This window comes from Gordionus sp. m RMFG-2023, chromosome 3 (assembly GCF_954871325.1).
Source record: "Gordionus sp. m RMFG-2023 chromosome 3, tfGorSpeb1-WG-v2, whole genome shotgun sequence".
Taxonomy (NCBI): domain Eukaryota; kingdom Metazoa; phylum Nematomorpha; class Gordioida; order Chordodea; family Parachordodidae; genus Gordionus; species Gordionus sp. m RMFG-2023.
The window spans coordinates 40,900,809-40,972,897 of NC_088777.1; the positions used below are offsets into that span (position 1 = coordinate 40,900,809).

The following is a 72,089-nucleotide window of genomic DNA, read 5'->3' on the forward strand; positions in this document are numbered from 1 at the left end:
AACAAGATTTTAACAATAATTTGTAATTTGTAAAACGCCATATACAAATATAAATTCTAATTTTCGGTAAAAATACATATTTCGGAAGAGCCGATTGCGTCGCCAAAGGTTTTCACATCTTATATATTTTTATAAAGGGTGCCTAAATAAAAGGCAAAGAAAATTTTTCTCTTTATTGCTTAAAAACATGGGTAAAGCTATATTGGTAAACCAGATAAAAACTCAAATTAGCGCCATTTTTTTTCCACCTTTAGATATTTTTATATACAACTTGATTTACTTTACTCTAAATAGTTTTTGAGGTATAAGCATTATAAAAATTTACAGATTTAAGTCACTATCTTTCGCACCTTTATAGCCTTGTATCGCGGAAACTGTGTGCTAGCGAGCTAAAATAAATAAATTTCTCTTTTTTTTAACTATCAAATAATTCTTAAATTTTTTTACAATTTTAAAAGGGTTCGGCCAAATCGTGATCGATTTGACATGGAATGGCCCTAGTGGTACTATGAAAATCGATTTTTAAAAGTATTAATAAAAGTATTTAAATATTTTTTCTTAAATTTTTTGTAGGTATTTCGTATTTATTTTAAATACATTTATTTGAAAATTTGTCCAACTCTGAAAATCATGGGAAAAAGACTAATATTAGTTTTAATTTTAAATTCATCAAGTGTAAGGTATTTTGCAAAGACCTGGGAGACCCAAGCTTGGGTCATTATATTTTTTTAGAAAAACCTGGGTCGGCTAGGTTTTAAATTTATTTATATAAACTTGGACTGGGCCTATATATATAAATTAATCAATTGAAAAATCATATTATAGAACTTTTAATATTCATTTTCATGTTTTCAATACTTGCAGGCCCTGTCCAGAATGGACCAAAAAAATGGTATGCATTTAATATTACAAGCTAGGCCAACTTTTAAAAAGTAAATTTTAATTATATCTATTAATTAGTTGAAAAATTATATAATGAAGATTTCCATTCCCTTTGAAACAACATGCCACCCCAAAATCATTCAAAATTTTAAGAATTCCAGGCAAGGCCAAAAATTATCAAAATAAAAATTTGTTAGGCGAAAATTTAAAAAAAAAACCCTAGGTCAGGCTTAAAAATAAAATTTTTCTGTCCAGGTGAGTTTGAAAATGTAACTTTATTAATCCCTAACAATTGAAAATAGAATTTTGCCAGACCAAATCAGGCATAAATATTAACTTCTGCAGATCTATGAATTCAAAATCACATTACTAAAAATAATTATAAAATTTGTATTCATTTAAAAATGTGAATTATAAGAATGTATTCAAGCTCTATCATAAACTAGAATTAACTTATAATTCTACAAAAAAAAGGTACATGTATATTAAATATACTATTCATATATAATATCAAAGATATAAAATAAGTTTATATATATTACCTTTCTTTACTTTCTGACTTGGATTCATCTATGCTTGAAGAACTCTTTAAAATACCTTTAGGATATTTTGATTTTTTAGAATTTTTACTTTCTTTTTTAGGGCTTTTATCAGTCATTACTTCTACTTTACGAAAAAAAAGATCATATAAAAATGTGGCAATGTCCTTCTATAAGAAATGAAAATAGCCCAGGTTGATGAAATCAAGAATTCGGGTTTTCGGGTGAGGTTATATATAAAATCTTCAAATAAAGATTATTGATTATCATCGATATGGTTGCATTCATAGTAAACATTAGCGTTGCTTTAATTAACCCAGCGTTATGACCACTGATTCAGTTTTAAAAACGAATTTAAGATAATAATTTAATATTTAAGAAAAATCATTAATCGTATTACATATTATTTTATCAACGCATCGCATTATTATGTAAATCAAATTTTATCATAGCGTTATCATCATATAGGTTGCGATATGCATTTTGACAAGATATATAATTTGATATAAAACGTTTTATGTTTTTTTTGCGTTTTTCTGACAAAAAACATTTATAAAAATATATAAATTTAAAAAAATACATATAATATTTTAATAAACAAAAAATATAACGATTAAAAAAAATGTACATAATGTAAAAAAAATTTTACCGAAAAGAATATTTGTAAAAAAAAAATTTTGTTTATAAAAACTCCTCTTATCTTGGGAAGTATTAAAATTACGAAGATCGTAAAATTTGAAGATTTTATTTTTGAAAAATTTTGGCAACGATCTTCAAAGATCATCTTTGAAGATAGTAAAATTTGAATAACAATAGTCATAATCGTTATTTTTTAACTCAAATGGGTAAAGATATATATATTGTTAACATGTAAAATTAAAATTTCAATGAAGATGCATCACAGAAAAGTGACAAGTCATTATCATTATTTTTTTAACCTTTTTTATGCAAATGGGTTAAAAACATATATTGTTAAATTAAAATTTCAATGAAAATGCACCATAGAATAGAAGTGACAATTATCATAATCGTTATTTTTTTTTAACTTTTTGACTCAATAAAAATATATATTATAAACATGTTAAATTAAATAAAAATGTACTATATCCATATATAGAAAAGTTACAATTGTGATAATCCTTATTTTAAATTTTTTTAGATATAATATAGAAAACTGACAATTTTTATATTCATCATTTTTAAACCTTTATAAAAAGGATGTAACATAGAAATTATGACTGGTATATCAAAATTATTAAAGATCGCTAAAAATATATAAACCAGGGTTGTTGACAGAATGGAGCTACCCCATCTAATTTTAAAAAATTAGAGTTCCCAATCTAATTTTTTTTATAAAAAAAAAGGACACAGCTTGTTTCTAAATGTTTTTGATGGCTTTATTATTAGATTACAGAATATTAAAAAACAATGCTTTCTAAGTTATTTAAGTAGAAGTCGTATTTTTAGTATTTGCAACGACATAAAATGGCAGGCCTTTCCGGACAATAAGGCAAAAGTCAAATTTAAGTCACAATCGCAATTTTTTTAAATATTTTTATGGGTTGTTAAATTGCTTGATTGGGTAGAATTAACATGATCTTTAGTAGGATTTTTGATCGAAAAAATGAGCCAGATCCAACCCAGTTAAATGGGTCGATCTAATCGGTCAAATCTATACCAGAACACCGAACGAAAACCAACTTTATAAAATATTTTACCCTGTATTAATTGCTCAATTCGTTTCATATTTTTATGACCATTGAAAGAATTATGTATTAATAAATTAAAATATTTAATTTCCAAAATGTCATTTCTTTAATCTGAAAATATTGTATATTTTTTACTTTACTCTGCTAACTCGAGTCGCGAAATGCAGTTGTAATTATGAACCTTCATTATAAACTTGAAATTGTTTATTATTAAGATTAAAATTTATCTTATATTAATAAATTTAGAATACTTATTTTTACCAAGTCTCCTCTTCTTAATTCTGCAAATAATGTATATTTTTTACTTTACATTACCAATTCAAGTCGTGATTGTGAATTTAAGTTATGAATGGACGAGTAGTTCAATTCAATATTTCGAATCAGAATTAAATTATCTTATATTAATAAATTAGATTTAAAAAACTTTATATTAGTCGGAAAAAAAAATTAATAATTGAAAAAATAGTCTGCCTCTAAAAAAAGCTAAAGATAGAAAAAAATATAGTATCCGGATATTATATTTATTCTTAAAACTATTTTGCTATAGGGACCTAATTTTTCAAGTTAACTTATTACCTTCCATTACAATAGTGATACTTCGGTTCAAAGTAATGCAGGCTTGGTGATAATTTAACCTAAATTGAGTCAAATTTTGAAATTGTTTCCTTATAATATATTTTCAATTTATTCCATCATATTTGGAATACCCTATGAATTTCAGACAATTTTTTCATGAACTTTTAAACTAATATAATTTATATTAGATTTCCTATATATTTTTTATATAAATTGTAAAAAAAAATAGGATTGTGGAATAATTAACTTTTACTTTTTGTCTTTCATTCATTTAAATTAATTCACAAATTCTGGGTTTTATATATTATTTTAATATGGATCTCATATTAATTTTTTTCATTTAGTTTAGACTATAAGATGGTTCACAGTATCCCTGCTGTAACGTAACATAAGACATGATTCAAATTGTATTTTCATAAAAATTATCATTTTGTATTGCAATAAGAATAAAAGATTATTCATAATAAGTTTTAATCAATTATAATTTAAAAAATTTTGAGTTTCCGATTCTATAAACATGTACCAAGATATTTACCAGGTTTAGGTTAGTTAGAATTTAAATTTCATTTAATTTCGTTCCATCATGGTTATTGATAATTTTGTTAATTTAACGCTCTTTCAGTAGGAATTAATCAAAAAGCAGAATATTTTTAGGTTTATTTTATTATAAAACTTATTGTTTTTTTAAAAAATGAGTTTATATCACATAAACTCTTTGGTCAAACATACAAAAGCGAACCAAGATATTTAAAATGGATTTATGTGTTATAAACAGAAACGATCGAGCAAGTTTTATATTTCGCCGGCTGAGAATTATAGTGTTCTATGTCCACATTTTTGGAAAATGCATTTTTATAAATCACTTAGTCAATAGTGTATTCGTACAAATCAACAATCAAAATATTAAAATATAATTTAGAATAATCCTTTATTTGCACTGTTATAGTGATATCTTCTATATAAAATATACAATATACATTATTTTTAAAATGCTTTCAAAAAAAATTAAAAAATGGATATAGAACACAATAATACCCAGCCGACGATTTATATAATAACATTTAGTTATTAATTATTATAATAAACAAGAGTTATATAATAAATAAGTATCATTTTTATATAAATAATAATTTTTTTTTAAAAAAAACATGAATATATTAATACTATATCTAATTATTATTTAGAATTAACTATTTTACATTCATTTTAAATTAATCAAATACAATATTTTAGATATAAAGGCTTTTGGAAGAAGAAAAACTAATATTCTCTAAAAATGATAAATAGTTGTGTAAAAAAAATTTAAGTAGAAAGAAGACACTTTTTTTTATTTAAGATTTATCACAGTTTTTGATAGCGGGGTAGATAAATTTCTTTTATGTTTTTTGACCTCTGACTCATTAGTAACTGCCAAGGTTTTGTGAACAACATATTTAGGCTGGTTAAAATTGTTTGGTAATACATCACATATTTGTTGTATACTGTTGGAGCTCTTCGCATTGGTATGATTGCTGCCAATATATTCCATTTTATCATTGTCGTTTTTTACATATTCATTATGACTAAACGAATCGCTCGTTTTATTTTCACAGAGCTCAGCAAACTCGGCAAAGTTATTTGCAATATCCTTAGCATGAATAGGCAAAGAATTAGATTTAGCGCTATGTTGGAAGTAGTCATTATTAGAGTTGCGCAATTGCGTGGATGATGAAAGGTGTAAAGGATAATTAGTATCGCGCTTATAAATCGTACTACCATTAACCACGCTGTCGCTAGATTGAAAGTTACTCGTGCTTTTATTTTTAAACAAAGCTTCTTTGTTAGTAGTCACGTTTGGAAGTTTATGAGATTTGTTGTCATCGTGAGCATCGAAATTTGAATCTTTTCGAGTTCGAGTCAGATATTTTTGGCTCATTATTTTGATCATTCTGTGACCTAAACCGCCGGCGAATATCAGAGGGCACAAACTTTCGAGTATTACGAATAGGAAACGACGATTGAAGGACTTAACCTGAAACATATCGAACGTCATCTTGATTCCGTCTTTAGTTGTTTCGCTACCGACAAGGGTCTTAATTTCATCTTAATAAAAAAATATTTTAAATTTCATATTTATCTAATTTTACTCTGACGATGTAATAATTGTTGCAAATTTAATATATTTTTTGGCAATTGACCAATTTGGCCATTTTTATTATTTGTTTAATTTAGGATAGATAAGAATTTTTAACAAGGTTATTATTACAGGTGTATTGGTATATGATCATATGTCAATATTATCCAATATTAAATCATAAATTTTAAAAAAATTACACATCCTTATCTACATATCAGATTTGCCAATTTTAAAATATTAAATATTGGCGGGTACCGAATATTTTAAATGCAATTTACATACCGATCTGATATTAAGAATTCGATATGTTCGCAGTTAAATTATTTATTTTTACAAATGAAACCAAAAAGGATTCTTTAATGTGAAGTGTGCATATTATCATCAAATTAAATTTAAAAAAATACTGGCTTATATTTCGTGATATCTCACAAATGTATTAACCTGGAATGGCGGCGAATATCTTGGATAAAGCTAGTACTTTTGTCCTAGCTTTAACGGCATCGCTACGAACGAATTGAGGACCAGCCCATACCCCATTTGGCCAGAATGAATCACTAAATTAATATATAAAATTATGAGAATTTAAAATGCGATAAAAATATCTCCTATACACCACGCCAACTCAGTATAACTATCCTTGTGCAGTAACGTTTCCTTCTTGAAATTTTTAAATTAATCAAAAATAAGAAAATTATATCTAAAATGTCTTAAAAAAATATTCAAAATTTCTTTCTTTTGCCAGTGTTCGAGCCCTAGTTTGCACCCCGTAACTGCCCTTAAGTAGTACAACTATCAGCAAGTTTAATCTCGTCTACTTAGTATTAATTGAGTTAGCTCTATAAATCAAGAAATATTAGTGATTATCCCTTATCAGTTATTATTGTGCTTTATTAAATAAATCAAAATAATAATCAAGTAAATTAATATTTTTACTTTACTTAATCCTTATTATGCATGAGTTAGATAAAAGATTTCCTAGATACTATAATTAATTCATTTTAAAAAAAAATCCATGAATTTCAATTTTAATATTAAGTATTTTTTCATTGAAATACTAATAAGGTCATAGTAATATGTTTTTACACTGTTAAAAATATATTCTTGCTCTTCCCTCAGGTGGTCTCGAGATGGCTACAGAAGTTTAAAAGTCCCTGTGGTCTGGAATTAGAATATGATCATCGTCTCTTAGATGTGGTGTAAAATTATAATGATTAAAATTAAATATGGGCGAAGTACGGCCTAAAGTAACCCGTAGGCCTACTCATCCATGACATAAAGGATTAGAAATCTAGTGGAACCACAATTCGTGAAAATGAGATCCACAAATGATCCAGCACTATGTGTAGAAACCGGTTTAGTAGTGATAGGCTAAGGGTTACGAGGTGATATGCATCGAGTATGATAGAGAGAAGAGGGAGAAGGAAAGTAAATGCATATTGTACACAAGATATTAGATGGAAAGTTAATGGTGCAATACGTTAATCTGAAAAAAATAATTAGCAAAAATGGCGTTGGTATATTTGTTTGTTGCAGAAATGGGTGGACAAGATAATAGAGTTGAAAAGACTAGATAAGTGTAATGATCAGATGATCTTTAGTAGAATACAATTCAATATTATCTTGGCATATACTTCCATGTTGGCAGAAGTAAGGGATATGAAGGAATTCATGGGGGATTTCGTTACGGTATGAGAAATAAATCCGGAAGTGGTATAGAAATAGTTGTTTGGTACAAAATGGTGATCGGTAAGGATATTAAGAATATCTTGAGGACTTAAATGGAAAAACAATGAAGAGAATGGGTGGGATAATGAAGTTCCCTAAAGGTAGAAGGTTCTGGCTTTAGGTTAGGCAAAGATCAAATTAAAAAAACGTTGAGATGGGAAAGGGCAAAGCAGCGGTTCAACAAGCATGATACAAATATGTTTAGGAGGTTATGAAGACTTAACAATTGATTGACTTATGAATTTATAAAGGCGAAGATTTGTAAGAATACAAAAGAAAGGATCATACTTTAGATTCCGGGTGTTATAGAGCAATTAAGGTCTTAGAACATTCTATGGAAATATTTGAGTGTTAGAGAAGCGGATAAGGGAACAAATGAAAATAGATTGGTTACGCCTGAAAGCAAATGCACTTTTGTGATGAGATAAATACAGAAAAAGTATAGCGAATGGAAAACTATATTAGGCTATTTCCACATATAATGTTTTTCAAAACGATTTTTGGGTAATGTTACCAGCTTTCCAAAAAAAAAGCTAACTTGTCGAATTAATTTTTTTTTTATATAATATGATATTTTTTTTTTATATAATATGATATTTTAAATAAAAAAACAATGCGGATCCCTATTTTTTTAATCGTAAATAAAAACAATGTGAGAGCAGAAATCGCTGTCCGGACAGATGATGGAGCTATCGAATGCTTTGAAGTTAATGGAGTATATACCAAGGATATTTTTCCTCCGAGTAATTGACATAGTGACTAGAAATATGTGCGAAGGACATCCATAGGAGACCTAAAGAATAAAATTATTGGATGGAAGATGGCGAATGCAAGGACTTAAATGAATGCTAAAAAGATAAAGGTGATGATTGGTGGGGACACTTTACGGATAGAGAAATCCGGCATCTTGCCTTATGGTTTATATGGAAAATGAATTATTAGAAATTTAATCAAATGCATCTACTGCCAGAAATGATATATAAATGATGCAGTGGTGAGAATGGTAGTCTGAAGATCGCTGGTTTGACATTTATCTGTAGAACATGTGAAAGGAACTTATGATCATAAGGAATATAAGAGTGAATTAGATTGGAAAAAATGAGAAAATGTTATTTCGGTGACATACCAAACGCAGATGGAAGTGTTGATTCGGCTGTTGTTGATGCGTGGAAGAATTTCCGAGAGATGTCATTTATATAAACAAATAAAAACGTCTCTAAGTTGAAGAAAAAAGTTTACATAAGCTATGTGAGAAAATGTATGGCCTATGGTGTGAAATATGGGCAATAAAAGTGGCGCATAAATCTGAATTTGAAAGAATGAAATGGGTGTTTGGTATCTCTGAGAGAGATAAAAAACAAATATACGTGATCGGAGTAGTGATGAGAAGAAATAGACTAGGGTGGATTGAGTAATGAGATGCACCTTGATGGAAGTGAGAGAATCAATGTCTTGAAGATAAACCAAGACGACATAGATTAAAGTGATGACATGAGAAAAATGGATCTTACAAATCGCGATTTCCAGGATGGTAAAAAATATGGGGGGGGGGGGGGGTCAAAGGGAAGTGTATTTGCTTACCCGGATAAACCTATTAAAACTCCATTAAACGAAGAAGAACTTTGATAATTAATTTATGATAAGAAAAAAAATTGTTTTAAAGTGAAAAATATAAGTAGTTTATTTGCATTTTAGAGTTTCAAAAAATATGAATTAATTATTTGAAAGACCCGCAATATTAAAAGAATTAGTTTTAATGCTGAACCCTAGATTTTGAACACTTAGTTGTAGCAAGAATAGTTTTGAAAGCGACGATCTCAGTTGGGTAACTACTATATTTTTGTTCATGCCAATTTTTAGGCGGCTAAAACTAACTATCACTTTGACGTCTGGAGTTTTTTTAAAATATAGCAGTTCAAATTTGAAAAAAATTAATATAAATTAAAATGCCTTAATGTTAACGAATTTTCTCCGGCACGCGCCTGTAGATTGAGCCGAATTCCGCCGTTATTTAACGATTAATGGAACAATTTTATTTTAAATATTACATATAATTTACAAGACTACTTAAATAACAAAAATAAATTACCGAAATTTTTTCAAATAATGAGCGACTTGTTCGGTAGATGTCAGGTAGTCTATTTGCTCCAACATTTTTCTATTGCCAAATAGTTTTTGTTAATTTTAAAAATTATTGAATAATTTTTCAAATTTAAATCATAGCAACCTGATAATAAGGTGACGGGAAATGCAAAAAACTGGAAATATTTTTTAATATACCTTTTAAAATCTCAAAATGGCTTAATAGGTACTAGAGAAGGTAATACTTGTAGATGAGGCCCGGGAAAAAATATTTTTACTGGTGAAATTGGAATTTCTCAAATTTTTTAAAACTTATAATTAGGATAGCATCCTTCATAAATGTATTACGGGGTGGGGTAAAAAATTTACGGGCTTGTTCTGACAACGCCGACTTCTAATACTTATATTTCAATTGAGTTTTTTTTAAAAAAGTTAAAATGTAGTAGATTTATTAAATACTAAAAATATTATTTATATTTTTTAAAATATAAAATTCATTTTTCAAGGTAACTTGTTCATAGTTCCACCATAGGTAACTTGAAAAACTTGCCTTAAAATGACCATAAGTCGATGCCGCAGCCATTGATTACGAGTTTTGAGATCAAATATTTCGTCCATCAAAAGTATCAAGATTTTAAAAGTGATGTTTTCTTCATCCTAATTTTTTTTTAAATAACTAAAGCCTTAGTATTTGATTGCTCTTTTTTAAATTATAAATATCGCTACCAGAGTATCCGCACTTAAATAGGCTAAGGTTAGTGTTAAGACATTATATTTCACAAAGGTTTAAACTCGGTTCAAAAATTATATTTTATAAAGGTTCAGGTTTGGTTCAGGTTAAAAAAAAACCTTTAATAAAAGTTTAGTAATATGAGGTTTATATAACTCGATAAATAATTTTAACATAAAATTATATTGTGAATTTTTATTTGTAATAGAATTATGATTACAAAGTATAATTAAAATATCATCTAATAACTCTCGGTATTATCTTGCTCTTGATGACAGAAAATATTTCAATCCTGAATAGGCTCGACCGAAACCTGTGTTGTTGGGATAGACATGACTATTATTGCCAATAGATAGAATTTGGGTTTCTCGAAATCTTCCTTCCCAATATGCAAGAATATCGTGTGTATTGTTTAATCCGTTCGATGGCGTTAAAGGAATTTATATAGTGCCTATTAATCGAACTTATTTTGTATTGTGTGATATATTTTAACTTTTTTAATTTCTTTCATTTGCTATGGACTCAAAATCTTCCTTGGAGTCAGGATAATTATTTTGACTAGAACTAATGGAAGGAAGTGAATTGTTTATCATCAAACATTCGCTAAGTAATTCAGAAGCCAAGTTTATTTTCTTCAGATATGTTAACGTGGATCGAGATATACATGAATTTATTTTTATTGATTTATCTCCCTTGATTTTATGGAAGAAATAAACTAATTAGAAAATGCTCTCTTAAGTTTTTCTTTATTTTAATAGTGTGTTAATAGAAATCATCTAAAATAAATCTTATTTTTTTTAAACAATTGCTATATTTTTTTATAATTACAAATTATTAGTAATATAATATATAGTAGATTATATAAAATAAAATATAACATAAAACCAATAACATTAATACTAATCTAGGTGCATGCATTGAAGTCAGCTGCAGTCAATTTCAATAGCTGTATTAGAAGCCAGTGATTAAAAGGCGTTCCGTTTAGATGTCTTTCCTATCCAGGGATTAACCGTAAGTATAGCTGCTCGGTTCGTTTGAATTTTTAGTTTAAAATTTATAAAGGTTTTGTTCCATTTCGGTTTTTTTGAAGAATTCATATCGGTTCGATTTGGAATTTATAACAGTTCTTTTAGGTTCGTTGCGGTTTTTTAAATTTGATTTAATGAAACATAAATATATATTAATCTTAGAGAAAAATCTTTTTAATTTATATTTTTATAATTCCTTATTTAATTTAACCACGAAGATTATTTCTTATCTAATTAACTAGTAATTTATCTAATCTCTATTAAATTGAATATTTAAAATAAAAACAATAAACTTGGTATTTTGATGTGAAGCTAATGCCAATTTAATTTTAAAAAAATTTTAATTTGAAAAGAAATCACGAATTTAAATTGCCCCAAAGGAAAATCAAAATTTTAAATTTAGGTTAATAATTTAAAGTTAATTATTTTTAAAAAACCGGTTCAAAATATTTATAACAGTCCGGTTTGCTCTTTTTATATTTTTTTTATAATGGTTTGGTTCAGAAAATTATAACAGTTTGATCCAGTTTCGCGGTCTCGTTTAAATGTCTTTCAATAACGAATTCAGTGTATATAAAATTATAAATGTATGAATAATCAGTCTAGGTTAGCATACATAATCGATTTTTTTATATATTAGGGCTGTGCCGATCCACAAATTTTTCCGATATTACCAAAAAACCGATTCCGATTCAATATTTATATTGATTTTTATTTACCTTCTATCTTTGTATCAATGTCATATAAATATCAATACTTTCTTTTTTTTAAATCAACTAACTACGAATGATTAATTGCATATTTTTTTATTCTCCAAAAATATTTGCATGATGAGTGATAGTGGTGTTGTAAAGCAACTATATTTAGCCGATTTTTAAAAAGGGTGAAATAAAGATTTTCACCAAAATATTATTACATAAGCCTCGAAATTTTCCCAATATAAGTTCAAACCTTTCTGTCATCTTGGCAAAATCAATAAGTTTGAGTAATTTACTTTTGGCCAAAATTTTGAGTTAAACGTTTTTAAAATTGAGTAAATCGATCCGTTTAACAACACTAGCTGAATGTGACTCGTTAAATATTTTAAGATCTTTTTCTTGTTGCAGATAATTTAACAAAAAAAGTATAAACATTTTAACTATTTTTTAAAAATTACATATTATTATTATGAAAATATTAATAAAACAAAAAAATTATATGATTATATATACAATATCATAAAATAACCAAATACAATAACAAATATCGGATCGTTTTTTTTAAAAAATGACCAGATCCAATATTTTTTAAAAACGTAAAATATCGGTGATCCGATGTCTAATCGGCACAGTCCTTTTATAGTCAAAACAATAGATTCTTTATTATAAAAATTGTTTCCTATATATAGACTTTTATAATTATGTCATTTAACTTCTACTAATATGCAATTACATCGACCTCCATAAGATAATATAAAATGTAAGAAAGTTATAATAATATATAATTCAAATAGCGTAACCTTTTAAAATATATATAAACATTCTAATATAACAAGTCCTAATATATATCATAGTTTAAAATAAAATAAATAAGGCTTAGAATAAATATGCTAAAGGGATAAACAATAAATTATGTTAATTTTTAAATTACACCATTTAATATTTATAAAATAAAAAAGTATATAAACCGGTTATAAAGGCTTGGTTAGCTCCTTTAAAAATTTTGAAAAGGGTTTGACTCAGGTTTATTTAAAAATATTAAATTAATATAGGTTCAGTTCGACACTCTGATCTATAATATCTTCCATTTTTTAAAAAAAAATGTTTATAAAAATAGAAAACATTTTAAGAAAAGGGAAAGAAGGGTACAATTCCAATCTGCGTACAATAAGATAATAATATCATTTGTTATAAGCAAAAATATATATTCTACATTTATGTGAGGAGATTTCCAATTAAAGTTGTTTTTATTTTGGCTTACAAAATATAGGTCGAATTTCTCATTAATAATTTATCTTCCAATTTCTATTTTGAGCATTTAACTATATGATCTTTGATAAGAAAATGGAAGTAAATAATTTCAAAAAAAAAGGAATATTAAGTAACCTCCATATCTGTAAGAGAAGCTTTATTAATTGTGTAATTGCTGGTTAAAGAGTGTTCTTCATTGAGCATTTTGAAACCCGGTATGAATTGCTATATTATATTACATTTTACACATAATATAATGTGCCTACTCTTGCTAAACGGTTCTTTTTGAGGCGATTTTTGAAAAGGGCTAACTCAACGTTTTAACCAGAAAATTATTACACAAGCCTAAAGATTTTAGCTCACAGATGTCACAAAGGTTTGGCCATCTATTAGAATAATCTCGAGGCTTAGGCAAGAATTTTTTGGCTAAAATATTGAGTTCGCCGTTTTTAAAACTTGACCCAAATCGAGCCGTTTAACCACACTAGTGCTACTAAATCAATCATCAGAAAAAAATAACAATAAAAATGCATGTAAACACAATTTATACTATATAAGTAAAAAATGGGGGGAGGGGGCACCTAGATGTAAAATATTATAAGGGACAATCATAAACTTAAAAAACCAAGTATTTCAATAATATTTTTTGAAAGCTGAGAATATTTAAAAAATAGGAGGTATGGGGGAGGGGTTCGTAAAATAAAAATAAGCGAATAAAAATCTTACAGTAAGATTAATGAACTTTTCAACTCCATCTTTCATGGTATCCGATACTTTTATAACCCCGTCAGCAATATTTTCTGGAACTGTTTTGACTACGCTTCCCATAAATCTGACGGAAGATTTTAGAGGGTTTACAAAAGTATCCATCTGTTATAAAAAAATATATATATAAAGAGATTTGTGTTCCTATTATTTCTTTTAAAAAAAGAAGTAAATCACAGGAACACGTTTTTAAGATAAGAGATATTCGAAAAGTAAGATTTAAAAAACTATGTCAATATTTGATCTTATATGAACCTGTTTAAACGAGCTATATAGGTTATAGGTTTATAAGATTGGGTTAGCTCCTTTAAACAAAATTTAAAAAAGTCGGATCATGTTCATTAAAAAATATCAAATTACATAGATTCAGTTTTCGAGGGTAGAAAATTATTTTTTCCCAAAAATCTAGATGAGCCAATTCAGGCAGGGCCAATCTCTAATCTAGTTAACAACTTGGGCTAATTTATAAATTTGTAGTAGATAGAGGCGTAGCCAGTATATAGACTACTTAAATAAAATACAATCTAGCTAAAATACAAATTAGCTGGTAATTTTTGTTTTATAAATTTCTTTTCCAATTTATGGAATTTTTTTATCATTTTTTTCTAAATTTTTAATTGATTTTTTTCATTTTTAGAACTTTTTGAGTATTTATTATTTTCAAAAAAATTATAGCCTGATTTTTTACCCATTTTACTGTTTATAACTTAATTTTTCTCTCGTTTCCGTTTCTTCTTTATTTTAAGAGCATTGTACCAAATTCTATAAATTTTAATCAAATTTATTTTTAAACTTGATTTCTCTTAATTTTCAATTTTTCTACCAATTTTTGAATATTTAGATTTTTTAGCCTGATATATCATAATTTTTACCTGATCTTAAACCAATTTTTGAGCTGTTTTCATGATTTTCTTTTTTAAACTTATTTTTCTCCCTAATTTAGTGTGCTTTTATAACACCCCCCCCCCTCCACCACAATATTATACCTGATTTTTATATGTTTTACAATGCTTAGTCATATTAACTTCACTTTCCTCTCTTAGCATTATATTTTATTGATATGGATCTTTATTCCAAATTCTTTTTCAATTTGTTGTCATAAAAGCCTTTTATTGAGGCAATTTCAGGATTCAATTTTATTTCTCATAAATTTGTCGCTACTTTTTTTATTCATTATCACGAGGTAAATAAAAATAAAAAAGTATGCAAAAATTAGAAACTTTGAAGGTTTTCAAAAAGTCTCTGAAAATAGTTCAAAATATATAAGAGGAATGTGGAATAAAGATGCAATAAGTTGAGAAAATGCTTGCACCCTCTGATAAAGCTTCTCCGTGAACATTGGTCTAACCAAGAGAAGATCTAAAAATCTCCGCCCCTCTGAAAATTTGTAGTTTTGTAGATAATTTTAATCCTGTGACTCTCATTCGCACAAAAAATGAAAAAAGGAGGATATTATAACAATATTTTTTTTAAATAATGAGCCTATACGTTATTAACTTTTTAGAATAATTATTATAATTTAAACTTTTCAAAAAAGGTACAACCATAACCCGGTTAGAGGCCTGCAAAAAGTATGCCTAATAAAATATATGAGAGATAACAGCCCGAAAGTGCCCATTCTAATAAAATGGGAAGTAGAAAATAAAATTCAAATCTAACTCCCAGATGGCAGTAATAAATTATGAGTCAGAAATTATGATTTAATAGTCTTGAGAGACTTTAAGGTGTTCTGAAAGAATTTGTTTACGAGAGACAAATTAGAATTAGATATAAGTTTTGTCACGGTCGTATTTTTCACCAAAATAAACTAAGAGGAAAATAAATTAGTTAGCATGAGCATTTTAACATATAGAAAGATAAAAAATTAAGTAAACCTTAAAAAAAATGATAAAACCCTTAAAAGTGGGTAGAAAGAAATACACAAAAGACTTGAAAGTTAAGAAAACTTTACAAGATTCTATTTTAAAAATAGGCCGGAAAAATAAACAGAATTGAAAATTACAAAAAAATGGGCTAAAAAATACAAAAAGTAGGCAAAAATTGGAAAAAATATTTTCATTAAAAATAAAAAATATTCAAAAATCAGTTGAAATCATACAAAGATAACGAAAAATTAATTGTGTTATAAGTATAAAATATTCTAAAAAATGGAGAAAATATATATAAATATATATATATATGGTGAATTCCATATCAAATCAACAAAAAAAGTCGATTTTCAACCCGACCCCCTTCAATTTTTCTTAAATTTTGTATACTGGTAGTATATACTGTAACAAAGAAAAAAATGAAATTTTACCTTCCAACACTGTTTACCCGCTAAGATATGGCCGTTTAAAGCGCGGAAAAATGGTACATTTTTAACAAAATGCACCTCATTTATTTTCAAATATCTCGAGAAATAATTATGTTAGAAATATAATTTAAATTTTATTTTGTAGCTTAATAAATGTTCTTTATAATGACATAAAAATAAATACATTTGATTAATATCGAAAACCGGAAATGGCCATAGAAAAAAAAGGTATTTTTTTTCAAAATTTTTTTTCTGTAAATAGATATCACACTGCTTTATATTTGTAAAAAATCCTAGACTGGGATGAACATGGGTTTAGGAGTTATCACTCTTTATATGGCTAAAATTGAACAAATTTAACATTAATATCATCATATTTTAATTTAATGAATAGTTATGAAATAATGTTAATTTTAAAAATTATGTCTAAATGACAGGCCCTTATTTTTTTATCTTTATCAAAATTTTTGAGAAGTGGCTGGAATAATGAGCTTTGTTTAACACTTTAATTAAATTTTGTCTCGAAGTTACTTGACAAAATAATTCTAAACATATTTATAACTTTATTTGCCTCAAATTGCATTACATATAATACAATCAAAAATTTATAATTAAAATATATCATATATTATAATCATTCAAGGAATTTTAATAAATTATGACTTTTGTTTTCGACTAGGGGAATAAAAGCTTGGAACTTTGTGTTCCAGAAATTCTCTTTGCTCTCAAAAATCTGCTTTCAAGATGACTTTCTATGTTCATATATTCATTATTGCACAAATATATAATTTACCCCATAGATATTATTTCTTGCATAGTTAAATAAATCTATTATTGTCAATATGTGATGTTCATATGGACGTTGCAAGCTTGCTTGAGCTGCTAACTGTTTAGTAACGGCCCCCAAAATGTCGCATGGACTTTTACCTTGTGCGGTTTCAAAAAATGTCACTATCCCAAAATCATTTTCATGATTGTAGATATTAATGAAATCTTTTATTTTTATATTGGTTACTGCTCCATCAGAAAAATAATAAATTTTAGCCACTCTATTAAATCTTTGCTTCAAGAATATGATCAATTTTTAAAAAATAAAATGCACATGCGTTGTGCTTTAAACAATCTGATATAACCCACTAAATTTACATGTTTTATTATGTTGTTCTCACGGTAATAAATTATAAAAGAGTTGATAGTGGCTTGATTATTGGTCTGATTAAATCCTTGCGCATGGTTCTGCACTACAAATGCAAAGTTTTCTGAAAAGTCTGCAATAACTAAGAATTCGTCAACATTTAAATTGAATTTTAAAAAGTTTCGAATTAATGATTATCGTGAAGCTATAAATAAATGAGGAATTAAATTGTTTAATTATTCAATTAAATAATCTACAAATTCGTCAGCAGATTTAGTCAGTGTTTCGAGGGTAGTTTGATTAACTGCTATCCATTGTTTGAATGTTTTATAATCTATAGAATTTTCGTCAAAATTAAGCCTTTCTTTTAATTTTGAATATATGGGGGAAAATTTATTGTTGAATTTCAATTTTTGTAGATTATTTTATGCTAAATAAAATATTTAAAATTATTTTGTCAAGTAATTTTAATTTCGAGATAAAATTTAACTAAAGTTTTAAACAGCTCATTATCCCAGCCACCTCTCAAAATTTTTTTTATAAAGATAAAAAAAAAGTAAGGGCCTATCATTTAGACATAAATTTTAAATTAACATTATTTCATAACTATTCATTAAATTAAAATATGATAATATTAATGTTAAATTTGTTCAATTTTAGCTATTATAAAGAGTGATAACTCCTAAACCCTGTCCATCCCAGTCTAGGATTTTGTACAAATATAAAACAGTGTGATATCTATCTACAGAAAAAAAATTTTGAAAAAAAATATACCTTTATTTTCTATGGCCATTTCCGGTTTTACACATCCGGTTTTCGGTATTAATAAAATGTCCATCATATTTATTTTTTTGTCTTTTTAAAGAACTTTTATTAAGCTACAAAATAAAATTTAAATTATTTTTCTAATAATTATTTCTCGAGATATTTGAAAATAAATGAGGTGAATTTTATCAAAAATGTACCATTTTTCCGCGCTTTAAACGGCCATATTAGCGGGTAAACAGTGATGGAAGATAATATTTCATTTCTTAGTTATAGTATATACTACCAGTATATAAAATTTAAGAAAAATTGGGGTCGGGTTGAAAATCGACTTTTTTTGTTGATTTGATATGGAATTTACCATATATATATACTAAAAGGAGAAAAATCAACAAATTCAAAAGAAAATATAAAATATACTCTAAAATCTAAAAATAAAAATGATAAAATAAAAATTAACTAGTTAATTTGTGTGATAGATAGCTAGTTAGTAAATTAGCGGACAAATTTGTATATTAGCTAGCTATTTGTAAATTAGCTAAGTTTGTATAACATATATATTGATCATTGATAAATAGAATCTCTTCGATTAATTGTAATATCACACTGTATAACTTGATCAGAATATTTAAAAGTAATAATTATTTGATAGTTATATAGATTAAATAACTTTTCTAGCTATTTGCCCGTTCCATTTTTCGTATGGGCCGGATTCCAAAAACTGGTCCAATAATTCTTTCAGCCCTTTGTGAGTTCTAACGAATTCAGGAGACATTAAGACCTTATTTTTAATAATGATTAAAAGTTTATGACGTATTATAAAATTATTAGCAATGACTTCCAAAAAATATATAAAGCAAATATATCTTCATAATATTTTGATTCAACATTAATATCAAATTTTTTATACTTATTTTAAATTTAAAAGGTGATTAATATAAAAAAAAATTAATAGCATTTTCATATAATACATAACATAATATATCTAGCGTATATTGTTCCTCGAGGAACCGGAAATAATTTTAAAGTTAAAAGAAATTTTTAATGTAGCCCCAAGCTTAAAAACCTAAAATCTAAAAATAATATTATAGTGTATAATGTTTACCTTGAGATAAGAATCTAGCATTTTAAGGCGTTTTTCCAAAAAATCTTTAGTCATATTTCCAAACGGTTTTTTCGGAGGAAACCGTAATTCGTCAACATCGGAATACTGAATATTATTATATTATATATATATGTCGTATTGGGATATAAGGGAATTCGGAATATCTCAATTTTATATCCTTTATTGAAGGAGATTTCTATTTCAAAAATAGAATTTGACAGGAAATGCTTTCCAGCATGAGTAGAATGCCTATACTATAAATTTCAAACAATTTTGGCCAAAACTTTTGTGTATTTTTTTTAAATTTATATGAAAAACTTATATAAAAGTTGATGTAAATCAAAAATGCAGATATTCTGAATCCCAATTGATTCCATATATAAATACAACATTAAATATATTCGTAAATTCTATACTTAAGCATCTATTTGTTGGAAATTTAATTAGGATCAAAATCTTCAACTTATTTATACATTTTTTTATAAAAATATATAAAAATAAGTGGGAAGAAATTTTTAATTTAAGATATATTTTTTTAAAAAAAATATATACTTTTTTTGGAAATTATTCCTATGTCATAATCTATCTATTTTTTTTCCTCTACAACAACATAACATATTCCAGAAGTATTATATAAATGTCAAGGTGGTTAAAAACAGAAATGGAAGAAGAAAAGAATACCCTATCCCTGAGATTCATATGAAAATCGTGAAATTCGCTGTATCGCCTATATACGCACCAGGTATCAACTTTGTTATCGAAACCAGAGTAAAGTTGTTTATCGTCATTAGTGCCTGTTTTGGTTTTATCTTTATTAGCCTTCATGCATTTCTGCCTAGCATCATCAGACATTTGATAAGGCTGCCTGGTTATAGTTATAGCGTACATTGCATACGTTTTATCGGATTCCCTGGAGACGACTTGGGGGTATTTTTCATTTTAATTTACATACATAAATATATAGGTTATCATTTCAATATGTCATAGCATAATTAAATTAAAATACAGTTTAGATATTAGAGGGGTAATCGGCCTGGCTTTAACCAGCCCATAGTAAATAATTTTATTCAAGTTAGGAGGCCAGACCCGAAAATTCCAATCCCAATTAGAAACCAAAAAAAAATCTCAAAAAAGTTTTTCAAAAAACCTATATGAGTCACGTGAGCATTGATTTTGTATTCCAATTCAAGTGCGCGTTTGAGGATGTTGGGATGTATTTGAGAATTATTATCATGTAAATGTTTACTTTTAGGTATTAACGTGGAAGAAGGAGGGTAGGAGGACGTCGTTGTCATGTCATATTTAGATATCAAATTTTGAGCACTCGCGCTCCTAAATCCGTAATTCGAAAAAGCACTTTTGTCTGATGGGTGTGAGGATATAGTGGGCGAAAAGTGTGAAACAGCTATTAAATTTTTTAAAATAAATTTATGTAAATAAAAATAGGAATTAATTCCAAAGGCACGAAAAAAGCAATTATGCCAAAAATAGAGCAATTTTTAAATAGTAGATCTTTTTTTAATGCATTATGTGCCAATATTCGATTGGTCAGCTGTTATTGACTTTATATTAATATAAAAAAATTTTAAATGCGGTCAGAGAGATCTTACGCCCTTTTTAATATTAAATATCCTGATTTTAAAACTACGACCTGATGCAGCTTTTTTGATTCTAGCCCAATAAATTGAAGAAAATTAATCAAGCATTTATAAGATATTTTTCTTTAAAAAAAAATCGGAGTGAAGCAATGTTCTTAATTGCTAAATTGGGAATCTTTCTTATATTTCCTAAAAAAAAATTTAATATTGAAAATAATATTAGATGCTTAGGGAAGTAAACAATGTATTTAAATGATTTATAAAAAAAATCACTAAAATGATGGAAATATCTTAAAGATTATAAATTTAAAAATCTTATGGATATTTCCTCCTATTCATAGCGATTTTTTTAAAAACTCAATTTGAATAGAAGTCTACTTTCTTAGTATCCATTATAATCATTTTTTAAAGATTATAAATTTAAAAATCTTATGGATATTTCCTCCTATTCATAGCGATTTTTTTAAAAACTCAATTTGAATAGAAGTCTACTTTCTTAGTATCCATTATAATCATTTTAAATATCACTTGAAAAATTTTCTAGGAGATATAAACTATCAATTTTTATCTATTTTTGTTTTCGCGATTTAAAACGGAAACTATCCAAACCTGTCAATGTTATCTTTCATCTATGTAAGTTTTATAACATTCTTTTTTAAAGTGGTTGGTTGATAAATCAATCAAAATTATTTGATCATAATTTCTTCTTTATATAAAAAAAAGAAAGAACAATAATTACAAATTTATTGTCTCCTTTCATTTATTTAATAGCTTTTTAGCCTTTTAATTCCGGATTTTAGAAATTTTTATAATTTACACGATTTGGCGGTTTATAAAATTTGGCGCCTTTAACTTTTCAAATTTTTAGTCAACTAGAGAAACGAAAGTTTCAAAAATAAGATTATTTTAAAACAGTAGATAAAATAAATTTAGGTGTTTTGGTACTTAGTAATAGTAATACTAATAGGCAATTTTTCAGTACGCCAGTTAAAATATATAATATTTTTTTAAATGCGTCATAACTTTTACTCCTAAATCTGTGGCTTAATCTAGGTTTTGCATAAATACAGCCTAGTATCCATTTGAAAAAAAAACTACAATTTTTTCTATGACCATTTCCAGTTTCCTCCGATTTTTGTAATAAATAAATTATTCTACTATATTAAATTTTATGTTATTTAAAGAATTTTTATTAGCTGTAAAATTTTAAATATGTGCTAGATAAATTATTTCTTCTATAAAAATAATGATGTGAAGAGCCCATGTCACCAGAAGTAGTTAAAGTTTATAAAAATTTTAAAAATAAATCCGAAAAGGTTATAATAATGGAATTTAACATAAATCTATAAATATAGGTTTGACAATAATAATTACGATATTCGTGCAGTGAACTAGTCTCCGAAGTATCTTTAGTTTCAGGTAGCATGTCCATCTCGGCAAGTAATTTGTAAAAAAAATCGCTTTTCTTAAAATTTTCGAATATCCCGTTATCTTCTTTGATAAAAATGTCTAAAACCTGTAAGTGAAGAAAGTCAAAATTATAAATCAAAATATGCATAAATCTTAACTATTGTGACTAATATAGGGTTACAAACTTTCAACAACCAAAAAAAACATTATTTATATTATTTTAAAGTGTAATTTAGGTTGTTGAAAGTTTTTTTTCGTTTTTTGAGGACTGTTAACCCCATTAGCAAAGTTAAGGATATTTTTAATGTGCATAATCATTTTTATTAATATTTAAATTTTAATTGATACAAAATATTATTTTTTAAAAAAAAAATAAGATTTAGCGCATTATGATATGGAATCCTGTGCATGTAAAGCTATCATCTATGATTGAATAAATCCAAATTATCTTTCTAATAAAATTTACCTCAAATTGCAAATCATCAAACCATGTGGCGTTAGGAATTTCATTTTTTAGTTTGGCTCGTAAAACTTTTATATAAACCGGATTCAATTTTATAAGATGAGGGGCCTTAAAGTATAAAAAAAATATTATTAATTCCAACTCTGTGAAGATCGATTGAACATATTTGTTTTTAAAGCTTTAAAAAGTAAAAACTTGTCAAGTAAAACTTAGTCATTAAAGAAGATAACATTACCAAATAATTAAAATTTAATAAATACCTTATCAATCAGGTATTGATCGAATATCTTTTGGGCCTCGTTTCTGACTAATTTGATGCATATGGGCTGGTTAGCTGTATTCTGATGGGTAACCGATGACATTGATAGACCACCCCCATTTTCTATCGATATGTGTTGCCGGGCTAGAGACCTGAATGACTGCCATTTAAAAATATTTGCGTTTTATATTTATTTATTTTTTAAAAAAGAGATTAATTTTGAAAGAATATACAAAATAAATTAAAGATTTAAAAAATTTGAACGAAAAATTATGAAAGCTATTTATTAAATAGAAAACTTCGATTGTAAGATAGAAGTACATGTAGTTTTGACAGTTGATAGTGTTCAGGTAATCTATAATGAATAAATTAAGAAATAAAAAAAACATTAGATATTAAAGATTTTATACAAATTTGATATAAAAAATTGTAATAATTTAAACGGGGATTTATATATATAACGCGTCGTTTGATTTATGGTCTAATCAGTATTTGTATCTTGAGATAATTGATGTAAAGGTAATTTATATCATTCTATTACTAACTAATATATAGTACCTTTTTAGCCATAAAAGATTTTTTTGATAACTCAAGATTGTAAATGTTCACAAGTAAAAAAAACAAATAGCGCCCTTTAAACGAAATTATCGTCATATAATAATTAGGATAAGTATTTGTATAATATTTCTGAATATTTTTACTTTGTTATTATTTAAAATATTTTTATTATAAATTATAGAGATGACAGTGGTCATATGAAAAAGTTTTGTCTGAAAGTGTAAAATCTATATATATTATATACATATATATAAATAAATATTTTAAATGTAGAGTATAATTTATAGGATGTCAATAAAACGAATTTTATGGTAATGCATGTGGTCCCAGTATAACAAGTGGGTTAATGTGGGATGTAATAAATTATTGGACAGTACAAATTACTCACATATGGGAATAAGTGGATAAGAAATTGCATTATGCTAGATAAAACAACGCAAGGTAAGTAATTTTTTTAAAAATAAAAAAATTTTAAATTAAATTCTTAAGTCAAAATAGGTTGTAAATGGTATAGGGTAATATATGAAAAAGGGGTTAAATCTTTTGGAAATATATAGATATACATACGGGTAACTAATAAAGGGTAAAATTAGTTATATATATTAAGCAGGGATGTTTACAGAGGATAAAATATATAAAAATATTGGTCTGTAAATATATATATTATAAATGAAATATTTGTATTAAAAAAGACAGTCATATGTCTAATCTTTGCAAACAGAATTTTAACTCAAATAAAAGATAGGTAGGGGGATATTTTAATTTAATAAAATTTGTTTAAATTTGGGTCAGGATTTCATATGTATATAGAGGGTTATTCTATTTATTGGTGTGGTCATTTTAATGATATAATTTTTTTAAAAAGGATTATGAATTTTTCAATAAAATGAGGTATAAAATTTAAGGGTTATTTATTTGGGAAATATATAGAGAGAATTATTTAATATATTTTGAGGGTTATGTTTTTCTTGTGAAAATCGTAAGTTTGTCTGTTTAAATTTTATTTGCTATTAATTTGTAAACTTAAAATTATAAAAAAATTACGTGGGTAAAAATTTTAATCGGATCGAATGTTATTTAATTTTTCTATGGTGCATCCATTGTAGATAATTTTTATCAAGTCAAATAGTTAATTAAATAAAAAAAGAGAAAATTATATTTGTGAAAATCTTAATGTATCTCGTTTCGAATCTTATTTATTTTTTCGATGGTTTGTCCAACAAAGTATTAGTTTTTATAAAAAATAATCAATAAATAAAAAGAAAAGAAAATTGATGAAATAGGAAATTTTTATTATTAATAAATTAGGAAAAAATAAGTTGTTGGCATTCTAAAATGTATCTTGATGGTATCTTATATATACATGTGTTGGGTTGGCTATTTATTTGTAAAGTTATGTTTTAAAAATAAAATAAATCTGTCATAGTGACTTAATTGAAAATAGGATCATAAAAAAAATTTTCTAAATATTTTGAAAAAAAGAAAATTTAATTAATAATTATAACGGATTTATAGTACCAATTTTGTTTTGGAAAAAGAAATGTTTTACTCTAAATGACTGTGGTCCATTTTAATTACAAATCAATATCATTCTCATGGACATCTAGTGTTGGCAATTATGAAGAGGACCGCCAGATATAAACTAAAAATATCTAAATATCCAGTGCCAACTAAGGCCTATGAAAAAGTAAGGCAATGTTTTAGATGTTCATACAATCATCTCGTTGGAGATTGTATCGTTCCAGCGTATGCACAAACCCCTCAACCGGCGATATTCAATCTTAGGAAGGAGAGACTGGGTAGTTGGGAAAATTATGGTGTCAAGAGCCCAAGAATCCTAATATTAGAATGTAAGGTAACAAGCAACGGCCGCCAATAGCTTATCAAGGAATTTAGATGAAGGATGTTCGCGATAATGGGGCCTTAAAGTATGTTGGGGATAGAAACCAAATGATTCAACCTACAGACAAGGAAATGGAAGACGCCATGGTCCAATAGTATATAAGAATAATTCCTAGGTTTCTTATAAACTGAATTATTTCTAGGTCCATGTTGAGACAATTATATATATATAAATTAGTTATAGCATAAGTTCAGAGGCGTATGTCCTTGGCCCATTAAGGTTGCTAACAAAGTAATTCCTTCATCTTCGTTTCCTAAGCTATCCGCTGTCATTGCTTGTTATCGTACATTCTTATATTAGGAATTTTGGGCCCGGAACCTTGTATAATTTTCCGAACTACCCGGCTACTCCTCCTTCCGTGGATTGAGTATCGCTTGTTGATGGGTTAGTGCATATGCTGGAACGACACAATCTCCAACAAGATGATTGTAAGAATGACATCTAAAACATTGCCTTACTTTTCATTGGTGTTAGTTGGCACTGGATATTTAGATATTTTTTGATTATTTCTGGCGGTCGACATGTACGAAGTAGATGCCCACTGGATATTAGAAATGGAAATGAGGAGGCGGAATACAGAGTACGATCTCCGATTCGATTAGTATCAGTGACAAAAACTAGACCGATAGCGGAGATAGTGGGTCAGAGGGCGGAGACAAACTAGGGAGTTACAAAATTAATTTCTATAGGATGACTTGACCAAAACCAATATTATTTTTTGTTGACAATCAATAAAAATTCTAACAACCATGACACTCCCCCCATTAGGATAAGCCAAATCCTCCATCCTCACTATCGCCTATAATTTCTTCTAATTCTTCATCCGTCATGAGAAAATCTAACATATTGTCCCAATCCTGGCTTCCCCCCAACTCTGGTACCCCCACCGGTACTCTGAATATCTCTTCTGGGTCCTGGTCTATTTCCTGTGCCCCTCCTGCCCCTACGTTTTCGATAATAGTCTCCCCATGTTGATTCCGACGTTCCTCCAAAGATGTCTATAAGGACTATAGATGGCGGGGTCGTTTCTGCTAACTCCCCAGTTTGTCTCCGCCCCCCCCACTATCTCCGTTATCGGTCTAGTATTTGTCACTGCTAATAATCGAATTGGAGATCGTACTCTGTTTTCCGCCTCCTCATTTCCATTTCTAATATCCAGTGGGCATCTACTTCGTACATGTCCTCTCTATTGGCACCGGAAACACCTTCGCGGATCTCCTAACGGATGTATCCGGGCAAAAGCCCCCCTTGCATCCCGGCGTTCATACCTAGTCCGGGGTCGAATTATTAATTGTATCACCGTGTCTTCAATATACCATATTTTGTTAATCTCCATTCGTAGCAACTAGGATATTTTTATTAAATTTTTCCTTTCCGTACACACAAATATCAATTTTACAATAATTACGAAAACAAAATTTATATTTTTTTAAAATCAATTCGAAAATGAAAGATTCGTACAAATTTTTTTCTTTTTATTAATTCTCCCAATACATACCCAAGATTATTAAGTCATTCCCCGCTTTTTTATTAATTGGTAATGACATTTCTGAATTTTAAACATTTTTCCCCAATCTTTGACACATTACAGATAATTTTATAATATATTATCTCAGCCTTTCGTCATCAATTTTCTTTTTATTAATTAACTATTTTTTTAAAAACAAATATTTCAATGGACACTGTTTAGGTCAGTCCAATATTCACGAGAGCAAATGTTATTTATTCTTTAAAAAAATGGATGAATAAAAATTTGGTTAACTTAAAAAATAATCCAATGATAACGTATGGTCTAAAATAAAGGATAGCTTGATATTTTTCAACTGCTCGGATTGGTCAGGAGATAAGGCTTTAAATTTGTTGCTCTATATAAAAAAAAATAGTAAATTTCAATTTTTATACTTTGGCATTGATCCTTATTTTACCTTTGCATAAAATATTTTCCGTAATACGAATATTTCTTTCTCTACTTAATAATAGTGTATTATTGGAAACCGTTGACCCTCTTCAAACTAAAATTAGGTAAAGTGAAATGCCTTGTTAAAAAAAATTAAAGTTTATGCAAACAATCTTACATTCAAATACTGAACTTGAAATGTTGAATAACTAATCTAAAATTAAGAACTCCCCATATTTAAATGATTAAATCAATAGGTACAGAATAACGATCTTTTAATTATTATCCTTCTTTCCTATTTATTATTTTTTTACCAGTTCAGAATAAGAAGTTCCTTGAACCATCCTCTTAATCCGTGAGTCGATCAATCTTTTAAGGTACGTCAAACTTTGTAACCTTTGTTTAACTTCGGCATCTGGGTGTATTTTTTAAAAAATGAAAATTAAATTGATTGAAAAGGGGCTTTATATAATTGTTATCAGGATTGGCATCTAAACAAGAAACTTTATAATAATTTAAAGAGCATGCAGCTAATAAAAAACAGCAAATAAACTGTGGTGGATGATCAATTCCATGGAGGAATGGATAGTAAAACGGTCCGCATCAACAAAAAAAATATATGATGTATGCAGCTAACTTAACCAATACACAATTGATAAGTGTCCTTTCAAGTATAATGTTATTAAGAATAAAAATCCTTATGGTTCGTGTTTGGTATAGGTCACTATCATTATTACATGCAGGTTCAAATATATTTCCCTGTTAATTTCTCCGGAAATAATATATCAGATCTATCGGTAAAGTAACATGCTCATGGAGGCTATAGGTTTTTCAAAACTAATGTTTTACACGATAATATAAAATATAATTTTAAGGAAGGCTTCTTTAAGTATAACAATACTTTTAGGTAGTCCGGTAAACGTTATGCATTTGGTAGCTAAAAAAATTCCGATCAATAACTATGCGTAAGATAGATACTAAAAATAAAAAGGGTGGGAATCCTTTAAAATGCATAGAAAAGTTATATAATGTACATGTGAAAAATGGAAGATTCATAATAAAAACAGATCACGAGCCACAGATACCATTAAGATTTTCCAAATATTAATAATTCATTGATAAAAATAGGCACGGAAAATGCAAGCATATCATGAATACAATAGTATTCTGATTATGATGAAAATGGATGCTGAAAAGCAAACCATCGATATCAAGAATCAAGTTAAGAACAGTATTCATTGAGAAAAGAGTGATCAGCTGAGAAGATAGTAAAGATATATTATTATTATTATTTACAGATCAGGTTGACAAACAAGAGAAGCTTTAGATGCGTGCTTATACTGTATTCATATTTTCAAAATTACTTTTCCTTAAAAAGAACTCTACTAAAAAAAATAGAAATAAAATATAATAAGGGCCAACCAATTTGCTTTCCAACAAGGTACACAAACATAAATATATAATACCATCGATTCCCCCTGTATCCTTGGATCTTTCAGAGGCAATTTCTTGCCCTACGATTTCTTTAATAGCTTCAAGTTCGCGAACATTATCTAGCACCTTCACAACCTCCAAAAAATTATCGTTCGTTATCGAGTATTGAGAACACTGATAAGTTATTTATTAAAAAAAATTAAAGTAGTATTAAAACTTCTAATTACATTCAATTTAAATAATGTTATCAATGGTATATAATTCTTATACATCAGAAGTGACTTCCTACCTGTTAAAATTTATAAAATAAAGTGAGGCCGTTGAAAAAATTAACTTCATTTTCTTGTCATTAAATTAATTTTAAAATTATCCTAATTTCAGATAGAAAATAAAATATGAAATTTGAATCTACATATCAAAATGCTTCAAAATATATGCATTAAGCTACTAATTTAGTTAACGAAATAGCTTTTGCAAAATGTATTTAACCATAAAAAACATTTTACATTGTAAAATAATTATTGGTGCATTATCAAGTTAAAAATGTTTTACATATAATATTTATTATTATTATGATGATATTGAGATGAGAAAAATTTTCACTGTTTAAATATCCGTAATGTATATTTTCCTATGTTCTTAATATTACTACAATTTTTTTTTTAATCTATATATAATAGCCGTAATCAAGAAATGAACGTTTTCGTATCTTGGTAATGTTAATTTTTTTTCTATCAACTTTCCTATCATCGTAACGTTAATTTTTTCACTTTCCTATCTCCTAAAGTTAAATTTTTTTTTTCTATTAACTTTCCTATCATCTTAATGTTAAATAAATCGAGGGCTATTATTATCTCGCTAATGTTAAAATTTTTTTTAAAAAATTTTTTTATGGCAAATTAGGGATTTGAATTCGCGACCTATCGTTCGGAAGGCAAACGTTCTTTCCATTGAGCCCCCCCCTTCAATATTATATTTTGATATATTTGTATATATATGAAACTTTTTTTTATAAAATTAACTTAATTTAATCAGAATGATGGGGTTGATGGGTAATTATTTAGTTAGGTGTATATGATACTAAATATGCTTTATTAATATATTTTATAGAAATATTAAAATTTAGGAGAAAAAGAGGTAAAATTGTTGCAATGTAACACGTGAACATTAAGAGGGTATTAGAAATATCAAAATTTAAATTGTGATAGAAATCATATTGGCTAAAATTTAAAATAGAGATCCTTGAAAATTTACCCTTCAATATTATATTTTGATATATTTGTATATATATGAAACTTTTTTTTATAAAATTAACTTAATTTAATCAGAATGATGGGGTTGATGGGTAATTATTTAGTTAGGTGAATATGATACTAAATATGCTTTATTAATATATTTTATAAAAATATTAAAATTTAGGAGAAAAAGAGGTAAAATTGTTGCAATGTAACACGTGAACATTAAGAGGGTATTAGAAATATCAAAATTTAAATTGTGATAGAAATCATATTGGCTAAAATTTAAAATAGAGATCCTTGAAAATTTAATTTTAAATATGGGATAGAGACATCAGGCCCAAAAAACCAAGTCCCATGCAACTTTCATAAAATTTTCATTTTTTTTATTTTGATTTAATAACAATGTCTTAAATTTAATTTTATATTCCATTTATTTCTATTGTGGGTAAATACTAATTAGTTAGGTGTATATGATACGAAATATGCTTTATTAATATATATTATAAAAATATTAAAATTTAAGAGAAAAAGAGGTAAAATTGTTGCAATTTAACCCACGAGCATTAAGGGTATTAGTAATATCTGGGTAAAATTTAAAATAGAACTGATATTTATTTTTGCAGACATAGCCAGGCCTGATCAAAAAACCAAGTCCCATGCAACTTTTATATAATTTTCATTTATTTTTTATTGTAATTTTATAACAATTTCTTAAATTTAATTTTATATTCCATTTATTTCTATTGTAATTTAATAACAATGTCTTAAATTTAATTTTATATTTAGATTTTAGAATAAAATTTAAAATTGTGATAGATATCATATTAAGTAAAATTTAAAATAGAGATGACATTGGCCGGGAAATTTTTTTTCGCAGACATGGCCAGGCCTTATCAAAAAACCAAGGCCTATGCGACTTTCATATTCTGATTGTATTTTTAAATGAATTATGACTTTTATATATGTTATTTCAGTTCTTCCGAACGATAGGTTCCAGTGTTGCCGTAAAAAATTTTTACATTAACGAGATAATAATAGCTCTCGATTTATTTAACATTAAGATGATAGGAAAGTTGATAGAAAAAAAATATTTTAACATTAGGAGATAGGAAAGTGAAAAAATTAACGTTAAGATGATAGGAAAGTTGATAGAAAAAAAATTAACATAACCAAGATACGAAAACGTTCATTTCTAGATTTAGGAATTTTTTTGTGTTACCAGTTATTTGAAAATAATATTTAATTTTTATTCTTTGTAACGTTAATAAATAGAATACTATGGAAAATAGACAATCTCCCAAACAATCAAAGGAAAGTATCCGCAAATTACGGAATCACATAAAATCCAAATATAATAATCCTAAATTAGTTTCATTAACTACAACTCATAATCCTAATTCAAATTTATATCTCCCAATTGATTTATCAATTAAAACTGCGATGATTCGCGCATGCATAAGCCGTTTTCATCAAAAAATTAAACAAATCTTTCCTACCACTTACACTTCTATTTTGGGAAATAGAAAAAGATTAAACATAACAAAAGAAGTTTTATTTTCCAATAATTTAGATAAAATATTTTTATTTTAAGGAAAGTGGTCGTAAAGTGCCAAGTCATATAAAATCCAAGAAACCCAAACCTATAGTAGCTTTAGTACCTACACCTCAAAGTATTAATTTAAATAAACCTTTTCCTATTGATATATCAACTAAAACTGCTAGGATGCGGGGCATGTGCTGCCCGTTTTCGTCTAAAGCTTAAACAGATTTTCCCCACCACCTATACATCTATTCCTAAAAATAGAAGTAATTTAACACATTTTAATACTAATGATATTCACTTAATAACTGAACATACTTGCGGGCCTATGAATATCATATGTCAATTTTGTTTTTCCATGAATTTCATAGCTGAGAGACCGAACAACGGTAAATTCACACAGTGCTGTCATAAAGGGAAGGTTAACCTTACCCAAATACCATATCCTCCTTATTTGAAAAATCTTATATCAAACCCTCAAGATAAGTTACATAATAATTTTATGAAGAACATACGTTCTTATAATTCAGCAGTAGCTTTTGCATCGATGGGCGCAAAAATTTCGGAGCTTACTGGTAGTGGCCCTTATTGTTTCAAAGTGCACGGCCAAATATATCACCGCACATCTAATTTATACCCACCTTCTAATGCTTTGCCTACTTATGCCCAGTTATAAGTGTTAGATACGACACAGGTTATAGATAAGCGTATACACCATCCGGCAAATAGTAAATGTAATAAAGATATTATGAAGCAATTAGATCAGTTAATACGACAAATTAATCCCTATGCTCTTAGTTTTAAGACATTAGGTGAAGTCCATCAATCTGCATTAGAATTAGCAACTACTTCTAAAACTCCCAACCATTAATATGATCTTTAAAGGAGATCGTTCTAGCGATCGACGCCGTTATAATTTACCATCTATGGATGACGTAGCTATGATTTTCAATAATGAAGATGGAGAGCCTCCTTTCAAAAGAGATATTAAAGTCTATCCTAAATCTAATGACAACGATCTCATTATTCTTAATGTATTGAGCCCAAATTTAGACCCCATGGTTTATCCTTTACTATTCCCTCATGGTGAACCTGGTTGGTCTCCTAATATGATCGCTGACAATTCTGACTAACAGGAGCTCTGGTAAATAATGATAGTATTTAGGGTGCTAATAAGAGATATTGTTTCATTAAAAAGAATATTCCCCGTCATTTTTGACGGGTTATCAACTAGTAATATTATATTAATGTATTAATTAATGAGACTATATAACCTAATGCATCTCAATAAAATTTGTCATATAATCGAATTTTACATGGGCACCTAATTTCTTTTAAAAAAAAATATATAATTTTTTTGAATATCTGGACAAAGATGATAAGCTTTTATTAACCTTGAAAATTTTTTGGGTTAGATTTGGTATAGATGGTAATATAAGAATATCACATTATTTAATTTATTATTTAGTTATTAAGTATGTTTTATGTTAACAGGTGAGATGAAATTGAATAATATATAGTTTTTAGTGTTGTTATTAAACGGCTCGATTTTTAAAAACGGGTAACCCGATATTATAACCTAAAAATAGGCAACCTGGAGATTTTGCTCGTAGGTAAAAAGGTTTGGAGTTGGAAATCTATTAAAGAAATCTAGAGACCTGCATAATATTATTTTGGCTAATTAAAATGCCGCTTAACAACACTTAGATATTTAGTCAATATTAAATAATCTACAGTGACAACTTTTTCACTTTAAATGATACAAGTTGCTAATGAAAAAAACATATAATCTATTTAATACTATAATAACTATATCTTCTAATTTTTGTAAAAAAATAAACAATATAACACTAAATTTGATATTATTATATTTTTACCAGTTACTCTAGATTACAATTGAAAATAAAAATTTAAAACAAAGTGGACTTCATGAAAAAATGTTTATAATCTTCCAAAAAGGTATGTAAGTAAATTAAACAGATCCCAAATATTAAATTTTATAATTTTCATAATGAAACGGGTTTATGATTAAATTAAAATATATCGATAATAAAGAATCAGAATGCTTATGTAGGGAAAGAAAATATTCATGGTAGTTCAGGTTCAATATCAGCTAATAAAACATAAATCTATCATGCCTACCTATAGAACCCAAGAATTAAAAGTCAAGTAAATTAGAATACTATAACAGGCACAATGTAAACTTAACAATAAAAACTCACTCTATTACTATCCTGCCAGAAACGGAACTACAACTCTACTATATCTCTTATGCCTTTGCTAACAGACTATAGTGGTACCGTACTCTATAATAAAACGTGTAGACATTATTTTATTTATGGGATCTTTATATATGGAAATTCATAACTCCTTCAGGGATAAAATTGTATTTCATGCAATTTCGAGCGTGGTAATGAGTGAATGATTCAACAAACCAAAAAAAATAGGTTTTGCAACGTTTAATTAATACATCTTTTTTTTAAAGAGAAGTCACATATTTTTTTTTTAAAAAAAATATAGTTTATAATGTTATAAAAATCAATATTTCATTTATTAGAAAATAGAAAAAAAATAATTAATATGGGTAAAATAATACCAGCCAGATAATCGTTTGGTTTATGTAATCGGGATCTGAAAATAATTCAATGACAGGTATCAACACCGAGTTAACTAAAATTTCCTGTTTTAAATATGAAAAAAAATTTTTTAATATATTATTGTGGTAAGCAAATATTATTCCTTTAGAAAACTCTTCTTTTTTTCTCTTTAAAATAATCAATGAGGGAAAAAGGTAATAGTGTAATATAGAGGTCTGCACGAGAGTTCCTTTAGCTCGTCCAGTCATACAATAAGCGGGGGTGAGCGGGCAGGTTAATAATCTTAATCATTGGATGAGCTGGGTAAGTTAGAAAAGTTTTTTTAAAACAATAGACCGCCGGTTGGATGACTTTAAATTTTCGGGATGTGCAGAGGAGACTAATTATTTTTTTATTTACCATCACTAATCTAATAATTTTTAATCATTGGGCTAATGGAAACAAAATTTTTAGAAAAATGAGAGGACGAACTAATTAACCATGGGTGGGTGGACGGGCATGTTAAAGGGAGGGCAGACGTCAGTCATAGATTTTACTCCATAGTAGTTTAGAAAAAAAAATCATATAATAATTAAGTATAAAGTCTCTTATATATAACATTATTCTTTATAAATTTTCCCCACTTTCCATATTCTTGATTAAAGGTCCCGAGAATCTTAATATTTAAACTGATTTAATTTTGCTTCCTGCTTCTTAAAATATTTGATTCCTGATTCCCTAAGAAATTTTAGTCAAAAAAAATATTGATACGCCTCGAGATTTCGTAAATAGTAGCAGAAAAATTTGGCCCCTCTTTTGACCAAATCTTGAGGCTTATGTATTATATTTGGCTAAAATTTTGATTTCGTTTTAATTTATAAAAATCGATGACACCATGCATATGTGACAAGGCTTTCTGAAATAACGGCTAATAAAGGATTCTCTCGATATATAATCATTTTTCTTACGGTTATATTTATATTTGGAAAATTTCGAATTTTACCGGAAATATATTCCAGCATGTGTAGAGGACCATAAATTTCTGACAATTTCTTCATCCATTTTTTTTTCAAATTTATATGAAAAAATCGATATTTAAAATAAAGTATAGTTCAACGGGTTCGACTGGGATACATGGGTGATAAAATAAGATTTTTAGAATTAAAAAATCTTATTAACATTCAGTTAGCGATCTAACATGATTCCAGATAATCACGTGAGGATTCCCCTATATGGGTCAGTTATTCCAAAAAGATCATTCACATTTTTATTAATAAAAATGCTTTTGGTTATCATAATCAAATTAGAAAAAAAGGTACGGCAGACTCACCGTGAGGAGATTCTTAATAGCTCTGGTAAATTCTTCGGCGGGAACGAGTATGTATAGAACAATTTGAGCAAAAACGTTGAGAAAAGCTTTCAAAAAAATTATTTTTATTCAATAATTATTTTTTTTTTAATCTATGGAATATTAAAATAATATAAGAGGAAGAAGCATTTATCAAATTTTGAGGGACAGGTCTAAAAGTCGAAATTTTTAAAATTTGGGCCAAACCCTAATATAATAAATATATTAAAAAACTAGGGCTAGGTTTAGAAATAATAAATTAGGATGTGTAACGTCGCAAAAGGCAATCAGAAACAAAAATTAAGCAATACCCGCAAAAGGCAATCAGAAGCAAAAATTAAGCAATACCGATCTCTAAAAGAAAAGAATATTAGCCCGATTTACATTTTATCCCAAAAGTGGTATAAAAATACTAGTTGAATGTATATAATGATTTATTTAAATGACATACCATTCTTTTGTTTAGGGTCGAGGCATACGTCATCGTGACACTTGGTAAAACTTTCGAATTCTGCTTCTATTTCAAAATATTGTTTCTCTATATCGCGAACTATATAATATAAATATATTATCGGAATATTAAACCATGATTATCATAAGGTTTACAAATGAATTATTTTTATATAATTTGAAGAAAAGAAGATAAAATTTGGCTTCCAATAATTTAATATTAAATTATGAAAAAAATATATTTGGCAGAACATTTTTTTAAAATTGGTTGTTCTTATCTACTGGCCGTAGTCATATCAGATATTTAAGACTACGTTCGCAGCCCTAAGTTATCTGTCTTGTTATCAGACAGGAAACTCTGCGATAGTCGAATTCCTTTTATCAAAAAAAAATGATATACATGGATCAGTATTATGAGTGAGATGCGAAAGGCGACTTAGCCACTTTATCGCTTTACCCCTTTAAAATTATGGTTGATAAGAGCGGTATTAATCGAGATATGGCTATTTTCATAACGATCAAGGTTTAGTTCTAGCTAACCTTGATTTATTAATACATAAGTATATTTTATATAATTTTTCAAAACTCATCGTTAAAATATATTTTCTAGTAAAAATAAATCATTGTTGATAAACAAATACATCATAAATTATTAATAAAGCCTTCCATAAAAAAAAGGAGAATTAAAGATGTGATAATTTGCAGCCATTTTTTAAAAAAATATATATAGAGGAAACTAAAATAAAAACTCCAAATATAACCATTTTCTTATCTTGAGCCACCTTTAAATCGATCCCTCCCTGGTATAGAATACTAACCACTTCTCTAGGTTTAGCCAAAATATAGTCACTCTAGCGTGGTTAACCTTACATATAATGAAAGTCAACCGGACCGGGTTAGACAACCCCAGTCTGGGCCAATTTTGGCAGATTAATATCTAGATTCCATTTGATTTCTGAATACAGCATTGATTTTTTTTTATAGTTGCAGATCAAGCTGCATGAACCATTCCTGGTTGTCCTTCTATATCAATCATAAAAAATTTATCGGATCAACATTTTCTTAAAGAAGGGATCTAAAAAGAAATAGTTGACCAAACATATAATCTTTTATTTAATTTTTAAATAATTTCTTTTGATAAATTATAAAAAAATCGATAAAAAAAGGATATATTTTTATAACCATTCCCATTATACTCTAAACTAATATCTAATTCCACTGCTGTTAAACCAACTATTTTTATTATGGAAACTTGAAAAAAAAACTATTAATAATAATAAAAAAAACTTTATATAAACTTATAAATGTTTTTTTTTAATTATTTTAGGTGGAACGAAAATTTATCATAAAATAAAATTTTTTTAAATTTACTATAAGAGACTATAGGCCAATCCGCCATTAAGGCCTTAATTAAGCTTATAATCTCGCGTGAAACCCAGCCCATCTGTAAAAAAAGCCCCTAGACCGAGGTGGGACAAGTACACATCGTCACTAAGCAAAGGGCAATTGCCATATCAATACTCTAAATAGATTTAAAATTTAATTTTTAGCAGGCATATGTATGATAATGTGTAGCGAACATACTAACCAATAGTGAATGCAAAAATTTATATAAAATTTTTTTTTCAATTTTATTATTTCCTAATTTTTACAATATGATAATAAAAATAAAATATGAAAACCTGTCATTCTATAAAACTGAGCCTACATTTTCCCTAAAATGAGCATTAATTCCACATGATATTATATCCAAGGAACGAGATAACGATTGGTTATAATTAGTTAATTTATAGTATTTATTTACGACAATATCAACTGGGTTCGAATCATTTCTTTGGAAAGGAAGAGACGTTTGCGAAGTTCTCAAATTAAGGATACACCTAAAAACCAAGACTGAAGTTAAACCAAATGGCCACCAGCAAAAATCTGATGAAAGATTAGCATGTTATAGGATGCTTGTATTCGGGCCTTCGTAAGACTACGGCTAATTATTGAATTAATAACTAAATGCCTTGCAGATCTGCCATGTCTATATATATACAACTTAAATCATATCTCCATTCTAATAAATTCAATTTTATTTAATACCATTTTTAGAGATTTTGTTAGTTCACTAAAAAAAATTATAAATACGTTGATGTGAATTACAAAAGTCTGATGGTGACTCATTTAACCCTATCATGATATCATCTTAAACAAACAAAATAGTAGCGATATTAATTAAATTTTTTTATAAGATATTGAAAGTAGACAAAACGTTTGCTTAAAATATTATGGACGTGCTCGAAATAAGTTTAGTCATTTTGAGGGAACGCGCCTTTGTCCTGTTGCAACCGAAGTTGATATGAATTGAACTTAATATATATATATATATATAACACCTTGATAATTAAGTAAAACAGCACTAAATAAGAGGAAAATTATAGAAATAAATCAAATACCGATCAAATAATTTTTAAAAAACAATTAAATTTTTATAATTTCTCCTTTTTTTAGCGCATAAAGTCTTGGTGATATTATATTTCGGCATTTTATATCCATGATGTAGTTGGGGGGGGGGGGGGGCAAAAGTGGTCACTGGATCAGCAAGCCACGCCTATATTTAATCAAAGCACGCTTAGGACATGATTAGGTGGTACGTGCTAGGGAAGCCATTAATAAATGATTTTCATATTAACAAATTATTGATTTGATTACGTGAGTCACATCTAGTCTACCCGTATAAAAAAATGTCCTAATAAGGTCTAATTGATTTTTTATGTTTGAAGAGAATTTATGCGTATTAAATCAATAATTTATTTTGAATAAAAAACATTAATTATTTTTACATCCGATAAAAAAAAATTAATGCGTTGTTACTGCAATTTGCTTAACTTGAATATGGAATAATTGGGAAAGGGCAAACAAACTGTCATACCAAAATTCACTAATAAGTAAGCCTAAAATACTGCTAAGCAAATAAATCCATAATAACAAGGTTCTGCTTATTAACCATTTAAGCCTGAAAATCAGGAGCGGTACATGATTATTTTACTAAATTTCATAACATTTTAAACCAGTTCTGGAATTCAAAAAAGTTTAATTTTTTAAAGTTCCTTTTTAATGCATATCAATTTTTTAAATTATTAGCAAATGACGGTAAAGGCTTACATTAAGTTTAATTAAGCCTCTATTATTTAGACTTTTAGTTGCGTATATTGTGCTCTGCATTTGTATACTCGCCTATTCCCCTGCTCAATCGTGATTCTCCGTTGGCGTCATCTGTTTTTTTTTCAACTTTAAATCATTTTTGAGCGCGATCTAATTTTACTAAAAATGTATTCCGGCATGTTTAGAATATCTACCCTGTGAATTTCAGAACAATTTTGACGTTAACTTTTGGGTAATTTATATTTTATATAAAAAATATATGGAAAAACTAATAAAATATCTGTTTCAAAAGTTCATTAGAGTAGGTTTTCTAAACTTATTGGAAGGTGAGATCAGGTTTTTAAATTTAAAAAAACGAGATTAAAAAATGTTTTAAAGTTGTAAAAATAACACATTGATTGAAGAAACACGTTGACGCTATATCAATTAGAACAATATATTCTTATTTTTCAATTATATTCCTCTAATCCTATGTCGTTCATATTTTTAAGGTATTTATTATTATTACATTAAATTAGTTTCTAAGTTAATTTTTGTTAGAAAATATGTTCCTCGATTTATAATGAGAAAGAAGGCCAAAGTATGAGAAGAGAAGGTAATTATGAGGTAGAAGCATGCATGAGAAGATATAGGCTGGGCTTCTATTTAAATTTCTATGGGCTATGACCGGATTTATTTCAAAAAAAAATTATGGATAGGGCTTGGGCTTGAGTTTTAAAATTCGTTACATTTATATTTAATACAAAATATAAAATAAATCCAATACATTAATAGTAAAATAAATTTTTTTTTAAATTAAATCTTTACATGCCTAGAATATTCAAATTAGTCATTTATAAAACTTTATTAGAGTTGTTAAAGGACCGAGATCAAAGGATCGACGATCCTGGATTCGATATTAATTTTGGCAATTTACACAGATTTATGATTTTCTCTTAAATGATCGTGATCGAGATTATTTTGTTAATATTCGATCCTTTGATCCTTTTAAAATTTATTCAAAAAGAATATAAATAAAATAAAATAATTTAAATAAAATATTATTTTTTTCTAAAAAAAAATCTATTTCATATTTTAATATCCTCCACCATATTTTAATTTTTCTCAGAAATTCTATCAAGTCAATATTTACAAATTTGATTTACAACCTACAAGTTTTATTTATTGAATTAAAAATAAAATAAATTATTTTTAAGTCGGCCAGATGGGCTGACATTAATACCATGGAGTAATGGAACTCCATTAGCATGGGATTATACTTGCATCGACCGATTTTCTCCCTCCTTTAATAACAACTCATTCGTGCGAGCTGAAAACTCTAAAATTAATAAATACACTTCCCTAACCAATTGCAATCTCATACCAATCGTATCCGACACAACCGGTTTTTTTGGAAATCATGGCCTAACCTTCTTCAAATCTCTTAAAAAAATCCGCGCCATCACTGGCGACCCACAGGAAGGCTTCTATCTCAGACAGCGCATATCTATTGATATATGCAGATCTAACTGCATTGCCATCCACGGCTCTCTTTCTTGACCTCCTCCCACCCAACATACAATTTACTATACTAATTTTTTTTTTATTATACAGTTTTTTATATAGATTTTAATTTACAAATAGTTTACATGATATTTTTAATATATATTTTTAAATTACGTATATATGAAAAAAATAAATAAATAAACAATTAAAAACAAAAAAGAAAAATTTTAAGTATTTACTAATGAATGTCTACTATAAATCTAGATGATACGAGGACAGTAGCATATTAGCAGCAATAATTCACCCAAAATTTAAGCTTAATTGGTCTAACATCAACCTGTAGCAAAATCGGTTTGAAAAATAGGTTAATTACCCATTTGGAAATCCTGCAGAATAAACATATGCAGATGCTTATTCAAATAATTGTATAGATAAAACTAATACTTTCTTTGGGAGAAATTCTTCGCAAAATGTGATTTCCCATAATTTTTATATTCAAATATACGATTATAGTATATAATTTGCGTTGTTTTGGCCAGGGATCCCACAACAAATATCGGTTGGGTTCAGATAAAAATATAGTTCAAGTTCGATTAGTAAAAAATAATAATATCAGTTCGGTTTGAACCTTTAAAACTCTCAGACATTTTCGCATATACCAAGCGTGTAAAGAAAACAACATTTTTTAAAAATTTTATCACAATTTTCTAAAAAAATATAATTAAGCCATATATGATATTGTCAAGATTATCTTCAGTCAAATAATGTCTACTTGGAGGAAAAATAAATTGGCACCTTCAAAAGCGATACAGAAGAAAAATATCTTAAAACAATTATTGATACTTTTTAATCAAAACTGATTATTAATTAATTATCAAGAGTTAAAATATAAAAAAGTTCAAACCAGTTCACAGACATTTTTAAGGTTCAGGTTCTGGCGATAATTTTTTTACTGTTTAGATTCGGTAATTAGTGATAAATACCGGTCTAACCGTTCGATTTGTATCCCTCGTTTTTGGCATTAATATGTATACATTTGGCGTGTGGTTTGGTATTTTATTCTTTATAGCCCATATTTAGACAGCCATCATCCTCGAAATTAAATTTGGATCCGTTATGTTAAATTTAAATCAAAATTGAGTAGAAACACTTAGAGTTCTTGGTTTTGTTTTGAAAAAACGCCTTATTGTTTAAATTTGAAGTGGTAATTTTAGAAAATATGAGGAAGAAAATAATTTTTTAAAAAAAACTACTGAATATTTTGCTCATAGTGGGCATAAAGTTCGGACATCTATTAGCGAAATCTCGAGGCTTAGACAATATTTTTGGCTAAAATATTGAGTTAGCTGTTTTTAAAAATCGGTTCAATCGAGTCGATTAGCAATACTAACTATTTAGCGTTCCAATTTTCACGTCACCATTTGAAATGCAGTATGAAATTTACGGCAAAAGGCAAGCGCTTCAATTTGTGAGAATTAAAAATATTGATTTAGCTTTAAAATATTTCGTTAGTTCAAAATTTTATTCTTTTAATCGATATGCCTTCCAAAAGATTTTAATATAAATTACTATAGTAAAATTGTTAAATATTATACACCAAAAAATAAGATCAGAAAAAATATAATAATATCCCTTGAAAATGAACTTTCAAATATATATTAATGATTTTACCTTTTTTTTCTTTAAAAAATAACAAGGAGACATGTGAAACAAAATTTAAATTTTTAAGATTATATAATAAAAAATACATATAGGATTTTAATGTGAAATAGTATTTTTAAAAATCCAAACATTTTTTTTAAATCGCTTAAAAACATGATATGCATCTATATTGTAACATTGCGAACTTCGGAGAATTTTGCCGTGAACATTTGAACTAAAAAACACTAGTGGCCAAGTGGCCAAAACTTTTATTTTAATTTGCAAATAAGAGAACGTTTCTTTAAAAATTTTGCAATTTTATATTTTAAAAAAATGGCTAAGAAACATTGTACATCGGCAATTTATTATGGTGCACTGAGACTTGTTATATTGTGATTGGATAAAGGATATTGATTCAATGACTGAATTGAAAGTAATAATTCATTAATAATGGTATTATCAATTTTAAAATCTTATATTTTAACATTCAATTTAATTACTCTTTAAATTCTGAGAATATCAAGATATTAATATAGAAATCGAAAAAATCAAATTAATGGTGTACTGTAAACATTTTTGCAGATTATAAGTCAAGCCTTATTAAATTAAATAATTTTAAGCAAAATTTATAGCTCCAGAATGGATCTAGCATAACACTTACCTTTTCTTTAAATATACTACATTAATTATAATTAATTACAATACACATTTAAATTTTCAATGTATTATTCATTTATTGATCTATGTAAATATGTGAGAAAAAATTTCTCTTATTCAGGGATGGACTTGAACATCTACATTGATCATAATAAAAATATGGTTTTAAGAAAGGATATTGTGGATATAATTTCATTTCTTTATCTTGATTAAATCCTCTTTATCGATAACACAATTATAAAAAAATCAATCAGCTTTTATAATTTTCATGGACCTAGAACATTGGTCTCTGAAAATTTATAAAAATGCCTTTAGCAATAATTATGCCAAAGACTCTCTCTACACAGACTCTGATTGATGATAATTTATTATAATTTATTTAGCTATTATTCAATTTACTTTTAAAAAGGCAAATAAATACGCAAGTGACTTTTATCGTTGATAATGGAAGAAATTCTGGAGGTGGCAATGTTATACGTTCTATCAATCACGTTTAAGTTATGGACAAGGTTTTGTAAAATTTTAATAATTTATCAAACTTTTGAAATATATTTTTTGGTTTTGAATGCAGCCTTATATACATATTTTTCATATAAATTTTTAAAAGATGTTCAAAGTTCATGGCGAAAATGAAGGAAATTTATAGGGAAGGAACTTTACATGTGCTGAAGAAATACATTTCCAACCGAAATAAAGTTCACTTTAAGTAAACGATTTAAAATTATAAGATTCCGAAGCTCCATAAATTCCATTATCCCAACGACACATAGTGTATAAATTTATTTTTTAATAAATATATGTTTTTTTAAATTTAAAAATCTGATTTTACCGGAAATGTATTCCAGCATGTTTAGAATACCTATCTTGGGAATTTTAGACAATTTTGCCGCCGCTAGTTTTTAAGTCATTTATAATTTATATAAAAAATCTATAATTAAATTAATATTAATTATATTAAGTTCAAAAGTTCATTCCAAAATGGCCTAAAATTTATAGGGTAGATATTTCAAATATGATGGAATACATTTCCGGTAAAATCAGATTTTTAAATTTTGAAAAAAGGGCTCAAAAAATTATTTAAAGTTGAAAAAATAATACATTGCCGCTAATATATATATATATATTATCAGGTGAGGGTGTGGTATTGTGATAAACTGATAATTTGCTGATTCCATTGGGATTTATGCTCTGATATATTATATTAACCAAATAAATTTCTGATATCCTAAAAGGAAGGTTATTGATGATAATTATAAGTTTATTAAATAATATTCAAATATTTTCTGTTTATATTTGTACAAACAACAACTTATATTCAAGACTTTTTAAAAGCTACTACTATAGCAATTTTATTAATTTTTTAATCCATGACATATTATTATCATTATCAATCAATCTTAATTTTTTTTATAATATAGATAAATTAAATAAAAATTCTTCTGTAGAAAGCTTTTATGTATAATTTCATCAAATAATTTTATTTATATAGGGGAGACCAGGGCTAGATGGCGCAAGGGGCTTGTTGGTTCAGCGGATTTTATTTTAAACCCAGTAAAGATTATAAATTGAAATTTTATTCTGAAATAGAATTCTATGATATCCATATTTGGGGAAGAAAATAATTTATATTATTTAGTTATTTTAATTTTTATTTGTTATGGCATGTTTTTGATAGGAAAATTACAATATTTTCACTTTACAATATTAGGTTGTATTAAAAAATAAAAGTTTAAACATGACAAAATGGACTATATATGAAAGTTAAAATTATTTTAATATTTTGGAAAGTTTTAGATTGATATGTAAGCCTTAAACATATGTTAGGATCATATTAGTAATATTACTACCACTGGGGTTAGTAGAATAGTGGCTTGTCTGCTCAATCAATGAATTAATTTTTATATTATTATGGTACTCAAATATATAAAAATTCCATATAGGAAAATTTTCACCATAAAGGATTATGAAGAAGCAATAAAATGTATGAAAATTATGTCATCAAGAAAAGTAAAATCTATTACAGGTTAAATTTTATAAATTTAATATATAAAATGATAATTATTATATAAATTAATCAATGTAATTTTTTACATTTCAACTAAATAAATATTGCAAACTAAAATCTTCATATATATATATATACTGTAATATATATATATTTATATGATATATATATAAATTTAAATATTGTGATTGACATATTTTATTAAATTCAAATTATATTTAATCAATCTTATATGAACATTTATTTACCATATATAAATATATACTGATTATAAGATCCATATTTAAAATAAATTATATCTAGCAAAGATTTTCATATATGTATATAACTATTGTAATTGACAATATAATATGGTTCAAATTGTTACATTTAAATAGATATGAGCATTTTAGTTATCATGATATTTATTTTGGCTTAGATCCAATTAATGTTATATATTTAAAAATAGAATTAGATAAATTTTGAGTGAATTTTTTATTTATTTTAATAGGTATATTACAAATTTTTTAAAACATTATAAGAAATATAAAATGGCTGGCACTATGCCCAAGATAGGTCAAGATAATGAACAAAAAATATTTGATGCTGAGGAGAAAAATAAAATTGTTGAATATCTAATTTCATGAAGTAAACCTTTTTATGGTTTATATGTTATAAGGGAAATAAAAAACCAGATTTTTACCACCCCCCATTCACGAAGCAGCTTCTATTAAAACAGCAGAATAAAAAATCAAAAATAAACATTGTTAAAATATTAATAAAAGATGTATATATAAACAGGACCATAAAATTTTCATAATTTTGAAGATTGATTTCAATGCAGAAGTATGTAAATATTGGGTTGGGTGCATGGGTCCTGGGTCAAAAAAAATTTCTATTTGATTTATTATAATTGTAAATATAATATTATATAAATAAAGCATATATGAAAATCTGAAGAAAAAAAAATTTTGGAAGCCTAAACCAGTTGATTCGACTATCCCCATCGATGATCAGACTAGTCACGGGTTTGGGGCTCTTAGGTTCAAAAAATTACTTTTACTAAAACTTTTTTGGAGAAAAAATGATTAAATTTTAAAAATATAACAATTTTATAGGTAAATGTTTAAGATATCGATTGGTATTTTGCAAAATCATATACGATCATTTTCGGAACTATGATGATTTTTTTGACAAAAATTGCGCAGGCTAGTCCTGGTCTCCCCTACTATGTAAAATTTAAACTTAATTTTTTTACAAAAAAAAATCAAAATTTTGGCAACTTATAATATATAAAACTCCCTATCCAAATATTGATAAATTTTTTGTAAAAATTTTATATTACTTTATTGATATGTGAATATTTTTAAATATTTATTTAATGTAAGTAGAGATGTGAAGGCAAGGAATTTTTCCGGAGAAATTTTCCAATAAGATTCAAGATTTTGCCCATAGAATAACTTTAAGGAAAATACGAAATTTTTCCGAGTGAAAATCTCCCCATATTTTATATATTTTAATATGCAATAATAACAATTATAGAATCTCCCAAATTATATATACCCTGTGGGTGTTTATAATTGCTTTTTAAATATGAAATTTCAATGTTATGTATTTTTTAATCTTGAAAAATTACTTAAGTAAAATATCGTAGATTTCACTTAAAATTTCTTTATAATAGATGCCTACACATACATCAAATTGCTGGACTCATTTCTTAAAAGAAAGAGATATTAATAAAATAAATAGGTTACATAGCAATATAAGATTATTGGGCCGGGCCAAAGTTTTAAAACTATTTTTAAAGCTGATAATTAGACAAGTTTTCGTCTTCATTCATAAAAAATTATCTCAGGCCTTGTAGGACAACTTTCAATAAAATATATTTTACGGGCCGAGCAAAAATAATTATGGGCCAGGCTGAAAACTCCAACCGAAACTTTCGACGGGCTGGTTCAGCCCGGGGCAACCTCTAATGTAATTGTAATCTTATTCTTGAATCCTATGAAAATGTCAGCACATGTCAAAGTATGTGGTAAATTTCATAGTAATCTAGAAGTATACATATTACCATCTTAGGAACAAAGTTATTTATATTTATAAGGTAAATCCGATTCAGGAGTGATAACTAATACTAATTGTTAATGATATTTGATATCGGGTGAATTTTTATTTTTTCTAATCCATTTTAATATAAAATGTAATATTTGTAACAAATTAAATAAAGTTATTTATTTATGGTGTTATTATCGTTTTCTTATTCATGATAACATAAAATAAGTCTTATTTTAGCAAGAATTTCTCATATATATTTTTTTAATTTTCCCGTTTTCCCCATTTTTCCAGAAAAATATTCTTTAAATATCATTTTCCCGGGAAATTTCCATTTCTAAATAGAAGTATTAAACAAGTATTTATAAATATTACCTCTTTTTATAAAAAATTTTCTTATATTATTTTATGTCCCACCCAACACTATTCTCCATTATATTTTTAGCAATTATTTTTTGCTTTTTTTATAACTTAATAATAAAAACAAAATAATCACTTTGAACGACTTAATAAACGGATTTTTATGTTTTTCTTAATATAGAAAATTGCTTATATAATTTATTTCGGTTATATAAGGACAAATCTTTATGTAGAATTTATTCAATAAAGATTCCATAAAATTAAATAAAAATTAAAAATACAAAATACTAAGGCGATTTTTAAATATTAAAAATCTTATTTAACAAGAATTGCATTTCTACATATAAAGATTACTAAAAGTGGATTTCAAACAATTCCATAAACCTTATAACTGCTCCTAATTTGTATTGATCTTTTACATGGATTTTTCATATAATAAATTAAAAAAAATTTTGTCTGACATTCAGCGGGTAGATACTCTATATATGTTAGAATACATTTCCATAATTGGATTAAATTTTTTTAAAAAACATTCAACAAATAAGGATTCTATATCCCCTTTCAGGTACTAGGAGCCATCCTAGTCCATTAGTCTGGGAATTGGTTAACCTTTGCTCCTTACAATTTTATCATCGTTTTGAGTTATTTCCTTTTACTTCAAAATAGCAAGGGGAAGAACCTCCTCATAGGATTTCCTCCTAGCTATCAATTTTAACGGTTACTTAAATTAATGAATTTTGTTGTTGTCCGATGCATTCATCAAAACGGTAATTAAAGTGAAATTAAAATACAAATTAGTCACACCGTTTTCTTCTTTCTTTTTTATTTAGTCTATGTTCTATTGATATAACCAAATCCCTAATGAAAACCGGTCCCCGTGTCCCAGATACCCTGGTAATAATGACAGTTGTTAATCTCTCCCATTCCCAAAATCTCAGATCTGATATAGTGGCAGTTATTTACAGTCCTGTGAAAGTCGTTTCTTTTATTTTAATCATAATAAACTGGAGAGGGGTGATGGGGGGGTGGGATCTGCAATATTTGTTCTAGTTATATTTAATTAAACATTTTTAGGCAATTTTCTTATAAAATTATAGTATATATTGCACATTTAAAACAACTCAATTAAAAATATACAAAAGCCCTGCATTATCAACCCAAGTCCAATCCAATATAAATTGAGTTGGTCAGACTTAGAGAGACCTTTTCTACTTGATTAGGTTGGATTTATATTGAACCAAGACTTGGACCTCAGTAAATTGTAATTTTTTGTTGTTATGAATATTATTTGAAAGAATAATTATAAAATTGTTTATCATCCTTCATACTTATAATTTTTTTGAGTTCATTGAAATATTTTTTGTATAAGTCTTGGACCTACATATTTCTAAAATAAATTTTGGATTTGATAAGGCAAGGATCTTTGAAATCAAAATTCTCAAATTGGTTGGACAGTTTTTACTCCTATGATTAGCTATCTGAAATGAAAGGCTCAATGCAGGGCTCTAAAATATAAAATTCTAGAAAAACTAACCATAAAATTATAAATAAATAAAACAGTTTTATTGTTAAATATTTTTACCATCATTATACATGTCACATATATAGTGAGGTATGGAAGTAGGTGGGTATTTCATTCTGTTTATCTCTTTTGATTTTAATTTTGATATATTTGTTTTAATTGATCCATTCGGAATCTGTGTGTTATGGTCATCCTCATGATATTTATAATTATTGTAATCCACTATAGGGTTATTGCTGGGTATATTTAAGTTTTCATTAATTTTTGTAATAGTATTGTTTCTTTGTATTTTCAAAAGCTTTCGTATTGTATGTTTATAAATTTTGATGTGATTAACAAAATCTTCTACCAAATTTTTAGTTATGTATGGGGTAAAATTAATGCATTTCAATCTAAAATTTTTTTAGCTAATAATAAGTATATCATTATTAAATAACTGCTGGCATATTTTTGCTAAAGCATAGCTCATACATTGTTGAATTTCATTAATAAAATAAAGATCATCTGATATGTAATAAAACCAAATTTCAATATAATCTCTTATTATATAATGAATAATCTAAATATTAATTATAATTAAACCATGAATACATAACTTGTTACTTGATTTATAAGATCATCTATATGTGTAATTCCTGATATAACTTTTTTTTGTATATGATTTTCAGTAGCATGAAAGGTTAAATGTTTGTCCTTAAAAAATATATATAATGATGATTAAATAAATAAACATTATCAAATTAAATGTATCTGCCTACTTTAAGGTTTATGTGTTGCCCACCTTTGAATTTTATATTTTGATCAATGTTATCATAATATTCATAATTTTCATATATAAAATATGGTTTGATTGAATTTAAACATTTTGAAGGGTATACAAGTGCACCATCAATAAATCTGGCTCGTATGTGATCCATTTTAAAATTTATCACATAATTATAGAGATATAATATTACTCTATGAAACATTATAAACTATATAATAACTATAATATTCATACCCCAACAGAAATAGACATAAACAACATAAGAAAAAAAGAAATTTTGATATTCCAAGTTGTAAAAAAAATATTGAAACAATAATCACAAGCCATTTTGAAGCCATAATGACTAGTGTAAAGGAATGTTTTTGATATAAAAAAAATAGGATGGTTTCTCTTTAACCTTGTTAGTAATATACTAAATTCATATCTCAGTAAAATTTGGTTTTTGAACTAAATGGGAGCATATGATATTTATATAATTATTGAAGAGGTAAATAGGAATTTTAAGAATATCAATATATATTTAAGAGAGATTTATGGGCTAAATGTTTTTAACAGTAGCGTCACATGGGGGGCCCAGGGGCTCAAACATCCTGATTTGAATAGTTTTTGAAACAAAAAGAAAATTTTTAATGGCTCCCTAATATCCTCCTGAACTAAAAATAAATTTATTTGATAGCCCCCTGAACGTTTTTAAAATTCATTAAGTATAATATATTATTTATTATTTAAAAATTAATGAGACTCTAAATATTTATTAAATAAGTGATATTTTACTTAAGAAAATTTTATCTGATATTAAAAAAAATGTGAAAAAGCTTAGTATAAAGTCAAAAATAATTATTAAATTACAAAATAAGTTTTATTATTTACAATTATTGGGAAAAAATATAATATTAGTAAATTACAATTATATAGTCATTAATTTTCGCTGCCTTTTATCGATTAGGATCCGTGTTTCTTTTTAGAGTCAACGTTATAATTGGGAATAGGTTAAGTTTATCTTATGCATTGGATGTTCAATCAGGGCGTTTCGGTCATTGAGAGTATAAAGTTGAGATAATTTTACTTATGTATGTTTAGGGCTAACCTTTTAGGTAGAATCCCTCGTTGGGATCCTCGGTCCTAGCAGAAATCCGCTTTCCCAGCTCTTTAAAGAAGGTCAGGGCATGAGAGCCGAACGATGGTAGAGTCGTAGTAATTAGTGGTAGGAATTATTAGTTGGCAACAGCGATGACGAATATATAGCGAGTTTATTCGTTTTGGCGTCCAGTAGAGCATCCCTATTTTTATTGGAAGAGGTAAGAGGATCGATGCATGAGAAATCTCAGGTTAGGATTTCCCACCTCTTCCAAAGGATTATGGTAAAACAATCTGGCCACTTACCATCAGAATTGTAAAGGCCAGTTACCTCGAGGGTTGGCGGGATGAGCAGATTTCAAGATCCTGGCAATAGTATCATTGCATTGTGAATGCCTAATGAATCTGACTCTACAGCGCTTACAGTGCAGGTGACGGCCTATGGAGTTGACCAATATTTGACATAGGATACAGTGATAGGGTATTACCATATCACAATTAAGTCATAGACCGATGGCGTGACGTAGCTATCATAGCTTAGGAGCTGGTCAAGGTTTCGCTATAGGAAAGCCTCGAGAAATTTGTACCTGTCGGAAATGATGAGGATTAGAGAATTGTTGTCGGGTTAGCTTCACGATTTAAGATATGCAACGAAGTTGTCAACTAGAGGTTTATCCTAGTCCTTCTATGCCGTTGTGGAGGATCGACTAAAGAGACCTCCGAAGATCAATTGTCTGCAAAAAAAAGGGTCAGAATGTTTTAAGAGTGTATATTGTATACACAAGATAGGCGAGAGTATATAAACGCACCATAAGCTTAGCCATTAGGGGGGGGAGGGTGTAAGGGGAAATCCAATAAAAAATATCACCCTTAGTCCTCCTCCCACTCTTTGACCCAAAAAAATGTATGCATATATCTTAAACAATAATTTGAAAGAAAGAATTATTAAGTTGATATATTTTTAAAAAAACTATGCATCATAATTTAACCATTTTTGGAAAAAACATTTATATATAAAAAAAGTGAATCAAAAATGTTTTTTAAAAAATGGAATATAAGCAAAAGATAAGTCTTAAGACAAAAGTGAAATGTATTATAATTATTAAAATAATAGATCCATAAAATTACTAAATAATATAATATATCAAATATAATTTTTTATAAAGTGAGTAATTTTAATTTAATTATCTTAATTAAAGTAAAATATAATTATAAAACTATTGATAAAATTAAATCATTATTTAAATCATTAATTAAATCATTAATTAAATCATTAATTAAATCATTAATTAAATCATTAATTAAATCATTAATTAAATCATTAATTAAATCATTAATTAAATCATTAATTAAATCATTAATTAAATCATTAATTAAATCATTAATTAAATCATTAATTAAGTCATTAATTAAATCATTAATTAAATCATTAATTAAATCATTAATTAAGTCATTAATTAAATCATTAATTAAATCATTAATTAAAACATAAATTAATAAAAAAAATTAAAGCACAATACAAACAGTTGAATATTATATGTGGTATATTTACAGTATATTTAATTTCATCGATTATCATATAACAATCGAGTATTTTTACCAATATAGCGAATTATATATATTTACAGAAAACTATAAAATATTGATAAGAACATCAGAAAATATCTTTTAAAGACATTGTGGGATGAATAATATGAAGATTAATTTTTAATATCATTTTTTTATTTAAAATAAATAGATGGCGTTATATAATTTAATGCAAATTGTTACTATATTTATTATCAAGAGCATTGATTAGTAAAATTTGTTATAATATTAACTGTAATATATTCTCTAACAGTCAAATATGTCTGTAAAAGTGGAATTTTACCTAGTATTTTGTAACTAATTCTATATAATAGAGGGATATCAACTATATGCCTACTTACTTTTTCTAAATAAATTTCTTATACTTGTTTGGAATAAATTATTATGTACCATGCTTTTATATTAATGTATAAGTAATTTATTATATTATATATAAACTATTAAATATATTTCATGTTTGTTCAGGGTTATTTTTTTTATTAAAATTAACCTCCTATTTTGTAAAAATATTTTATGACTATATAAAGACTAAGGTAACCCCCGTGGCCGAGCATGGAGTCTGGGGGCGAGGCCCCCCAGTAATTTTTTAATCCCCCCCCTTAGGAAAATCCTGGCTACGCCTATGGAACGCACTAACAGAAAGTAGGGAGGGAGCACCGGATTTTGTTGGTAGTAAGGTAGCCAGTAACCAAGATAGGTCTCCAAATTTAAGGTAAAAGATATCTTCTGCGAGGTGCTTAATCTCGAGCTCATACGCTGCAAGGTTGACATCACATTGAAAAATTTGTTACGTTATTAGATTAATTAATAGATATAAATTATATTTTCACTGTGTCAGCTTGCATAACCAAATTCTGTGTTAAAAATGAAATATCAGGCATTATGTCTAAATATCAATTTAGCCTTAACAATTAAAGCTTAATTAATTTTTACTATTTGAATTGTTTTATAACCCTTGTTATATAGATGATAACAGTGGTGAAAGATAACGGTGGAGATTTTAATTTATAATAATTTTATTCTAAAACTAAAATGATACTAAAAATAAAATAAGGTATATATATATATGTATTATAAAAAAAACAATTTAAACAAAATACATAGTTAAAGGCTATAATAACAATTTAAATTAAATAAAAAATCAATCGATCAACATTCCCGCTCTTCTGAAAAGCATTCCCACAATCCATCTGAGCTGTCATAGCAAGCTTGTCGTCCAAATGATTTATCATTTTGATTGTCAAGTTATTGCATACGTCGTCTTAATCGTTGGCTTGTTTAAATCGTAAGCTTCATATCTCAGTGGTTATCATTATCAATTTTTTAAAATTGTTATTATCATTATTTTTTATTCAATATATATGAAGATTTTGAATGATTTTAGAATGTAGATATTATTGAATAACGTCGTTATAGAATAAGATTCATCGAGTAAACGAAATAGAATTAATTTAAAGGATAACGAATTTGATTAAGAATAATTTAATCAGAATAAATTTATCAAATATTGAATAGAAATAAAATAAATATTTGGTCGCGTTTTATTTATTTATTTTTTTATATTATATATATTTTGCGTTTTAGATAATAGCGTTTTAAGTTTCTCAATTTTGCGTCTTATATAATAGATTTCATAATATATCATCTATTTTTAATTCCACGTTTTTTATAATATATCATTTTATATTTATTTTTAATTACGCGTTTTTCTTAAAAAAAAATCCATATTATATTATGTAATTCATAAGTCTCAATTTTTTTTATAGCATTTAGTGTTATTTATAAGAGTTTTTTTAATTTTATTTTTTTTCTATAATCTTTGTTTTATTGTTTTCTTTAATGTTTATTTCTATATTTTCTATAATCACGAATTTTTTAAATTTTATTATATGATTTATCTCTTTTAGTTTATAAGAATCTCTTTCATTTTGAATATTTGGTTCTAATTCAATATTGTTACTAAGAGATTTACAATTACAATGATAATTTCTTTTATTATAATGTGTTTCTTTATCATATTTATTGTCTAATTTTCTATTTTCATAATAATTCTCATTATTAGATTTATTAAAATTTTTACTACGAACATTTTTCTTATCATGGGATTCACGGTTATGACCTCTAAAGTTGTTAGTTTTATAATTTCTGTAGTCTTTACAATTATAATTTTCATAATATCTAAATTATTATTATTGCAATTTTTATTATAATTAATATCATATCTTTTAACAAAGTTTAGTCCAAAGTTGTTTTTAAAATACTCATTAGGTTTATAATCATTATAATTTCTTTTATTATAATTATTATTTCTATTATTATTATAATAACCTATGTCACTATTATTATAAATTTTTTTAGACTAAATTTTGTAAATATGAAATCTATAATAATCCGGGAATTGAATTAAATATGGCCTATCTACATAATATTTTTTAATTATAGCTAAGAATTTATCTTTAGGTAATTCAGTTAATTCCCACATTTGGTCATAATCCCAGAAATCAAAAATACGAAAAATATCAATGGGTACGTCATCAAGAAATTTAACTGTTAATTCATTATTAAGTAAATATTTTCTAAGGTTATCTAAATATTCAAATATGTCCATTATGACTGATTTATATTTAAATTTTTTATTAAATTATTTTATTAAGTTATATTGGAATTTTATAAAAATCTTCTTTTTTTTACGTGGATTTAGAATATTTTATTTCCTATTGTCTAACTATCATATAGTTTCTTGTAAGTTCATATACCCAATTTTAATAATCATTTCCATTTATAACAACTCCATTATCCATGATAGATTCGTCTAAATTAAGTTTAGTAATTCTCCTTCCCAGTTTAATCATCCATTTGATCATCATTTGGTACATTTCAGTGTCATAATTTTGTGTGGGTCATTTATCGGCATATGCACAATATATATGCGATTTTTTTATAAATCATTGTGAGTTATCATTCCTTACCCGGGGCACCATGTTATATAGGTGATAAAAGTAGTGAAAGATAACGGTGGAGATTTTAATTTATATTAATTTTATTCTAAAACTAAAATAATACTAAAAATAACAATAAAATAAGGTATATATATATATATATATTATAAAAAAACAATTTAAACGAAATACATAGTTAAAGGCTATAATAACAATTTAAGTTAAATAAAAAATCAATCGATCAACAACCCTAATTAATTAAACAAAATCATTTTTTAATTGAAAATTAACAAATTAAATATTGTAGCCAAGTTCAAAATCCCTAATCTATTTTTAAATTTAATTACCATGCTAAAAATATTTCCAAGGTTCAAATGTAAGAAATTTATTTTAAAAAAGTAGCAGACATATAGTTAATAATCCTCTATTGTATATAGTTGTCTACAAAATATCTGGTAATAGGCCATATTACAGATATATTTGAAAGTTTTAGAATATATTAGAGTTAATATTTTAATAAACTTTTCTATTCATTTATAAAAACTAGATTAGCTGATTCTATTAAACATTGTCTAGAATGGTACTACAACGTTATATTAGTTTTAAGCTAAAATTTATATTGCTTTTGTGTTTTTTTTTAAAAACCAGATGAATTAATTAAACTTTATTATTATTTATAATTCTTGAGACATAAAATTTTTTTATTTAAGCGTTTTTATCGCTTATAATTCTTGAGACGTAAAAATTTTTTGTATACGTAATCGAAAATATTTAATATTGTAATGAATAAATATTTTATATTAACAAATATTATCTTTAGAAATGTTTTATATTGTTTTGCTTTCATTATTTTTATGTATAATAATTAATAAATGACAAAATATTAAATTCAGAATAATTGTTCAGTGTTTGCAAATTTCAATTATAAAAGTATAATATATTAATATAAAAATCGACCGAATGCCCATTTTTTTTATTAAGACTATTTTATTTTTATTGTGAGATTATATTTTTATTACATATCTACCGTCATTTTTGAAATAATTATAAAGAAAAATTTTGAAGTGATAGTACCAATTACATATACTAGTAGATTGCCCGTCAAAAATGACGGAGAATGAGAATTTTATTCGTTTTTTTAAGAAAGATGTTACCTTTTATTTAAAAATCATATCCAATTTATATAATTTTTAAACCCCCCCCCCTACCCATTTATGTCAAGTCCAAGCAATGTCATTGAGTCCAACCCATTAGGACTAAGAGTGGAAACTATTATTTGAGTCAAAATATATTTAAATGAGCTTGTACCCAATACCAAAATTCTTTGTAAATATATTACTGGTTACATAAGACTAACATTTAACATTAAAAAATTTCAAGCCAGGTCCAAGCTCATAATATTTGGAAAAAATTTCCACGCGTTCAAGACCTTATAATTTATAAAAAAATTTCTCAAGCCTAGCTCATCCCATAATAATTTTGAAAATTTTTTCCTAGCCCGGCCCATAATAATTTGTATAAGATATTCCCAAGTCAGGTGCAAGCAAATATTAATCTTGAGGAATATTTTTCAAGCCCAGTCCATCCCATATTAAGTTTCAAAACTATTTCCCAAACCCGGAGATAGTTAAATTTCTAAATAATTTATCAACACATGAAGGGGAAATCTCGGATTTACCAATTAGTGGGTTAACTCCTTTTATCAAAAAATTTGATAAGGGCTATCTATATCTTTTGTTAAGTACAAAAAAATGCTATTTATTTAAATTACAAAAATGCCATTCAATACTAATGAAACTTATATGCAATTTATTTATATATTTTTTAAGAAATTTGTTTTTCTTGCCATATAAATTTAGGTAATTTTTTTAAAAAATGATGAGGAATAATTATTACTCTGTGTGTCTGGTAAAATTAAGAGCAAATTCACTCGTCTGCAGAAGGAAAAATTAATGTATAATATCATCCCATTTAGGGTTGTAGGTGAAAGTAATGAATAATTACGGATTACCAAAGCAGTGTACAACACCCATTATGTCCTGATAAAGCTGAGGCCCTGAGCTACTGGTAAAAGAAGAACGCAAAATGATATTTCTGCCAAAGTGTCAGTTTTGGTATCCCCCTCTAAAATAGAATCATGAACGACATTGTCAACTCAACCATAAAACGGTCGTAAGTATTGTTATAAAGGCCATGACAAAACTACCGCATATTTTCCCATTAATAATGTTAATGAAATTGGCCGCACTACACATTCACGTTTAAACACCTCTCTAAATATTCATGAAAGTTCCTCAGGTAATCGGATAAAGTATTATTTATAATAACTCCTAATGAGGTAAATGATAGTAAAATTAAATGCTTTTATTTGTTAAAAATTAGGCAGATGTGGCATAGGGATTGTGGTAGTGGTGATAGAAATATCATTTGGAGGCAATTGGGTGTATAAAATAAACATATAGATATAAAACATTAGATAAAAAACAAAATAAACCTCCAGAGGTGTTCACAGTGCCTTATTATCTTGGCCACCAGTAACTCTAGAACGGGTAAGGCGGTTGTTGAATCGCCATTTTTTTCTTTGCTTATCTTTAATAAAAGTTTCATCATGTTTGGTAGCAATGTGAGGGATTAGGGTTAGCTTAGACAAATAAAGAAATCAGGCAAAAAAATAAATATACTATTGTTGAAATTAAACAAACATTAAAATAATGTAAAACCGGTAGAAAGGTCAATATTAGATGCATATTTCTAATAAGTTGGAGGGCTATCATCAAATAAAATTTTTAATATTTAAAAAGATTTTCTCAAGCCCAACTTCCCTAATAATTGTGAAATCAAGCCCAGAGATATTAAATTTATAACATAAGACTAACATTTAACATTAAAAAATCCTAATATAAGTTCTACCCTACAATATCTGGAAAAAATATCCAAGCATCCAAGACGAACATTTAATAATAAAAATCCTAATATAGGTTAAACTGGATAAAATATCCAAGCATCCAGGATCTTAATATTTAAAAAGATGTTCTCAGCCCACCTTCCCTATTTTGAAATCAAGCCCAGAGATATTAAATTTATAATTAATGAAGAGGAAATATCTGATTTACCAATTAGTCAACAGGTAAAATATATTACTTTATAAAAAGAATAACATAAGACTAACATTTAACATGGAAAAAATATCCAAGCATCCAAGACTAACATTTAACATTAAAAAATCCCAATAAAGGTTCAAGAAAAAAGCATCCAAGATCTTAATATTTAAAAAGAATTTCTCTAACCCACCTTCCCTAATAATTTTGAAACAAAGCCCAGAGATATTAAATAAGACTAACATATAACATTAAAAAATCCCAATATAGGTTCAAGCCTACAATATCTGGAAAAAATATCCAAGCATCCAAGACTAACCTTTAACATTAAAAAATACCAATATAAGTTCAAGCCTACAATATCTGGATAAAATATCCAAGCATCCAAGATATTAATATTTAAAAAGAATATCTCAAGCCCACCTTCCCTAATAATTTTGAAATCAAGCCCAGAGATATTAAATTTATAACATAAGACTAACATTTAACATTAAAAAATCCTAATATAGGTTCTACCCTGCAATATCTGGAAAAAATATCCAAGCATCCAAAACGAACATTTAATAATAAAAATCCCAATATAGGTTAAACTGGATAAAATATCCAAGCATCCAAGATCTTAATATTTAAAAAGATTTTCTCAAGCCCACCTTCCCTAATATTTTAAAATCAAGCCCAGAGATATTAAATTTATAATTAATGAAGAGGAAATATCTGATTTACCAATTAGTCAACATGTAAAATATATTACTTTATAAAAAGAATAACATAAGACTAACATTTAACATGGAAAAAATATCCAAGCATCCAAGACTAACATTTAAAATTAAAAAATCCCAATATAGGTTCAAGAAAAAAGCATCCAAGATCTTAATATTTAAAAAGAATTTCTCTAACCCACCTTCCCTAATAATTTTGAAACCAAGCCCAAAATTTATAATTAATGAAGAGGAAATCTCTAATTTACCAATTATTCTACAGGTAAAATATATTACTTTATAAAAATAATAACATAAGACTAACATTTAACATTAAAAAATCCCAATATAATTTTGAGAAAAATTATACTTGATAAATAAGAGAATGTTCTATTTTGTAGGTCCTCGCTATCCCTAGTGCGTTTCTTTTTTTGATTGATCTGCCATCTTTTTCTTTTATTAATGACGGAATCACCACCTGTACAATCATTAAATGAGGTTAGGACATGGCTTGTTATCTAAAATAGAAACAAAAGAATAAATAAAAAAAATAAATGCATTGAACTTGATGAGGAGTCAATATACCACCTGTACAATCATTAAATATGGGTTATATAAAAGAGTATAAAAAAATATATATATAAGGCTAACTTTATTTTGAGTTGTATTTTATTGGGCTTCATGTCTAAAAATATTTTCTATAAAAAAAATAAAATAAAATCAATAAAAAAATAAAAATAAAAATAAGTACGTACCGATGACATGACGTAGCGATGACATCACGTAGCGATGCCATGACGTAGCGATGACGTAGTGAGGACATCGGAAAATTATAATATAGATGTCATTGGATAGTACTGTATTGTATGGGTTGAATCATTAATAAAAAATAATACTATATCTACTCCCTCATGACCAAAGCCAATATTTTTAATTCAAAATTAATATTGATTCATACATAAAGCAAAATTTAAAAAAAAATTCCTTCGATGATTAAAATCTTAATTGCTTTTATGATGATATCACTCTGGCACTTATTTTATAGTTACAAAATGTTTCATTACTAATAGGGCATCCTTGCCGTGTAAATAATTCAAGGCTTCAATATATTTGCATAATTTCTTTTAAAGATTTTTAGTGTCTTTGATTTATCAATTTATCTAACATAATAAATTCTGATATGGGTTACCATCGTGAGTGTCATGGTTATGACTGCAAATTAACCAGCAACTATTATTAGTGTGACTATGTAATTTAAGATTATTACTACAGCTGCTGAGAGCATATGATTGCATATTTTAGATAAGTAATAATGATCAACTGTGTAGTCGTTTATATATCATTAAAAATGGAAGATAATCTTTTGTAAATTTAATATCTCACAATAATTTTATCGATTACTTTTCTAGCATCCATCATGTTATTTAAAAGGAAACTCTAATTTATGATTTGGATTGGTTGTTTATATTCTCTTCTTCATGAATTGTTGATTTGGTAAGGTCTATAAATTTTTCCTTATTAGTCCATTCTATCAAACATTGTCTAAAATTGTAACAGAGAGTTATATTAGTTTCATGATATTATGTTAATGTAACTTGCTAAGAATTATATAGCCTTATGCGGTTTTTGCATTATCAATTGAGGCATATATATTATTTAATTAACCTTTTTTATCACTTGTAATTCTTTAGACGCAATTTTTTATATATCAGCAATCGAAAATATTTTATACTGTAATAAATAGATTTTGTATTAAAAAATATTATTTTTAAAAATGTCTTGTATTGTTTTAATTATTTATGCTAGTTTATTTTGTATGCAAAATATAATAAATTACAAAATATGAAATTCAGAATAATTGTTTAGAGTTAGCAAATTTAAAAAAAGTATAATATATCAATATAAAACCCGGCAGCAGGCATAAAATTCTTTTAGTTGAGTCCCCTGAGATTGTAAAGGCTAGCGACGCCGCTAATATAGAAATTAAATTTCATGATTTTGTAATTTCTTTTTTAGGCATAGTACATAATATTATTATATTAAAAACATGATTTTTGAAATAAATAAGATGTGGTATATTTTGGAATTAATAAAATTGTGAATTAAGTATGGTAGCTTATATTTTTAAAAAAAATTACAAAGAGAAAATATTAGAAGATTTTTTTATAAAAATTATTTTTTATTTTGCTCATGAATTTTCTTTGAGCCTGAATTTTTTTCTACCAAAAAATCTTTACATTTTTGATCTACAAAAGTGTATGATCTTTGAAGATTTTTTATTTTGAGCAAATATTAAATCCTGAACTACTACCATAATCTTATTTGCCTATTAATACCCCCTTTTAATAACGATCTTAAGGGGTGTCTCATATGATATAAATATTAAGCTGCAAGAATCTAGTTTTTTATCCCTCCACCTCTCTCCTTCGCCTGAAAATATAATCATATCAATAACATGACAATCATAATTTTGACTTTCTCGTATAAGTCATTTCTTTATAAGCCCGGTAAAAGTTTGAAGATTTTAAAAAAAAATAACATGATGATTTGACATAAATTTTTAAAAATTTAATTTTAACCTAAATATAAGTTTACTATCCTCATAAATACTCATAATTAAGGTCACACAGAAAATTATATGGAAATGAAATAAACATTCATTTATATCTAAATATTTATATCTCTGAAGGAGTTGATTTTCTTATATGTAAGCCTATATTTTATTAAATTATGTTTAATGTATATAATATAAATATGCTAATTTTTATTGCATATTATGAATAACTTATTTCATTATATTTGCTTATTAAAAATAAAGTTTGATTGATTTTACTAGTTAAATGTTTTTTATCAAATTGTTTAAAAAAAATTTGACTTAAATAATTATATAACTATAATTTTTTGGATCAATTTTATATTTATCTAATCCCCTTTAACCAGTATTTAAAATTTCAGGGTTAAATGCTAAAAAAATTTGAATTATTTGAAAAGGCTCATCAAAATTTTGACCAGTCTTGAACCAAAATACCCCCCCCCCCCATGTCACTGCCTTTAACATTTATATACTTGTAACTGTTTTTTTATATATATAAATTTAACTGATATATTTAAAATTAATATACAAATGCATATTATCTTATTTTATTTTATTTATTTTTTAAAATTTTATTTATATAATATTGATATTGGTAAAATTTAAAAAAAAATGATAAAACACTTAAATATTAAAACAACTCTATAAAAATATGTAAAAATATATAAAATTACTAAATAAAAATATATATTAATAGTATCAAAGGCTCTAAAAATAGCTTAATTTAATATTGAAAATGTACCTAAAAAACAAGTATAATTTTGTTTAAAAATTTCCAATTGAAGTTTTTGTTTAAGAAATAAGGATTGAAAATATAGAGTATAATATTAATAGGATATTAATATTTTGACATGTTTTTAATATTCTTTAAAACTATTTTTAGATTTTATGATATATGAAAAGCTTTTAAAAAAAGTGACAGATTATTTTAGCAAGGAATATGTCTCAAGGTAAATTATTCTTAAAATAATGAATTATCATCCTTAGATGAAGTTATAAAAGAATCTCAAAATGAAGATGATACCTGCCTAATTTTCAGTCAAGAAATTATTACTGATAAGATTACAGATACAAAGTTAGAATTTAATTTAAAACTTTTTTAATTTAAATAATTTATCTATTATTACTAATTTCTTTCTATAATAATTAGGGTGAATATTAAAATTAGATCCGATCAGCCCAATATTTTATGTTTTTGATTAATTTACAATTGTATTGTATATATAATTTTATTTATAATATTTAAAAAAAAATGGAATTATTTTAAAAGAAAAATAGATTATATTATCTAGTATAAAGAAAGTATTTAAAATTGTCTAGCAAGTCACATTCAGTTAGTGTGATTAAATAGATTGTTTAGCGAGTTGTCAAAAATGGCTAACTAAAAATTTTAGCCAAAATTATTAAAACTTAGAGATTTTGCCTACAGATTTTGAAATCTATTAGGAAAAATTAGAGGCATATATGATAATATTTTGGCCAATATCTTGATTTAAAGGAAGCATTTTACAACACTATATTTACCCTTTGCTTAAACCTTAAATGAGATAATTAAAATTAAAAAAGACATAATAAACTTAACCAATCATAAAAGTTTAGGTTTTTTTTGGATAAAAAATATTACCTTTTTTATGACATTAGTTAAAAGTGTTAAATAAGAATTATATAAATAATTGGTGTCAAATATCAAATTGGTTTTGTAGTGATATCAGAGTAGTAGTGAAAAACTTGTGGGTCAGCACATACCTATAATACTAATATTGTATTGAGATATAATCAGTTGCACCAATACAACCCTTTAGCCAATACTAAGACCAAAAATTATAAAAAATAAAAAAGCAAAATGTATATCATTTATAAAATGAAAATAAAGATTAATAGCACCTTCTTTCTATCTTTTTTATCAGTTTAGAAATTTTTTGAATTTTTTGAAAAATTTTTATAGCATATAAAGATTAATTATTATTTTTTTAGATATTGACCTGATACTGACCACAAGTAATGTGGATTTATTTATATAGATTTTGGATGCTATATCTTGAAACTATTTTAAGATTATTTGTTTAATATTTAATTTTAAAGGGTGGGTTATTTATGTTATATTTTATATTTAAAATATATTGATTTTAATTTTATAAGGGCTAAATTTAAAAATAACACATTTTCTTCAATTGCGTATAAATATAAATAGAAAATGATTAAATACAAAATTTAATCATTAAAAGAAAATTGTTTAGTAAAAAAAAATCATTTTTATTTATAACTAATAATGAAATTGGCTAGTGATAGTGGCTATTGAGTGTCATAAAAAAATGCCTTTTTAAAAATTGGTTTATAATTAGAGCTGTAAATTTTTCAGAAAACGGGATATTTTATTTAAAATAAATTCTACTAGATGCAATAAGGATATTTTACAGACTTCATATAAAATGAGCAAATTATTAATATATCAATGAAAACATAATCTAATTTTAATATTTTTGTTGTTCTTTTGAGGTGACTCCAAATCAGATCTTGACTATCAAGAAGTAAGTAATTAGTCAATGGATATTCGCTCTCATAAAAACAAGTTTTCCTATCTTCTCGTTTTTTAATCCAATTTCGAGATCTTTAATATAAATTTTAAATGTAATTTAGTCACTAAATCTTACTATAAAGATTTTTTTTGGAAATTAGACTTTATTAACACGAATAATATTAATTATTAAAATATTAATAGTTTGATAATCTAAGCCTTTAGTTATATTAAAGTTGGATAACGCCTGATTAATTTGAAGGTGAGTTCTCGGTTATTTGTCTGATATGAATGATTGAGTTGGGGTCACGGGGAGCATAGCTCTAAACATTATCCTGACTTATTTGAAAGAATTTGACAAAATTTTAGATTAATTATATTCTCCAGTATAGATTTAATCTTAGTTTCGTAATATAGGAGAATTGAGGAATATAAAAAGGCCACGAATTACCGAAAGCAAAACAGTATTCTGAGATATTAAAAAACATTATGATTTAATAAAACGCCTGATGAGAAGGAAATTTTAAAAATAATTTCCTTTGACCGAAGGTTTTTTTCTAGAAAATCATGGAAGTTAGCCGATCCTTATATTGATAAATTTCCAAGTCATAGATCCACTAAAAAAAAAGAAGCATTTAAACTGTGTCCCGTTTCTTGAATAAAGGTTGGGAGTTGGGACATCTAAAATATGCTTTATTTAACTCTATAAAATCGTGCTATTTAGAATTTCAAAGAGCAGAAATCCGAAATCACTAAGATTTTCGATCCCTGCTTTAAAACTACGAACTAACGAATCAAAACTTGTCAAGTTTTTAAAACTATCATAGTATTTTGGCTAAATATTTTGACTTGGAAGGTTTCGAATTAATTGTTATTACGATTATATCCTTTCTGGCCGTGCCACTAGCGCCAAATTATCAGTGGCCGAAGAAAAACCTTATTAAAGGGTCATCAGGCAAAATACTAAATTAAATAAAATGGTGGTATGATACTATGAAGGGTTTGGAACAGTTGAAATATTTACATTTTTACCATCCTTAAAAATATAATAACTGAGTAGTTGTACTTTTAAAAAAATTATTTTATTACAATATTGTATTCTTTACAATTATTTTCGTGAAATAAAGTTATTTTAAATGATTTGTTTCTTAATTAATTATGGTAATATAAAATAATTTAAAAAAATATTTGTAGCCCCGTGTAACTTTTTTCGTGGGGGAGATCCTAGATAGAAAATTTAATTTTAAATTCGCAAGGTGGGCTTTATTATTATATAAATTTTACAGGAAATGTATTCTAGTATGTTTAGAATAACTGCCCTATGAATTTCAGACCATTTCGTCCTTAACGTTTTTGTCATTTAAAATTTATATAAAAAAATCTTCTCAAAAATTAATATAAATTATATTAAGCTCACAAGTTCATGTAAAATTTTATTAAAATCACAAAATAGGTTTTCTACACATGAAATATTATTCCATCAAAATTATATTTTTTAAATTTAAAAAAGGCGCTTAAAAAATTATGTTGAAAAAATAACACATTGACGACAACCACGATTTTTTCTGTTTTAAAACAGAAAAGAAACTCACATTATTTAAAATATGTAAATGATATTTTTTCGCATTTCAATTCGTCATCATGTCAAATCATAGACCCGGCACTATTACCGGTCCGGGTACACGGGTCGGGCTGTATTTTTTATTTTTAAATATACTTGGGCCTAGTCTAAAAAATTTTAAAAATACCACGACCCGGCCTAGATTTTTTTTAAAAAAATACCTAGGCCAGCCGAATATTTTGAATCGCCATTATTATATATAAAAATTGTATATCATAGAATAATATATACATTCATTCGCTTATCATATTTCCTATTTCCATTTTTTCGATTAGATAATATTTCTAGTTAAATATTATTCAAATTAATTATTGAACTAATCATCATTTTCGGTGATATTCAATCAAATTAAAGCAAGAAAAATAAACAATATTTAAAATATAATACACTTTTTAAGGGAAAAAAATATTTTAGATAATTATCATTTTATCTCTCCTTTTCTCTGTTTCAAATTCTGGCAATTACATATTTTGCCATAGAAAGAGCCCAAAATGACTGACACTTATATAAAAGACTATTATATTACAAGAGGAAAATAAAATAAGCGAATTACCATCGACCAGTCCAATTGAAAGGGTGATTCAAACTCACTACTTATAAAACAAATTGGGAAATAAAGATAATTTGAAATGTTAATTATATGAATTTCATTCTGATAAACGTTGATTTTTTCAAACCAAGACCGTAGGAAAAATTTCCACGGTCTGAATTTTTTTAAAAAAATCTCGGCTGGCTGATTTTTTTTATCAAATCCGGACTGTGCCATGCAAATGGTACCTCTGTAGGTTTCTAATAAAAAATAGTAAAAACAACATCAATTCCTTAATTTATTTTTTTAAATATCAGTCAATCAATAAAAAAATTAATATTTGGCAAATGGACACTGAAATAATCTAATTTTTATTTCACAATTTACCGATAATGATATAGATTACATTATTATTTTTCTGGGATTTATGAGAATAAAAAATATTTTGACGTTTATCATTACATTATTACAACTTAAACCATTAAATTTGAGACTATTACTAAATTATTGGGATTATTGAGTATTAAATATTACACAACTATTGGGATTATTACTGAGTATTAAATATTACACAATTATTGAGAATTATTACACACTTATTTGAAAATTTCAAATTCTTAATTAGACATTTAAAAGATTTTTTTTAAATTTGACTATTCCTGCCTGGAGTGTTGTTAAATCGGCTAAATCTGAACAGTCGGGAAAATTCGCAAAGCCTTGATGCAGGTGTATATTTTTTTCAAGGTTGAGCTATCCTAGAAGTTTAAACCTAGATCGCAGCTAAGAATAGTTTTCGCTTAAAAATTCGGTTTGGTCTTTAGAGTTTGTTCACAACCTGTTAAAAATCCAGCTATTTAATACCACTACTTGTTTGAACCTCACTTTATAATTTAAATAAAGTAGAAGCGAAGCGGCAGCTACTTATAAAAATTTCTATAAAAATATTGAAATATAACTTTTTGTTTCTCTATCTTCTATGTGACTAAAAATAATATGCAAAAGATTTTTGACTATAAAAGGATTCAAATTTAATACTTTTGAAAAAAGATTATATTTTTTTTGGCGGTGCGATTTTTCGAATTTTGTTATTTTAGAATAATTTTGCTGTGTTTTGTAAATTGTTTTAAAAAGAAATTAAAAATATGATTTTATAACTGATTTATTTGATATAATTTCAATTTTTTTAAAACATTGGCCTCGGGGTCTATATAAAAAATGATAATAATAAATCTAAGCCCAATTTGTGCTTTTAAATTTTCTTTGTTTACGGGCTGTTTTGGCCGAACCTGCAAAAGTTTGATAAAATATATTATTCAAATTGATTTATTTTATTTTAAATATAAAATTACCTATTTTTATTCTAGATATGATGCGAGTGCGACTAACAACTTGTTGACCAATTTGGTTTTAAATTCCAAGGGTAAAAAGAATATAATATACATTTAATTTTAGAAGATTTGTTTTACTAGAAAAAATAAAATAATGAACACTTCTAAGTATTACTATAAAAACATTACATTAAAAAAATGGATGCGTTACTCGTTATTTCCATAATATTGTAATAAAATTTAATTCATTGACTTCTATTCTTAAATTCAATAGACACTACACTATAGAAAAAAAGGCATATATATCTACAGCATATTGAATAAGTATTAAAGTCCACGATACGAATAAGAATATTTTTTTTGATAGGATTTTAGACAATCAAAAGCTGAAGCTAAATTTAAGTATTGTGAGGAATATATAATACACTTTCGTTACATCACAGTTTCGAATTCCATCACTGCCAACCAATACAATTTTTAATAATGACTAGGGCTATACTAATCAAATCGGTACCAACATTGACATTTGAATAAAAATATTGATCGGCCGAATTTTTAAATAAAACCAAATTTTTTAAGAAGTTTTTTTTAAAACATTAATTTACATTACAACAGTTGGTTAAGTTTTATTTTAAAATATAGTTTATACAATAAATAATATGTACTTAACTATTTCTAAAATCTTACTTTGAACATAATATTAAATCAAATAATTTTAAAAATATACAATTTTTTGCCCATTGGGCTGACGTGAATTTTCCCTCAACACCCGCTAGCGTTTTTGTGAATTTAATTTTTTGATGTTTTGGATATAGGTAGTGTTGTTAATTGGCATAGCCGAGTCGGCTCGAAGCAAGCTGACCCAAATTTTGGGTCGATTTTCGACCTCTACCCAAGTTCAAGCCGAAAAAAACGGTCTCGACTCAAAATTCGTTTTTTTACTCCGACCCGAGTCCAAGTCGAAAAACAACCTCTACCCAAAATATGGGTCGTTTTTCTGACTCTGACTCGAAATTTCGGTCGTTCCGACTCCGACCCGATTCCAAGCCGAAAAAGACGACTCGACACAAAATATGAGTCGTTTTTTTCAACTATGATTCAAAGTTTAGGTCGTTTTTTCCACTCCGACTCGAAGTTTGGTTTTTTCAGACTCAAACATCGAGTAGTTTCTTACGACTTCAACCCAAAGTTGTGGTGGTTTTATTCGACGACCCAAAATATCGTTTTTTAAAAGACGACCTATGGTTTGGGTTATTTTCTTTTCACCTGCCCAATTCTAGGTCATTTTTTTCGACCAAAAACCGAATAGGGTTGACTCCAATAAAAATATAAATATTATGGAAGGGAGTTACTTAAAGTTTCTTTTAATTATAATGCTCTGACTCACTATATAATCTTATAAATGGAGTGGCAATTGTCATCGTTATTTTTTTAAACTTTTTTGACCCAAATTAGTAAAAATATAAATAGTCAATTTAAATTTCTGTGAATATGTATTATAAAAAAGTGGCAATTGTCATAATCGTTATTTTAAACTTTTTTGAATTTTTTTAAAGCAAATAGGTAAAAAGATATATTGTAAACATGTTAAATTAAAATTTCAGTGAAGATGTACCTTAGAAAAGTGACAAATGTCTTAATCATTATATTTGAACTTTTTTAAAGCAAATAGGTAAAAATATACACTGTATCATGTTAGATTAAAATTTCAATGAAGATGACCCATAAAAATTTCATTGATGAAAAACCATAGTGATAATAGTCGTGTTGGTAATTTTTTTAAAATATTTTGAAAAAAATGGTTAAAATATAAATTGTAAACATGTTAATTAAAATTTCAATGAAAATGTGCCAAAGAAAAATGACAATGGTCATAAATCTATATTGGCTCATAAGATCCCGGTCTCCCTTACTCATAATCATTTTATTGGCTTCCATTTGGCAACCTTGTCTAAACATATTTTTGGAAAAATGTTTATCCCCAATTTTTTTAGGAAGATATTAATATTTTCTTTTAAACTTTCAATTTAAAAATTTTTTTTATATTTTATTTATTTTTTATTATCAGCCAAATATAAAATTTATTGCTTTATCACATTTTATTTATTTATTGTTATTAAAACTTAAATTTCAAATTTAATATTATGAGTAACATAAATTATATTAATAAAAGTTGCCCAACATAATAATCCATTCTTGAATATATTTTTATATATAGTCTTTTCTTGTAATATGTCTCAAAGTTCTAGTTCTACTATACCTATAAACCCTCATTGCCATCAAGGTCAGTTCAAGATGATCAAGATAATCAATTATATCAACATATAACAATAACAACCATATTCCATTATGATAGTAATTCTATTTTATGCAATTATAACTTATTTGATATATTTCTAACTAATTCAAATATAACGCAAAACGCCTTAATTTGGAAGCAAAATAAGGAATAAATATTAATGATTTTGTAAAGAGCAACAAAGTAACAAGTATGATAATAAAAGTGAGTCCAATTCGCTCAATAATCTCTTCACCACTAAGGATCCACCTTTGTCACACAAAAAATAATTTTTTCTTAAATTTGAAAATTTAGTTAAACGTATAACTATAAAAAAACAAAAATTTATTAAACTTGTAGCGGTATAAAACGGTATCTCTTTTCGCAATGCATTTTCTGTGCAATTTATTTGGATTATAACTAATTTGATTTAATATTGAAAATACTATCACATATCGCAGATAAATTTAAATCCTGTTCTGTTAGAGAATCAGAAACGGCTCCAACTAATTCATTATTATCACGGAATTTTCCCACCCTCATACGGGTGAGGATATTAAAGAAATAATAGTAACAATACTCGCTAAATATAAAATATTGTAAAAATATCCCCCATTACCTAAGATAATGGTTCAAATATAGTTTGGGCGGAGAAACTAATTATTCCTCTAATGCGTGAGACATATAACACAAATTTTAACATTATACGATATCTTCTGGCTCATATTATAAATCTAATCGTACAATAAGGACTATCAACTATCTCAACAGAATTGGAAAAAGTTAAGTTGTTGGTGGAAAAAGTTCATAAAAGTCCTTCTTTGGTGCAGGACTTTGTCAATATTTGCAATTGTAAAATTCCGCTTGATGGAATTCAAAATATCTTATGCTCAACAAAATCAATAAGGTATTAATAGCATATTATATTTAATTTTTTAATGTTTGATTCTATAGAATATAGAAGCTATTATAAAATTGGGCAAACGGTCTATTAATGACAATTTTTACATTAATACCGAAGAGGTCAAATTGTTAAAAGATATTGAAGAATTTTTGTACCCATTTTATAAAATTAAATGTGAAATTATTGCTAATTCCTTAATTATAGGCATGTATTTATTATATCTTGATACAATGAAAACATTGTTGGTAATTGAAACCAACAATAATAATGTAATTATTGAGGCAGCACGAATTATGTTGGTAAAATGCCAAAAATATATAAATATTATGGACAATTCCGAAATATATTAATGTATTTTAGATCCACGGATCAAGAAAACTTTATCGATGAATAAAGTATCTTACTATGAAAAGTTGATCGTTTTATATATTTTATTATTATCTACAACTATCTTAAATGTTCTCATAAAATAGATATATTTAATTTTAAAAAAAAATTTATTATATATTTTTAGGAAAGCATCGTTAGTTCCGATGGTTGAGATCGCGGCCTAGCTGATCTAGTCATCTCAGCACGATATAATGTTGGATTGGTAAAGAAGTAATCCCGTGCATTTTCCCTAGCCTTCCATAATGGATAAAGATTTTCTACGCAACAGAGAGCATCTGTTGCAAGCGAGCGTGTCTTCTCGAGAGGGATGGACACCATTAGAAAAATAGAAATCGCATGGTCTCAGGAACGCTTGAACAATGTTTTTGTTTAAATCATGGAATACGATTATCATGAACAATCAATATTGGACATAATTTTTATATGTATATATATTGTTAAATACAAATATTTATATAAATAAATATCATATATAATTTTAATAATAATATTTAAAATATAAATGTATCAAAGATTTTAGATGTTTTGAACATAGTATGGGTTCTTATTTACAATTGTTGTTTTAAATGAATACTGGAGAGCATTTGTGTTTTAAAAATATTTGACTTTAAATTTGTAACTAAAATAGTTTTATATACTATGATTAATCTGTAAATAAAATTGAGTTTTGGACACTTTAGAAAAATTTTATAATAAAAAAACTCTTTATAACTAAAAAAAAAGAAATCTTTCCTCGATTTTTTCTTTTAAAATAAATTTATTTAAGTTCTACTTAAAATTGATACTGTGATTAACCCTGAGCCAGTGTTGTTAAAGTAGCGCATTAATTCCCTATAGTG

General features: G+C 26.3%; 2 protein-coding genes across 2 annotated transcripts in view; both read right to left on the reverse strand.

The window, feature by feature from the left end:
• The window catches only part of LOC135926972 (protein phosphatase inhibitor 2-like), a 13,085-nt gene extending 11,545 nt beyond the window's left edge, over window positions 1–1,540 (reverse strand). The window contains exon 1 of the mRNA XM_065462905.1: window positions 1,425–1,540. Coding sequence (XP_065318977.1) covers window positions 1,425–1,540 — 116 coding nt within the window. The remainder of the gene's footprint in view (window positions 1–1,424) is intronic.
• A 3,412-nt stretch (window positions 1,541–4,952) lies between these two features.
• On the reverse strand, window positions 4,953–49,990 carry LOC135925712 (sorting nexin-13-like). The gene is made up of 25 exons (XM_065461170.1): window positions 49,928–49,990; window positions 49,686–49,884; window positions 49,531–49,620; window positions 49,365–49,486; window positions 48,988–49,319; window positions 36,078–36,176; window positions 35,609–35,694; window positions 34,299–34,382; window positions 28,957–29,098; window positions 27,805–27,905; window positions 27,356–27,458; window positions 23,432–23,487; window positions 23,134–23,292; window positions 22,877–22,981; window positions 22,375–22,516; window positions 20,550–20,807; window positions 20,084–20,322; window positions 19,403–19,507; window positions 18,968–19,078; window positions 14,063–14,206; window positions 13,472–13,561; window positions 10,141–10,286; window positions 9,637–9,705; window positions 6,264–6,376; window positions 4,953–5,788 (listed from the first exon to the last, which is right to left on the reverse strand). The coding sequence occupies exons 2-25, from the start codon at window positions 49,842–49,844 to the stop codon at window positions 5,034–5,036; spliced, it is 3,810 nt and encodes a 1,269-aa protein (XP_065317242.1). The 5' UTR covers window positions 49,845–49,884; window positions 49,928–49,990; the 3' UTR covers window positions 4,953–5,033.
• Window positions 49,991–72,089: the final 22,099 nt, after the last annotated feature.

Coding starts and splice junctions, on each gene's coding strand:
- LOC135925712 (XM_065461170.1), bottom strand. CDS start 49,844: ATGGATCACATACGAGCCAGATTTATTGATGGTGCACTTGTATACCCT. Junction 29,099..34,298: donor ACCAAACGATTATCTGGCTG/GTATTATTTTAC, acceptor ATAACTTATCAG/TGTTCTCAATACTCGATAAC. Junction 9,706..10,140: donor TATGGTGGAACTATGAACAA/GTTACCTTGAAA, acceptor ATTTGGCAATAG/AAAAATGTTGGAGCAAATAG.